This window comes from Benincasa hispida, chromosome 12 (genome assembly GCF_027475165.1).
Source record: "Benincasa hispida cultivar pf3 chromosome 12, pf3_genome.v1.1, whole genome shotgun sequence".
Taxonomy (NCBI): Eukaryota; Viridiplantae; Streptophyta; class Magnoliopsida; order Cucurbitales; family Cucurbitaceae; genus Benincasa; species Benincasa hispida.
The window spans coordinates 59,822,958-59,895,046 of NC_143489.1; positions in this window are offsets into that span (position 1 = coordinate 59,822,958).

The following is a 72,089-nucleotide window of genomic DNA, read 5'->3' on the forward strand; positions in this document are numbered from 1 at the left end:
AATCTAAATGAACCCCATTTAATATCTAATTTTGCAATGACACTTCAGTGATTTAGGACACATCGAAGGGTGGTCAGTTGTCCCTTCACTGAATTGAGACACTATCAACCAATCATTACACCAAAATAACTTTTATTCCTATAACAATCGATCACCATTTATTTGGTTAAGAAATCATTAACTTTCTTAATAATTTTCTATAAGTGTGACCCTCTATTTTAGACCCTAGAGTTCCACCCCAATGAGCCAATCGATGGAAGAAACTGATTGGGGCAAAAACTAAAGTGATCCTATCCATTTATGGAATTCGCCTTGATATTGACCTAATGCACAAACCATCCGTAGGGGGACACTCCTAGGGTGCATCGAGGCCGTGCAAGGAGATCTCATGGTGTAAATCAATGAAAGAGACCATGGGACATGTTGATACACATCCCTCTCCCATTTACTATAAATACTCTCTCCATTCACTTGATATTGACCCATGCAAACACCATCCGAAGGGGAACGTTCCCAGGGCACTTTAAGGCCAAACATGAGTCTCACGGTGTAAATAGTAAGGGAGAAACGTGAGTGGAAAAATTGACGTATCATATACATCTTTTCCTCCTACTGAGTATTTTAACAATCTAGGGTTTAATTAACTTAGGAAAAATACAGCTAATTATTTTTACTAAGTGACCATTTAAGTTTGCCCAAAAGTAATACTTACTTTGAAAAGTTAAATAATTTTGATTAATATTCGTTAAACACTTTAACAAATGTTAATCAACAATTGCATGCTTGTAGCAAATCTATCTCATTCACCTTTCCAGCTAGGTTCCCAGTTTGAGGTGCAATGTTTCCATCATCTTAAGTACCCAGCCTAGACAGAACCTACCTTAGACAAAAGGTCCTTTATAGATATGTTTACTACAAATTTAAACTTGAATCCATTGAGCTACCAAGGGGACCTTATGGACCTATGGTTCGAAGCTCCAACGGTACGTGAATAGCTGACTAAACTCTTTAGCCACGAGATCCACCATCTGTTAACTGCCAGACATTCCACTAAAGACTGACACTGCACTCTTCTCAAGACAGATATGTTTCTGTGTCCATCAACTATAACCAATCAACAGTACTATAACCCTTCAGAGATGCTCGTAAGTACAGCTAGGCCAATTTACCGTTTTGCCCCTATAGTTACATCTAACTCCTTAAGTACCACTGATCCCTCTATTGAACAATACAATATAATCCTACTATGTGTGGACACCTCTCGGGTGATGAGAAGGTGTGTGGCGCCACATCGTTCAAGCTCCGGAATCAGCCTTTAAGGGAGTAATTTATCTACTTACTGCTTGTTCAACCAAATTGGTGAATAACGTAACAAAGACTTCTTTCTCGAGCTTTATCTCCCACACCTTCTCTTGATCAATGGTGAAAATGGATCTTCCCTTCTATCTCCATCTTGCTAATGGCAGAGCTCTACAAGCTATCTGATTTCTCTAAGTTATTTAATGTTCTCTAACTCTTTTACTTAGCAACAAGCTTCCCTTTTATAGGTGTTTCTTCAGTAACTTGTGACATGACTTGCATTAAATTCTATAGCCTGGTCATCCGCCTAGCATCTATGAGGTTTTCAAACGTCGCCAGTTAGATGACCATATCTGCAAGTGGTGATTTGATAAAAAAAAATACGAGCCAATATATCCTTTCTGCATCGATCATCCTTGGATGCATAGCCCTTGCGTTAGTATAGTTTGCAACACTTAATGAAATTTCTTCAATTCCCGCGCTGAAATGCATTAGTGAAATAGATTTTAATTAAAATGCTACTTTTGAATGAGTTAACAGTGTGTAAAGAATTCTATGCGTTTTTCTTTAGAATGAATGCATTTTTATCAATAAATATCTTAATTGTTCCAACTTTTAAGAGACAATAACTTGTATTTCTATAAGTTATCATCTATGGAAATCTACATAGAACTCTTGCATACCATCATTGATTGTTTCCACCTTATAATCACTCATCAGCCTGATTCAAAATTAGCTCAGTCAAAGAAGAAAAGGGTAAAAGGAAAAAAAAAAAAAAACAAAAGCCCAAGAAGAAGGATGAAACAATGCAATCGAAAGGCACAAAAAATTGAAAAAGCTTACAATTTCACCAGTTTAATAAGTTCAAATGTTAAAACATATCATATATAAAAGCCGAAGTGGGGGCAAGCACTAGGAAGAAGTACTTTTTATGGAGGAATGAAAGCCTCAAATCAAACATCTTCCAATACAAAATTGGTCCTAATTCTGCTATATTGCATTCCCTTTTTAAGTCCCCTACTTCCCTTTCAAATCTCCTACCTCATTTCTTACACAATTGTACTAAAAATTAACAAAGACAGGAACAAAATCACGTTTTTAGGAACAAAAAACAAAGTTGAAAACGTTTGTGGGAAAATCAATATATACCCCTATGACTACACTTATATTTTCAAGGACTTGTTCATCTCTTTATGTACGCCAAATTAGATTCAAGTTTGTGTTCTTCTATTCCCTTTCTTACCTCTCCCATACCCCATGAGGTTTAAGAAAATAATAATAAGTCAGTGAGAATAAAACAAACCCTAGAAAACAACCATTGATCTTCATAACCAAAATCAAAATCCCTAAGCATTCGTTTCCGCTCCATGTAAACCATCAAATGTCTTTCAATCTGAAATGACAAAAAAAGCATCAACAGTATAATAAAGTGTTAGAGTTAATTAGCGGAAACAATTAGAATCTTAAACACTCTAATTCCTTCAATTTTAGCAAATAAACATGCATGTTCAAAACATAAAAATAGGATTTTGAAGATATACCTTTGAAGAACTCTTCAATCTTCAAATCCAACTTTAATCTTCACTCCAAATGTTTATAGATCACCACTTGATCTTCTCTACTATTCTCTTGGACCTTAGATTGGATGATGGATCCAAAATGAAGTTGAATTTAGGGGAGTTTTTAGAAGAAAAATTGGTTTTTGGTATTGAAGTTGAACTCTTCTTCAACTCCAAAATCTCAGAAAAGTTAGCCTTGCCTCTCACTTGTTCAGTTGAAGCCTTTTCGTTTTTGATCATCTTATTCATGCAATCCAATTGCATATGAACTTGACACCAACACACATTCATGCTTAGTGGAATCTTAGTGCCCAAAGTGGGAAAAACCAACTAAAAATCAATTTCAAATCTAAAATGAATTAAAATCAATTTTGTATTGAATTCTTAATAAAATTCGATTTTAATTTAATTTTCTACCAATCAAATTAAAACAAAAATTAATTTTAAATATTTGAATTTTCATAAAAATCAAGAAATCAATTTTAAACAAAATTAATTCAAATAATTAATTAAACAATTTAATTAATTAAAATAATTTAATATCCAATATCAAATTATTAATTCACTCCACAATCATGAACCTCTATTCATGTAATTAAATATTTAAATCATATTTAAATATAATTTAATTCTCCAATTTCATTTAATTCAATAATTAAACGTGTAATTATATCGTATAGAATTACTGATTTCCTTAATTAAAATTTGAATGTTTCAAATTCTCTCATTACGCTATTCTGAGGTTGAATCCATTTGTGAGCTAGCAGGGGGACCTAATAGACCTACAGATCATGGGCTCCAACGATCCGAGATTAATTAGCTAAACTCTTTAAACTGAATTAACCAACATTCGTTAACTACCGGGTCACTCCACTAAAGCCTAGTGGTTGCACTCCCCTCACTGTAGATATATATTTGTCCTCTCGATATAACCATAATCAGTAAGTCAACCATTCACAGGTTGTTCGTAATAACGACTAGGTCAAAAGTTGTTTTACCCTCGAGACTAAATCTTATTCCTTAAGTCACATTGATCCCATAATGAACAATTGATTTGTTGTCCGATCACCAAACCGAGTCCTTCTCGAGCCAATGAGAGGGTGTGGTCCCTTGTTCAAGACTCGAGTCAGGACTAAAGGGAATAACCTCTTTACTATCCCTAAAAGCAGGTAGGAGTGAATTCTGTCTTGCATCCTATGTCCCCAACTATCTACCCAATCTTACCCCTAAAATGGGAGGCTTATTGAGCCGGCGCTGTTGAGTCAACCCTTAACCATACAAATCTAAGGATAATCCTGAATAAATAGGAGATCACAGTTAGCTCAAGATTAAGGTCAAGTTACCTACGTCATCACTTTGAAATAGTCAGTCTTAAACAGTAAACAATATATAAAGTAAGAGTGACTAATTTCTTGGTCCAATTTTATACAATTTTTTTTGCATAGGATGCCCCCACTTGCATGTCTCCACATGAACGATTCAAGATCACATCGTTTGTACAAAGTACAAAGAGGACACATTCGATAGTGTTTCCAGAATAAGGTACCCAGTCTTATTTGTATACTTATAGACCATTTTGGCTATCTACTCAAACTTGATCCACTCTTATGTCTCCATATAAAGTTCAAGTACTCATGTAATAGCTATGGATCTTAGTTTATTTGATTTAGGTTCTTTCTAAATGAAATGAGCAATTCATACTAACAACTTTATTGATTTAAAATTTCAATAACATCCATATTGATTAACAGAATATGTTTATTGTTTATAAACCATGAGTTTTAGGACATAAAACCCAAAAAACTCACACTTGAACTAAAACTCCAGTGGTAATATATATTTTTGAGTTTTTGAGTTTTTAAGAGAGAAATACAATAAATTAGGGCATCATATACCCATAGTTTGTCTTTACTAGGTATCATATGAAGGAACTCGTTTTTAAAGAGATCCTTGAGCGGATGTGGATCGTCCAAATTCCATTTTGATTGAAAAAAAATTTATAGTAAACATACAAGATATACATTCTAAACGAACTACAACATGCTTTTTGTAAAAAAAAAAAAAAAAAAAAAAGGTTCAAGGGATACTACCTTTGAAGAACTTTTCTTCTTGTAAATTCCTTTTGTGGTCATGAACCTCGAACACAGCAACAAACTTGAAGACCCTTTTCAAGAACTTCACGAACCGAAATAGAAGGCACTACCACTGAGAGCCTTTGGTATTCTCAGGGTGAGAGTCCAGGAGTGGTGGACTCTGACTATTTTGGTTTGGAGGGAGTGTTTGAGTTTGGAGGAGGAAGGAGATTGAAGAAGACACATAACGATTCTGTGAATTTTCTATCGTATAGCAAAAGCTTCAATCTTGTAGGTTCTCACGTTAGTCTTGTAAGGAAGAAGAGAAACAAAATTCTTTTGTTCCTTTTTGCCAATTAACCACCCACTGAGGTGGTTGGAGACAAATTAGTAATTATTATCCAAAATAATAAAATTAATATAAATAAATATGACAACTAATTTATCATATCTTATTTATATTAAACTATATGTTATATCAAATATAACACATAACCTATAGTTTTAATATTGTATCATATACAATATAAACTATAGTTCATTTTCTCCATTTTAGGACATTTAATATAAATCATATTTATATTAAATTTAACAACTATGAATCACATTCATAGAAAATATATTTGAATCTCATTTAAATATTTATTTTCTCCAAATAAACTATAATGTATCAAATACATTATAACAATTATATCATATACAATTGAATCAATTTAATTATATCATATATAATTAAATTCCCTCTTATTAATTTGAACAATTCAAATTAACCCAAAAATTGATTCTCAACTAAATTCTTTTGAGCTACTAAGGGGACCTTATGGACTTGTAGCTTGAAGCTCCAACGGTACTTGAATAATTAATTAAACTCTTTAATCACATTATCCACCATCCATTAATTTTCGAGCATTCCACTAAAGACCGACAACTACAGTCTTCGTACTATAGATATATTTCTATGTCCATCGGATATAACCAATCAACAGTACGATAACCCTTCACAAATTGCTCGTAAGTACAGTTGGGCCAAATTATCGTTTCACCCGTGTAGTTACATCTAACTTCTTATGTACTACTGATCACTCTAATAAACAAAAGATCATCGTCCCATTATGACTAAACCCTTCTCGGGCCAGAAAAGGGTGTGGTGCCACATTGTTCAAGACCCGAAATCAGCCCTTAAGGGAATAATTTATCTACTTACCTCTGCTTCGAGGAAGGAGTGAATTCCATCTTGTATAGCTGTGTTCCCAGCTCCCCAATCAGACGAATTCCTTATGGTAGGTTTGTTGAGTCGGCGATCTGGTCACTCTCACCCATACAAATCAAAAGACTGCCTTCATAGGTAGGAATTCACAATTCACTTAGGATTAAGGTTGATAAAAGATAGGTGTGGGATGCCCTAGTTTATTTTATTTCTCTCAATCTTATATATCGGATATATAAGTTACCACTGGAGTTTTAGTCCAAGTGGCAGTTTGTTGGATTTTATGTCCTAAAACTCGTGGTATGTAAACAATAGAACTTGTTCTGAAAATTCAATAAGGTGTTATTGAATAGATGTTTTGCTTAATAGGAATCCAATAAACCTGAAACTCCCTTGACTATTGGATGAGTACTTGAACTTTATGTGGGGACATAAAGGCAGATTAGGTTCGAGTAAATAGTCAAAATGATCTATAGTATATGAATAAGGTGGGTACCTTATTCTGGTAACACTATTGGATGTGGCCCGCTCTGTAGTTGTTATAAGAAGTTTTAAAGTGCTACAAACGAAGTGATCCTAATTCATTCATGTTGGGACATGAGGAGTAGGGGTGTCCTTGTGCAAAGGGGTTTGTACAAGATCAGACCATGAAATTAGTCACTCTTACTTTATAACGCTGTTTACTGTTCAAACTAACTATTTCAATGTGATGACCTAGGTAACTTGACCTTAATCATGTGCTAACTGTGAACTCTTGTTTATTTGGAATTATCCTTAGATTTGCATAAGTGAAGGTTGGCTCAACAGTGCCGGCTCAATAAGCCTCCCATTTCAGGGGGTAAGACCGGATAGATAGTTGGGGATATAGGATGCAAGATGGAATTCAATCCTACCCGCTTTTAGGGATACTAGAAAGGTTGTTCCCTTAAGTGCTGATTCTGGGTCTTAAACAAGGGGTTGTGCCCTCTCATTGGCCCGAGAGGGACTCAGTTTTATTGATTGGATCACAAAACAATTGTTCATTAGGGGATCGGTAAGACTTAAGGAACAAGAGGTAATTTCGGGGGTAAAACAGAGATTCGACCCAACCGTTATTACGAACAACCTATGAAAGGTTGACTTACTAATCATGGTTATATCGAGTGGACATAATATATATACAGTGAGGGAAGTTCAACTATGGGCTTTAGTGGAGTGACCCATTAGTTAATGAATGGGGGTTAGATTGGTTAATAAGTTTAGTCGATTAATCTCGGATTGTTGGAGCCCATGATCTGTAGGTCCACGAGGTCCATCTACTAGCTTAGAAATGAATTAGCTCTAGAGTAGCGTGATAAATTAATTTGAAGCCTTCAAATTAAAATCAAACGAAATTGGAGAATATATATTTAAATATGATTTAAATATATGAAGATGAAATTGTGTAAAAATTAATTTAATATTGGATATTAAATTAATTAGAATTATTTATATTATTTAAATAATTATTTATTAATTTTATTAGAAAATTAATTTTATAAATTAATTTTTAAAATTAATAAATTTTGATTTTAGAAAATAAATATGTTTCAAAATCAATTTTAGATTTTGGAAATAGTAATTACATAAAAAGGAAAAATGATTTTTTCCATTTCATCTTCAAGTTGCTCACAAAGAACCCACTTCTTCAACCTTCATTTAATCCAAGCATGAGCTGCATCACATGCATCAAATCTCTTTGCATGATAGTCTGCTATATATTGAAGAGATTGGAGTGATTTTGGGAGGTTTCAACCGATTGAATTTTTCTGAAAAATTTGGGTAGAAGAAGATGTTCTTCATTTGGGTTGTTGCAGTGAGCTTCCTCCAAATTCCCTTTGATTCCAGCTTATTTTAAGTTCCATAACTTAATCTAGAGCACCAAGAGAATAGTAAGGAAGATGGTGGTCTGCACAAATGTTTGGAGGATATAATAGCTAGAAATAGAGAATTCAACGGTTCTTTAAAGGTATATTCTTGAAACCCATTAAACTCTATTTAAACATGTTTCCATTTAAACCAAAATTAATGAATTAGAGTGCTTATGGATCCTGATTTCTTCTGCTGTGTGCTGGTACCTGTCCAACAATTGGTATCAGAGCATAAAATAAGTATTCAATTCAGATTAATTTTGGTTTGATGGGTGTTTTATATGAAAATATGAAACTGTTGTACTAATATGGTTTTCTGAGTTTTGGCTTTTAATTTTTCTTTGATTTCCCATTTAAATTTGTAATTGGCTCTTGTTTGATGAGCTTGAAGGAACTCTTATTCAAGAGTACATATGAGCGGAAGCAGATCTTTCCAATTCATCGTGACAGAATTATCGCATATACATTCAAACATATTTTCATAATGCTAAAGGGATCAAGAAATCATACCAGATGAAGATTTTTTCTTCACAACGAGTCTGAAGCCCAACCATCTAAGTAAATAAAGAAGACAACACCAATTAGAGCCCTCAGTATTCTTGGAGTGAGAATCCAAAGTGTGGGATTTGTTCAGATTTGGTAGAGGGAAGGAGGAAGAGAGACCGTATACAACGATCAAGCAAGTGGGAGTTGCGTTCGTCTATCGCATATACAATATTCTTGATCGTTTAGGTAAAATATACGATCGTATAGTAAAAGTAAGCGATCGTGTAGGAAAAGGTAAACGATCGTCTAAACAATCGTGTAGGAAAAGGGTGAGCGATCGTCCAAAACGATCGTGTAGGAAAAACTAAGCGATCGTTTAGTAAATACCGGGAGCTAAATGATCGCTTAGGAAAAAGGTAAACGGTCGTTTAGATAATAGCACGCGACGGTGTAATCGATAAGCGATCACTTAGCAATATCGTATATGTAAGCGATCGTGTAGTCACTATCGTATAAGCACTGATTTTCTAAACGATGACACTATCTTTTTCACAATACCTGTGCACCCCGAGATCAACACACCGTCTGCTATTTATAATGCCCTCATTTGTTATTTAGAACGAAGAGGCACCTTCCCATTTCCTTAATAACCGTCCAATGAATGTGATCTCATCACATTTATAACTTATAAATTAATATTAAATATTAATTATAATATTTTTCCTTTACTAGATATAAATCATATTTATATCCAATTTCCTCCAAGTTAGTGTATCTCATACATAAAGTTAACTATATTATATTTAATTAACTCATTCAATTACATCATATATAATCGAACTCCCTCTTGTCAATTTAAATATTTCAAATTAACCCAAAAACTGACTCTCAACTTGTATCCAAGTTATCAAGGGGACCTTATGGACTTATGGCTCGAAGCTCCAACGGTATGTGAATAGCTGACTAAACTTTTTAGTCACGATATCCACCATCCGTTAACTGTCAGGAATTCCACTAAAGACCGACAATTGAACTCTTCTTGCCATAGATATATTTCTATGTCCATTGGATATAACCAATCATCAGTACGAGAACCCTTCACAGATGCTCGTAATTATAGTAGGCCAATTTACCATTTTGCCCTGTAATTACAGCTTTCTCCTTAAGTATTACTGATCCCTCTAATGAACAATATAACATAGTCCTACTATGTGTGAACATCTCTCGGGCCATGAGAAGGTGCGTGGCGCCACATTGTTCAAGCCTTGGAATCAGCCTTTAAGGGAGCTATCTATCTACTTACCCCTACCTAGGGGAAGGAGTGAATTCCATCTTGTGTAATTGAGTTCCCAGCTCCCAAATCAGACGAATCCCCAAAATGGTAGATTTGAGTTGGCGTTCTGGCCACTCGCACCCATGCAAGTCAAAGGATAGCCCTCAATGGCAAGAGTTCCCAACTCACTCAGGATTGAGGTCATGTTACCTATGGTCATCCTAGTGAAGTGAAGTCTTAGTTATGAACGGTGTTATATAACGAGACGTTAACACTTCGTGGTCAGGTCTTATACAAACTCTTTGTATAGGACGCCCCCACTCACATGTCCCCTATACGAATGATCATGATCAGACCATCTGTGACAAGTCACAACACTTGTGACCATTCCACAAAGGAGCCGCATCCGTAACGTTACTAGGATAAGGTTTCCCTCATATATCCATATACTATAGACTATTTTGGTTATCACTCAAGACATGATCCAGTTGTATGTCACTACATACATGCTTGAGTCACATACAGATAACCAGGGATTTTATGTTTATCCGTTTGTGGTAAAATGAAAAACATTTAAATGTGCAAAGTCAAGTAGTGAAGTAAATATCATTTATATTATACATCCTAAGTGTTCGTAAGTTGTTTACAAACTACTGGACACGAGACTTTAGGGTGCAAACCTCAACAATCTCCCACTTGTCCTAAAGCGAAGTGGGGAGTACAAGTAAACAGGCACAAAACAATAAACTAGGGCATAAAAACCCAGTGTAACAAAATCTCCCACTTGCCCTACTCCAGCAGCGGGCGGTCCCGTAGACCCATGCTCTGAAGGTGACCTTCAAATACTGTAGTCGTGAGAGCCTTCGTAAACGAATCAACAACGTTTTTCTCCGAGGCGATCTTCGTGACGATCACGTCACCTCGATACACTATCATGCGGATCGACTTTAACATGGAAATAGGTGAGAAAGTCTCCTCATAGTCGACGCCCTCCACCTGGGTATAACCCTTTGCCATAAGTCGAGCCTTAAAGGTTTGCACCAGCATCCTGTTTGCGCTTGTAGATCCATTTACAACCTATAAATCTTATCCCATCAGGCTGATCTACAAGATCCCATACCGAGTTGAAGTACATCGATTCCATCTCGAAATTCATGGCTTTGACCAATTCATCCCGGTCAACATCCTCCATTTCCTTTTTATAGGACAATGGATCCTCAACGTCGCCATCTATCACCATCACTAGGATTCCTGTGAAAACCCAAATAGCGATCAGGCGGGTTCATAACCCTCCCACTGCGTTGAGGTTCCCTCAACTCTTGAGGTGGAACTGACCTACCAGATGAATTAACATCAACAATTATGGTTGATAAATCAGGTCCTTCAATAATTCTTGTTGAAGTTTCAGTAGTTTCTTTGGAAAGCTCACTTAACACGACTTTACTACGTGGACTGTGCTCCCTGATATGATCCTCCTCTAGGAAAGTAGCGTTCGTGGAAACAAACACCTTGTTTTCGAATGGATCATAAAAGTAACCTCTTTGTGTACCTTTGGGGTAGCCTATAAAGAGGCACAACCTCGATCGTGATTCCAACTTCTTGGGATTTGCCTTAAGCACATGTGCTGGGAAACCCCATATGCGGAAGCGACGTAAACTAGCTTTACATCCATTCCACAACTTTAGAGGTGTTCTTGCAACACTCTTAGAAGAAACACAATTGAGAATGTATACCGTAGTCTCCACTGCGAAACCTCAAAACGAGTTCGGTAAGGAAGCGTAACTCATCATCCAATGAACCATGTCCAACAAGGTTCTGGAGAAATTCGTTGGCATTTAGATTGAGTTACGACAGATTTAAACATCTCTATGTTATGGAGGGAACTTAAGGCTAAAGGTCTTAACATATACAAGTTATTTTCCAGTTTAGCTATACAAATTTCAACACCATCCTTACGAATAAACGCTTTATTCAATTTTAAAGAAATAGTGTAATTGTATTGTAATAGACACTTTACAGAAATAAGGTTCCTTTTAAGTTGAGGAACTACAAAGACATCTTTTAATATGAGAAACCTATTCTGTAAAGTAAACTGGATGTCTCCCATTGCCACAGCTGAGACAACGTGGCTGGTGCCTACTCACATCGTCATCTCACCAGCCTCAATCTGTCGCCAGGATCTAATCCTCTGAAAAGAAGAACATACATGATTAATGGCACTCGAATCTAATATCCAAGCAGAATCATCATTATCCACTAAATAAGTTTCTAATACAAGCAAATCATATTTACCTTTGTCTACCTTGGCCTTAACCTTAGCAGCCTTCTTTTCTTTTAGATAACGAGAACAATTCCTCTTCCAGTGTCCGTCTTGGTTATAGTGGAAACATTTTCCTTTTTTAACTAGTGGTGGATGCTTCTTCTAGGCGACAAGTGGCGGGTTAGCAGGCGCATTCCCTTTCCCTTTACCACCATTCTTCTTCTTCCCCTTTCTAGAATTAGAAGTGGAAGGTGCAGACTTTGTTCCTAAGGTCGAACCTCGATAGAACCTTTTAGAGGACAAGACAACATTTGCCTCACCTCCCTTTTTCTTCTTACTTTTCAACAAGGATTGGTAAGTCTACAACTCGTTGAGGAGAGTGGTAAGGGAGTATTCAAAAACACTTTGTTAAGAATCGTATTGCTAACAAAGTGAAGGAAGCTCTCCGGAAATGAATGCAAGATAATGCTAACCTGACTACCCCCATCGATTTTAGACCCATTCATCTCTGCCACATTAAAGTGGACCATCATATTCAGCACGTGTTCACGAATAGATGTGCCTTCCTTTATTTTGGAGTTGAAGATGTGTTTCAGAGCGTCATGCTTGAGTTATCCAGATGGCTGTTCGAACATTCCTTGTAGGGACTCCATGATCTCACGTGCTGAGACCATGGACTCGTGTTTCTTGGTCAACACGTCACTAAAACTGGCCAGAATATAGGCTCGAACCTTCTATTTATCCGTGTCCAACGCTCGTACGTCGCCCGGACATTTCAAGAGTGTTTTGAGGTGGGATAGAAGGACATTCCTCCGTTAGGACAAACTTCAGATCTTCGATGATGAGTATCGTTGTGAGCATATGTTTCCAACTTGAATAGTTTTGGCCATTCAGTTTTTCGGCGCTAAGCAAATTGATAGTGGCTGATGCCATTAAAAAACTGTTACTGAAAAAAAAAACGAATAACCTTTTATAAGACTTTGCAAAAACAACATTTTAATTAACCAATTAATTTTTAGCAAAACAAATTCCAAGTACCTAAGTGAAAAGACTTCTATTTTGTAATGATGCCCCAGTGAGGCAGGAAAAACGTCACCGGTGGGGTGATCGAATGGTCCCTCACTGGGATGAGACATTCTCAACCATTAGGCAGGACCAACTCTTGGAACTAAACCTAATAGCCACCATTTGTTTGGTTCAGAATAATTAACCCTTAATAATCCTACGTAAGTGTAACCCCTCGTTTTCGGCCCTAGAGTCCTGCCCTAATGTGCTCACCGTAGAAAAAAGACAAATTAGGACAAGAGACTAAGTAACCTTATCCTCTTACAGGAGATCAAATAAAGAAACACACAAAATAACCATCCTATAGGGGGACACACCCAGGGTGCCACAAGGCGATGCACAGAAACTTTATTCAATCCAACGAGGGATATGCTGTCGCATTTCCCGCTCCCACTTACTATGAACACTCTCTCCATCCACCTTGATATTGACCTACCCAAACACCATTTGTTGGGGGGACATGCCAAACGTGCCTCGAGGCCGAGGGTAGATCTCACAGTGTGGACTATGAGGGAGAAACACAAAAGGTGAAAATGAGGCATCAAATGCCTTAAGAACCTCCCACTGAATTTTCTACCTAGGGGTTTATTAACCTAGACAATCCAATTACTGATTATGATTTAAGTCATTTATAAAGTTTGTTCAAAAGCAACTTTTGTCTTTGAAATAAAAAAAACCCAAGTAGTCACATTAAACTCTTTAATGGACTGGTCTTAGTTTGCATGCATCAAATCTATCTAAATTACCTTTCCAGGTAGGTTCCCAGGTAAGGATGTTTGGTTGCCGTCATCTTAAATACCCCAGCCTAGATAGAACCCACCTTCGACACAAGGTCTACTATAGATAGACTTGCTACATATTAATCTTTTACTAATTATTTTAGTTCTAGTTTCATTTTATAACCTTTTTTTTTTTAAAAAAAAACAACTAAAACACTCATCCCATATAACGAAGTATTTATAACGCTTATAAATATAACGTTAAAAAAAATAAAGCATGCATAAATATAACCCTTATATTATATGATGCATGAGCATGCATTTATGTAAATTAAAACATGCTTCTCTAAATTATAACACTTATAATAAAGAGAATATGCATGACCTAAGGTGAGATTTATCTATATGTGCATACCATATGACATATTAAAAACATACATCGCATGTAATAAATAAAGGATTAATGGACCGAGATGATCCTTTACAAAATCAGAATGAAATAACTCTATCTATTACATTTTTCATCGAGCAAACCGGTTCACAGGCGAATGGGGTCTTGAACCACCAGGAGGACTCCATCGTGTAGTGAATGCCATAGGTAGACGATCGTCCAACGCAAACTAGACGATAGAAGCAAAATTAAATGATCACGTAGACGACAACGAGGCAACGAAACTTGATCATCTATGCGATCGTTCAACACGGTGGCAGGTAAACTATTTACCTTGCATTATTAAGTGATCGTTTAGTCAGTTACTAAGTGATTAAGCTTGCTGACTAAAACGATCGTCTATGCGATCACTTAATGTGGCGTCAGGTAAATGATTTACCTTGCATTACTAAGTGATCGTTTAGTCAGTTACTAAGCGATGAAGCTTGCTGACCAAAACGATTGTCTATGCGATCACTTAATGTGGCGTCAGGTAAACGATTTACCTTGCATTACTAAGTGATCGTTTAGTCAGTTACTAAGCGATGAAGCTTGCTGACCAAAACGATTGACTATGTGATCACTTAACATGACGTTAGGTAAACGATTTACCTTGCGTTACTAAGCGATCGTTTAATTAGTTACTAAGCGATGAAGCTTGCTGACCAAAACAATCGACTATGCGATCATTTAATGCGGCGTCAGGTAAACGATTTACCTTGCATTACTAAGCGATCGTTTAGTCAGTTATTAAGTGTTGAAACTTGCTTACCAAAATGATCGTCTAGTGCAATCACGCATTAAGCGATACGTGAGCATCACATCGTCTACACGACTCGATAGTCAGTGATCGCGTAACCGATATTCAACACGATGCGATCAACCCTTGATTACTTACCCGATCATCTACACAATGTGATCATCAGCGATCGCGTACCCCATCGATTGCACGATGCGATCAACACTTGATCGCATACTCCATCGTTTAACCGATGCGAACAACAACGATCGCGTACCCCATCGTCTGCATGATGCGATCAACCCTTGCTCGCATACCCGATCATCTACACAATGTGATCAGTAGCGATCGCGTACCTCATCGTCTGTACGATGCGATCAACAGCAATCACGTTCTTTATTGACTGCACGATGTGATCAACACTTGGTCACATTCCCCATCGTCTACACGATGCGATCAACACTTGATTGCATAGCTTCCTCGAAGAACCATAATGCTTACTCCGATCTTCTTCGCGAGCGATTCAAAACTCAAAACAAACTTTGAATATAGACTCGATAACGATTATTAATGCCTAAAAACGCAGGGGCCTTTACAAACAACTGCATGTAAAAGAATTAAAACAAACCGGGGTTAACATCCACGAAAACATCCATCAATCTGCACATCCATAACAATTTAACGATTAAACAGTGTAGAAATGCAGCCACCAAGAACGTATTTACAATTCTTTTGCAGCAATGAATTGGAATATCAGAAAACCTGGCTTTGATACCAATTGAAGGAACTCTTATTCAAGAGTACCTACGAGCGAAAACAGATCATTCCAATTCATTGTGACAGAATTATCGCATATACATTCAAACATACTTTCATAACGCTAAAGGGATTAAGAAATCATACCAGATGAAGATTTCTTCATAGCGAGTCTGAAGCCCAACCGTCTACCTCGAACAATCACCACTCGGACAGAAGGAAACGAAGAAGACAACACCACTTAGAGCCCTCAGTATTCTTGGAGTGAGAATCCAAAGTGTGAGCTTTGTTCGGATTTGGTAGAGGGAAGGAGAAAGAGAGACCGTACACAACGATCAAGCAAGTGGGAGATGCGTTCGTCTATCGCATAGACAATATGCTTGATCGTTTAAGTAAAGTATACGATCGTGTAGTAAAAGTAAGCGATCGTCTAAACGATCGTGTAGGAAAAGTGTGAGCGATCGTCCAAAACGATCGCTAGGAAAAACTAAGCGATCGTCTATATGATCGTTTAGTAAGTATCGGGAGCTAAACGATCACTTAGGAAAAAGGTAAACGATCATTTACATAATAGCGCGCGATAGTGTAATCGGTAAGCAATCGCTTAGCAATATCGTATATTTAAGCGATCGTGCAGTCACTATCGTATAGGCACTGATTTTCTAAACGATGACACTATCTTTTTCACAATACCTGTGCACGTCGAGATCAACACACCGTCTGCTATTTATAATGCCCTCATTTGTTATTTAGAACGAAGAGGCACCTTCCCATTTCCTTAATAACCGTCCAATGAATGTGATCTCATCACATTTATAACTTATAAATTAATATTAAATATTAATTATAATATTTTTCCTTTACTAGATATAAATCATATTTATATCCAATTTCCTCCAAGTTAGTGTATCTCATACATAAAGTTAACTATATCATATTTAATTAACTCATTCAATTACATCATATATAATCGAACTCCCTCTTGTCAATTTGAATATTTCAAATTAACCCAAAAACTGACTCTCAACTTGTATCCAAGTTATCAAGGGGACCTTATGGACTTATGGCTCGAAGCTCCAACGGTATGTGAATAGCTGACTAAACTTTTTAGTCACGATATCCACCATCCGTTAACTGTCAGGCATTCCACTAAAGACCGACAATTGAACTCTTCTTGCCATAGATATATTTCTATGTCCATTGGATATAACCAATCATCAGTACGAGAACCCTTCACAGATGCTCGTAATTATAGTAGGCCAATTTACCATTTTGCCCTGTAATTACAGCTTTCTCCTTAAGTATTACTGATCCCTCTAATGAACAATATAACATAGTCCTACTATGTGTGAACATCTCTCGGGCCATGAGAAGGTGCGTGGCGCCACATTGTTCAAGCCTTGGAATCAGCCCTTAAGGGAGCTATCTATCTACTTACCCCTACCTCGGGGAAGGAGTGAATTCCATCTTGTGTAATTGAGTTCCCAGCTCCCAAATCAGACGAATCCCCAAAATGGTAGGTTTGAGTTGGCATTCTGGCCACTCGCACCCATGCAAGTCAAAGGATAGCCCTCAATGGCAAGAGTTCCCAACTCACTCAGGATTGAGGTCATGTTACCTATGGTCATCCTAGTGAAGTGAAGTCTACCGTATCTGTAGTGTTACTAGGATAAGGTTTCCCTCATATATCCATATACTACAGATCATTTTGGTTATCACTCAAGACATGATCCAGTTGTATGTCACCACATACATGCTTGAGTCACATACAGATAACTAGGGATTTTATGTTTATTGATTTGTGGTAAAATGAAAAACATCTAAATGTACAAATTCAAGTAGTAAAGTAAATATCATTTATATTATACATCATAAGTGTTCGTAGAAAGTTGTTTACAAACTACTGGACACGAGACTTTAGGGCACAAAACCCAATAGAGCTTATATGTCTTCCCAGGAGTTTGTAATTAATTTGGAGTCATTAAAGTTTAAATTAAGCTGTAATTCGAAGAAACAAACGAAGAGGCCAAGTTGTAGATTCCAGAAAATCAGCCTCTGTTCATATAATTGTTGAGCTTCATGCGTTAGACGATGTAAAGAAAAAGCTAAACGATCAGGTAGCTTCGATCGTTGATCGTTTAGGTGTTGTGCCCTAGACGATCATGTACCTGCTGAAGCTAAGCGATGCGTTGTATTGCTATATGATAACACTACAAGATCGTGTAGCTTCGAGTGAGAGCTAAACGACAGCACTACCTGATCGTTTACCTTTGATCGGGAGCTAAGCGGTGCGTTGAGATGCTATGCGATAGCACTAAGTGATTGTTTACCTCTATGCGGCAGCTAAGCGATGCGTTCATATGCTAATCGATCGTTTACCTATGCACAACAGGTGAACGATGCATCGAGAGCTATGCGATACCACTAAGCGATCACTTACCTTGCGCGCATGCTAAACGATCAAGACGCAGTGCTAAACGATGGCGCTTAGCGATCGTGTAGGAAATGTCCGTGTTAATCGATGGAGCTACGCGATAGGTTGGACATTAATCAATCGTGTAGCGTCCTTCAGCACTAGACGCGACACTATACAATAGAAGACAAACACTACACGATCATGTAGCTTTGTTAAGCGATGTGCGTTGGTTGCTAAACGATCAACAAACACTAAATGATTAGCAAAACGCATGACGATGGTTGTCATTGTTGAACGATAAGCCTTAGTGAGATTTTGGGCGAGAGCAAGAGCAGCCAGTTCGATCGGTTCTCTTGAGGTCTGATCTGGTTCAGCTTTAAATGGTTTATGGCTGGTTCGGTTCAGACTCTGTGGGTCTGGTTTAGAAGGTTCAGGTCTGGTTCAAGCGATTTTGGAGCGGTTCGAGTGGTGTTGAAGTTGTTTTTCTAATAGTTAGGTTTTTGTTTGCTTGTTTTTGCCAAAACTAAAACCATATCAGTCTATGTTTAATTATTTATGCATTGGATGTATGTTATAATTTAATAAATCTTATATGTGCATATAGAATGCCGTTTAGATTTAAAATCCCACCGTAGGAAGCATGCAACATGCATTGAAAATATGTTATAAATGGTTATAATATATAGTATGCATGTTAGGGTTTCTTGTATTTAATATAATGGTTATATTAAATATTAAATGTCTGTATGTTGTGGATATTTAGTATGTCTAAAGTCTTATAAGCTGTTATAAAATTGGGTTAGACATTTAAAATCCATAACGAAGAACAGCTGCATGCTCACGTAGGTTAACTACTTGTTTTAATAGTTAAAATAGGTCGTTAAACTTGTAAAACTAGGGTTACAAACTCAACCGGTATATAATCCTATCGAAGGCTAGGGGTATTTAAGTTGACGGTCTACGAAACTCCTCCTACATAGGGATTATGGCCGAATTATTGAGCGTTGGAAACCAGTTTTATAAGTATTCGTGAGCGATGTGAGGTAATAAAAGGGTTTATCAGCTAGACATCGTAGGTTTAAGTCTATTTATAAGTGTTATACTGGGATAAACCACATAGACTTAGGTTTGTTTTTATTAGCCAGAAAATAACCTCAGTATAATTTTACCCAAAAAATTAGAACACTTCAGTGGTAGTCAATAATATTTATATGATAGAGTTATTAGAAAACTTCAATGGGAGATTAATAACATACATGATATGTTATTCTTAGCTCTCGCGTCCCTAAGAGTTCATAGTCTGGATTTAAGCGGTACTTCATGTCACCCTGGAAGTGACCTTCATTCGGAAAGTATTTTTTAGCTTAAATTTAGACTCTGGTGAATAAGGGGAAGTTGTTCGAACATAAATCCAGTGTACGATTTCAACTCCCACGTCTCCACATAGTTCACACCGTGAGATTCATATGACGCTTCGTGTCACCCTGGAAGTGACCTTCATTCGGAAAGTGGATGTATGAGTCAATATCAAGGTGAATGGAAGAAGTAGTTCATAGTAAGTGGGTGAAGGAAATGTGTCAACATATCCTGCGGTCTCTTCCGTTAGTTTGGACCGTGAGATTCCTATGTTGTGCCTCCTGGTTAGCTTTAAGCGGCCCTTTGCTAGTCGTTTAACGACGGTTATCCCCTCGTAGGGTTGTAACATAGGATTCAGAACAACTCAAACTCTAGAAATGGATAGGATTTCTTAGGTTTTTGTGACCCCTGATGTTTGAAAACTGAGGGTTACACTTACAAAATTATTAAGTGTTAATAAATTCTGACCAAAAGTGGTACCTAAATGACCATCGTAATATGAGTTATTATGAAGATAGTATTTAGACAAGAATATCTTGTTGTAGTATCGTTGCAAAAGAATAATCTTGGGTACATTTTAAAATTGCTAAAACTTGATTGGATTTAAAAGCAAGTCACTTATAGAATTTGTTTATAATTTCAGAATGACGAGTTCAATAATACAATTGTTGATGTCGGATAAAATTATTAGGGATAATTACGTGACTTAAAAATCAACTTTGAACACGATACTTGTGAAAGACAATTTGCGGTTGCCTTAACTGAGGTGTCCTCCCATTCCTAGCTCTAACACGAACCGAAATGTTCGGGATGTGTATAACAGATGGGTCATGGCTAATGATAAAGCCCATGCTTATATCCTTGCCAGCTTATCTGATGTATTGGTAAAGAAACATGAGGACATGAGTACTGCCAAAGAGATTATAGAATCTTCGCAAGGGATGTTTGGACAACCGTCCTTCACTCTGAGGCATGATGCCATTAAGTACATTTACAATAATCGCATGAAAGAGAGGACTAATGTTCGAGAACATGTCCTGGACATGATGGTCCACTTTAATGTGGCAGAAGCAAACGGTGTTGTCATGGACGAGAGAAGTCAAGTTGATTTTATTCTAGAATCTCTTCCGAAGAGTTTTCTGCTATTCTATACGAATGCATTGATGAATAAAATTGAATATAATTTGACTACTCTGCTGAATGAGCTATAGGCTTACCAGAAAATGTTGAGAACAAAGGGTCTGAGTCAGAAATAAATGTTACTACTGCCGATAAGAGAGGAATGTCCAAGCCTGATGTTGCCTCCTCTTTAAAGAGTAAGAGTATTCCTTTGAAGAAGGGCAAAGGGAAATGGAAGAAGAAGCCTGCTGGAAAGAAAGGCAAGGATAATGCTACAGATAGAGGGAAATGTTTCCACTGCAATGAAGAAGGGCACTAGGAGAGAAACTGCCCTCAGTGTCTTGTCGAGAAGAGAGCAGAGAAAGGTAATCAGGTTAACTAGTCCCAGGGACCGTTTGCTCGGCTCATCCAGTGGGAGAAGTTGCTACTTGATGTTACTTGCTTTTGTAAATCTTGTAAAGAACAAATTGTATATATTTTTGTGATAATTGAAATGTTCAATTTCAAAAATTATGTTTGTTCTAGCAACTTCTGTTAAGAATCAAATTGTTAAAAGCCATTTGCAAATATTCAGATATTTAAATGGCTAGATCAAAGTATAGAAAGTTTAAAAGATTTCTAGATTTGACTATTAACAAAGATTTATTGGGACAGGTCAGATGCATCTTACTCAAAGAGTTGAGAGTACCTCAATGTAGTGGGAAGAAAGTGTACTTCCTGGCCATTATTGAGAATAAGATGCATCCCCATATAGTTTATTCAAAAGCCTATTGTATACTAAACAATGTTTACAATGATTCTCTCGGCTAAAGTGTTTGAGAATGACCTAGTAGGACTAGGAATACCAGATAATCTAGGGCAAGTGGGAGAAATGTCGGGTATGGGATATCGAATGATAAAAGATGGGTATGGAATGCCCTAGTTTATTGTATTTCTCTATAAAACTCAGAAACCCAGTTTTATATATCGGGTATATAAGTTACCACTAGAGTTTTAGTCCAAGTGGGAGTTTGTTGGGTTTTATGTCCTAAAACTCGTGGTATGTAAACAATAAAACCTATTCTGAAAATTTGATAAGGTGTTATTGAATAGATGTTTTGTTTAATATAAATCCAATAAACCTGAAACTCCCTTGACTATTGGATGAGTACTTGAACTTTATATGGGGAAATAAAGGTGGATCAGGTTCGAGTAAATAGTCAAAATGATCTATAGTATATGAATAAGGTTGGATACCTTATTCTTGTAACACTATTGGATGCGGCCCGCTCTGTAGTTGTTACAAGAAGTTGTAAAGTGCTATAAATGAAGTGATCCTAATTCGTTCATGTTGGGACATGAGAAGTGGAGGTGTCCTTATGCAAATGGGTTTTACAAGATCAAACCACGAAATCAATCACTCTTACTTAAAAGAAATTAGCCACTCTTACTTTATAACGCTGTTTACTATTTAAGACTGACTATTTCAAAGCGATGACCTTGGTAACTTGACCTTAATTCTGAGCTAACTATAAACTCTTGTGTATTTGGAATTATCCTTAGATTTGCATAGGCGAGGGTTGGCTCAACAGCGTCGGCTCAATAAACCTCCCATTTTAAGGGTAAGACCAAATAAATAGTTGGGGACATAGGGTGTAAGATGGAATTCACTCCTACTCGCTTTTAGGGATAGTAGAGAGGTTGTTCCCTTAAGTGCTGATTCTGGGTTTTGAACAAGGGGTCATGTCCTCTCATTGGCCCGAGAGGGACTTGGTTTTGTTGATTGGATAACAAAACAATTATTCATTGGGGGATCTGTGGGACTTAAGAAACAAGAGGTAATTTCGGGGTAAAACAGAGATTCGACCCAGTTGTTATTACGAACAACCTGTGAAGGGTTGACTTACTAATCATGGTTATATCGAGTAGACATAATATATCTACAATGAGGGGAGTTCAACTATGGGCTTTAGTGGAGTGACCCATTAGTTAACGATTGGGGGTTAGATCGGTCTAATGAGTCTAGCCGATTAATCTCGAATTGTTGGAGCCCATGATCTATAGGTCCACGAGGTCCCTCTACTAGCTCGAAAATGAATTAGCTCTAGAGTAGCGTGATAAGTTAATTTGAAGCATTCAAATTAGAATCAAATGGAATTGGAGAATATATATTTAAATATGATTTAAATATATGAAGATGAAATTGTGTAAAAATTAATTTAATATTGGATATTAAATTAATTAGAATTATTTAAATTATTTAAATAATTATTTATTAATTTTATTATAATATTAATTTATGAAATTAATTTTTAAAATTAATAAATTTTGATTTTAGAAAATAAATATGTTTTAAAATCAATTTTAGATTTTGGAAATAGAAATTACACAAAAAGGAAAAATGGTTTTTCCATCCTCATCTTCAAGTTGCTCACAAAGAACCCACTTCTTCAACCTTCATTTACTCTAAGCATGAGCTGCATCACATGCATCAAATCTCTTTGCATGTCTACTATATATTGAAGAGATTGGAGTGATTTTGGGAGGTTGCAACCAATTGAATTTTTCTGAAAAATTCAGGTAGAAGATGTTCTTCATTTGGGTTGTTGCAGTGAGCATCCTCCAAATTTCCTTTGATTCCAGCTTATTTTGAGTCCCATAACTCAATCTCGAGTACCAAGAGAATAGTAGGGAAGATCTTATGGTGGTCTGCACAAAGATTTGGAGGATATAGCAGCTGGAAATAGAGATTTCAATGGTTCTTCAAAGGTATGTTCTTGAAATCCATTAAACTTTATTTAAACATGTTTCCATTTAAACCAAAATTAATGAATTAGAGTGCTTATGGATCCTAATTTCTTCCGCTGCGTGCTGGTACCTGTCCAAAATTAATGAAAGTCTCTATTATGAACGATGTTATATAATGAAACTAAACATTTTGTGGTCCGGTCTTATACAAACTCCTTTGTATAGAATATCCCCGCTCGCATGTCTAATACACGAATGATCAGGATCAAATAATATTTAGCATTTTACAACAGACCATTTAGGTTATCACTTATCCATATACTATATACCATTTAGGTTATCACTTAAACATGATCCACCTGTATGTCTCCACATACATGTTCCAGTTACTACAATAACCTTGGATGTTAGTCTATTGGTTTGTGATTAATACAACTAAAATATCACATATTTTATAGACAGAGTGAATATTAAATATCATATATTATTAATCACATAAAATTTTGTTCAATATAAAGTTTACAAACTATAGGATCCTATGAGATTTAGGGCATCAACCCCAACATTATATACCTATGGGTTTTCTCCACTTGCTCTAGATTATACAACCCGTAGTCCTATACTCACTAGGTAACCATCAAACACTTTAGCTGAGAGTACCCCTGTAAACACATCAATACACAGTAGACTTCTAACTTTTAACAAATAAGGAATGTATCTAATAACCTCAACTTCTTGATTCTCGATGCCATCGCCAAGTATCGATGACTTAAGTTTCTACTAAACCCATGTTATGGCTAGGCTGTCATATAACCCTCCACTATATCGAGGCACTTTCAACCCTTTGAAAAGATGCATCTATCCAATTTCAACATCTCTTGTTTTAGGATCAGCTTAATCAATAACTGTCACACCCCCTTCTAGGCTACTCTCTGAGCCTAGGAAAGGACATGACTGCAGCAGTTATCAACCCTTTTGCTGACACTTACTGCCTAATAACTCTTGCGAAAATAACTCTGATGCCAATCATGAAACCTCACACATAGCAGATGCCTTTTAGGCTAAAACATTAAGTTCACACACAAAATATTTTGAGAGATTACATTACTAGTTTCATAAGTCCTGAAGCCCAAAACATTAGTCCCTATATGAACAACTGTAACATGTGTACAATATTTACAGTAACCACCTAACAAACGGGTTACAATAACTTAGTCCTTGAGTGGCAGAGTAGATGTAAAGCTACCTCTTGAAGGTTTGACTGCTACCTGGGGGAAGGAAAACATTTGAAAATGGGGTGAGCTTGCCAACCCAATGAGTGACTTAAGAAAGAAAATTGATTCTCATGCAAGAGTCTCATCAAAGAGATTAAACTGAAATATAAATTTCTACAGTAACCTTGTACTGCATTATAAACATTTTCCAAGCATAAAGCATATAAAGCTGTTTTCATCATAAAATATTAAATTGTTCCTTAGTTGAGAATAACCCCGCTGTGGTTAAATCCATATGTCAACTGCTAGTTAAGAGAGAACCCTTTTGCTCAATCTCTGACTTTGACTACCTACGTGCACGTGGCCATAACTAAGTACCCTAATACTTTAGGTACTTTTGCTCAGAAACCTTCTTAAAATGTCCCTCAGTATCGATCTACTTGGATACATTCTCAAATGTCCCTTAGTATCGAGCTTCAAGTAAAACTAGTCATACTATGACTTTCTCTTTAAAGCATGTAACGCATAACGCATAGAAAACATGTCTTTAAAGATGCTAACGCATGCTTTGTGTAATTAAACACACATAAATAGTTTTTTCAATAAATTTTCATACATGGCATGCGTTAAAACATAACTCATGGTTTGCCAGGAATTTACTTTGAAAAACTAGCTAGAATCAAAATAATCTTTCTTTAAAACATTGTAAATATTTAGTCTATCACAACTTCTAGAACTATTCCTCAAGGGTTGATATGCTTCTATAATTGGTGTCAATCCTGTGGGCACAAAAGCATATATTAGCTACTAGCATAAGTCTCCCTTTTGAGACTAACCCTTAAGTAAGCTTTGCATTTAGCCTTCCTCTTGAAGACTTCCAAGAAAACGCACCTTGTTGTAGGTTTAGATACCTAGGAATTTCTTTGAGATTTGGCTAATGCAAAGCTTCGCACCGCTCTTCACAAACGCAACACCATTTATGCAACCAACACTTTTCTCTCTAAGTGTTCTTACAGCTGCATATGGTCGTCCCCAAGGCTGCTTATGCATCCAAGACTCCACTGCAAGCTCTCCTCAGTCTACATAGCAGGTCCAACACACGAAAAAACTTAGCCGTTGGTCTGTCCAAGCATTTCCTTCGAGCTGTCATCTTATTCAACTCAAGTAGTTACCTACTTGTTCATGAAATTCCAGATTCATCTTACGAAATTAATAACTAGAATTCTAGAGCTCATCTCAAGAAATTTCCTTCTACAAACTTGTTATGAATTTTCAGAATCTTGCCTTAACATTTCAGCTTCAGACTCTCTATGTTCTGTCTTATAACTCAATTCTTTAACAATGGCCCGGATTCACCCGAAAATAGAACCTCTAAACCTTTTCCTCCTTCTCCGGCCTTAATTCGATGAGGACTTCTTTTGGTAGCCTCTGAAAGTAGACTCTCATAGCTTTCCAACAACACCAAGAACTCTAAATTTGCACGGAGGAATTGATCAAACTGATCGTTTGAAGTTCGGCCTCCCCTTTTTATACTACTTTCCACTGCTTCTCATTAAAGTATAGCTTGACACTTCATTTTTCATGGAGTTAAATCCGGTGCTAAGGACATCTAATGCTTTTAATCGGTGATTAATGCCGATCAATACAAGTTAAATCATTTAACTCACTGCCCCATTGTTTAGCTCATCGTTTAGTGACCTTACACTGATGCTTGTCACCTAACGATCTCGCCCATTGCATAGCCTATCGCACAGCTCTCGCCCATCGTGCCTCGCTGATGCCCATCGTGTAGCGCTAACACCCATCGTCTAACGTCCACGCCCATCACATATTGCCATTGCCCAGCGTCAATGTCTAGTCCTAATGCTGATTGTGCAGTGCCAACGCCCCATCGCTCAACGCTATCGTCCATCGCATAGCGCTATCATTTAGTGTACCCTTCGCATCATCTAGTGTCGCATCTTGCCACACGATCGCCTACCGCATCGCTGAGCTCCACCCATTTGTTACACGATCGCCTACCTCATCGCATAGCACCGTTCATTTGCTACATGATTGCCTATCTCATCGTGTAGCGCTGCTCACTGCTATACAATCGCTCAATGCGCACTACTCCGACACCTAGCACCCATGCTCGCGCACACTTGAGGATGCCGCATGCTTTGCTAACCTCTCAAGACTTTGGCTGCCGCATGCTTTCCCACGCATAGATTTTCTCTTGGCCATATCTTAGCTTCCTTCAACGCCTAAATACCCTCTTAAATGAGCATCGCCAACGCATGGCACAACCCTTAGCCAATTTTCTAGCCTCCAACGCATGGGTTACACTTAGCCAATTTTTTAAGCTTTACCCAGCAGTCAAGCTTTCAAGTCAAACTTTTCTTCTAATTTTTCACCCTTTTCTCTACAATTACACATTAATTCTCACATCAATCTGCTCAACACATTGGTCTCAATAGGGAACATACACAAGTAGAGAAATTAGGGCTCAGGGTTCACATTTACATCCCACTTAAGAAAATTTCATCCTCAAAATTTTGCTACAAGTCTCTAACAGAGGTCCCTTATTTCATACAACAATTATAAACATACTTGATGGCATCATATCTAAGGGAGAAAGACTACTATTCAAACACCCCTCGTAAAGATTCCATAATCTCTTTAGCGGTACACATGCAATCGTGTCTCTTAGCCAAAATATCAGATATGCTGGTAAGAATATAAGCTTGAGTTTTTCATTTGCCCTTGTTCACTTGTCATATGCTTCCCGAACAGTTCTATTTGAATTTGAACTAGGGTTTGGAGAAGATTCCTTAGTTAAAATAAACCTCAGATCATCAATTATCAGTATTGTATTCGGGTTTGATTTCCATGTAGTGTAATTGTCCCCATTAAGTTTCTCAGAAGCCAGTAACTGTATTCACGAGCTAGTTAAGTTGAAAGTATAAACAAATTCTATTAGTGAACTTCTTTTAAATCTAATCAAATTTTAGCAAATTAATAATGTAGCCAAATTTCATTATTTTATTTGCAACGATACTTTAGTGAGTCAGGATAGATGCTATTGAGAGACAGTCAAATACTCCTTTACTGAAGCAAGATATTCTTGACTAAATACTAATTTCAGAATAATTTTTATTCCTATAGTCATTTAGTTACTGTTTTTGGTCCAAACTTACTAACATTTAGTAATTCTCGTAAGTGTGACCCTCCATTTTCAAACCTCAGAGATTGGCCCCAATGATGGTACCAATTGGAGAGTCAAGGTTGGAAATGGACCTACGAAATCCTATCCATTTTTGGAGTTTTAGTTGTTCCGCATCCCATGTTACAACCCTCTGAGGGGATAGTTGCCATAAAAATGACTTATATCACCTAAAAATGATAAGCAGGTGCAACATAGGAATCTCATGGTCCAAACTACTGAAAGAGACTGCAGGACATATTGACACACATCTTCACCCACATATTATGAACTGCTTCCCCTATTCACCTTGCTATTGACCATTGCAAACACTTTTCGAATGGAGATCACTCCGTGGGTGACACGAAACCAAGCATGAATCTCATGGTGTAAACTCTTATGGACGTGAGAGCTAAGAACAACATATCGTATATGTTATTAATCTCCCATTGAAGTGTTCTATTTGTTTTGGGTAAATATTTACTTAAGTATATTCAGGCTAATAAAACAACCTAAGTCTAAGTGATTTTCCAAGTATAACATTTATATTTGGATTTAATTTACGATGTCTAGGTGATAAACCAATTTTAAAATCTCACATCGCTCAAGCATGCTCATAAAATTGGGTTAACAATGCTTAATTATTCGGCTATAATCCCCAGGTAGGAGGTGTTTTGTAAACCGTCAACTTAAATACCTTTTGTCTTAGACAGGATTATAGACCGATTGAGTTTGTAACCAAAGTTGTACAAGATAACGACATATTTTAACTATTAAAACAAGTTGTTATTTGTTAACCCTAGGTGAGCATGCATCTTATCTTTATTATGGATTTTTAATGCCTAATCCATTTTTATAACAATTTATAAAATTTTAGACATGCTTTCCATCCACAACATTCATCAAGTATTTCAACATTTAATATAACTATTTATATTAAATACTTGAAACCCTAACACATGCATACTATACATTATAACTATTTATAACATATTTTCAATGCTTGCTACATGCTTCCTATGATGGAATTTTAAATCTACATGGCATACCATATGTACATACAATATTTATTTAATTATAACATACATTCATAATGCATAAATAATTAAACACACACTGATTTGAACCAATTTTGGCATCCTAAGCAAGCAATCAACCTAAATTATTATAATAATAATTAAAACTAGCTTCAAACAGCCTCTAAACCACATAAACCGACACGAATCGGACCTGAATTGCCCGAATCGGACCTCCAAGGCTTCAAAAAGGGCTAAATCATCCAAAACAGGGCTAAAATGGACTCCAAGACCTAAACTGGCCAAACCGGTTTACTTGAACCACCAGGTGGGTCAAGCGTGCACTTTTTGGGCTGGGATGAATAGCTTTGCAACGCTTCATCCCAAGTTGCAACGTCATAGGGATATCCATTCTGATCTGGGCTGAACGAAGAGCAGCGTTATAATGCTGCAAGGCAGTGACTTCTTTACTGGTTTGCTGCAGTTGAGCTTCCTTACTTCTTTCTTCAATTACAACTTAATTGCAACTCTATTAACTTTGACAAATTTACAGACACTTAATCACACATTAAGACCCATAGACAAAGAGCCAATTGCAACAATTATCACTGAAATGAAGAGAATTTCAATGTCAAAACTGAAATTATCCACATCAGCTCTCATTTTCATACAATCTATGAAAATCACCCACCAAGCTAAAATTAACAGAATTGAGTGCTTAAATCATGCTCTGATACCAATTGTTGCAGTTAGCATGTAATTAGCAAAAGCAGTTAGGATCTTAAGCACTCTAATTACTTCAATTTTAGCAAAGAAACATGCATGTTCAAAACATAAAAATAGAGTTTTGAAGATATACCTTTGAAGAACTCTTCAATCTTCAAATCTAGCTTTATCTTCACTCCAAATGCTTGCAGACCATACTTGATCTTCCCTACTATTCTATTGGACCTTAGATTGGATGATGAGATACAAAATGAAGTTGAATTTAGGGGAATTTTTAGAAGAAAAATTGGTTTTTGGTGTTGAAGTTAAAGAACTCTTCTTCAACCCCAAAATCTCATAAAATTCAGCCTTGCCTCTCACTTGTTCAGCTGAAGCCTTTTGGTTGTTGATCTTCTTAGTCATGCAATTCAATTGCATATGAACTTGACACCAACACACATTAATGCTTAGTGGAATCTTAGCGCCTAAAGTGGGAAAAACCCACAAAAAAAATCCATTTCAAATCTAAAATGAATTAAAATAAATTTTGTATTGAACTTTTAACAAAAATCATTTTTAATTTAATTGTCTCAAAATAAAATTAAAACAAAATTGATTTTAAATATTTGAATTTTCATAAAAATCAGAAATCAATTTTAAACAAAATTAATTCAAATAATTAATTAAACAATTTAATTAATTAAAATAATTTGACATCTAATGTTAAATTATTAAATCACTAATTCCACAATCATGAATCTCTATTCATGTAATTAAATACTTAAATCATATTTAAATATTATCTAATTCTCCAATTTTTTTAACTCAATAATTAAACGTGTAATTATATCGTATAATTATTAATTTTCTTAATTCGAATTTGAACGTTTTAAATTCTCTCATCATGCCATTCTAAGATTTAGTCCATTTGTGAGCTAGTAGGGTCACCTAATAGACCTACGGATCATGGGCTCCAACGATCCAAGATTAATTGGCTAAACTCTTTAAATCGAATTAACCGACTACTGAAAGGCGCAGGTAAGAGTGAATTCCTTCTTGCACACTATGTCCTCAACTATCTACCTGGTCTTACCCTAAAATGGAAGCTTACTGAACCGACGCTGTTGAGCCAATCCTCCTCCAAGCAAATCTAAGAATAATTCCGAATAAAGAAGTTCATAATTAGCTCAGGATTAAGGTCAAGTTACCTAGGTTATCGCTTTTGAAATAACCAGTCTTAAACAATAAACAACGTTATAAAGTAAGAGTGACTTATTTTTTGGTTCGGTCTTATACAAACTCTTTGCATAGGATGCCTCCACTCGCATGTCTCCACATGAACGATTCAGGATCACATCATTAGTACAAAGTGGGCCACATCCGATAATGTTTCCAGAATAATGTGCCCAGTCTTATCCGTATACTTATAGATCATTATGGCTATCCTCTCGAACTTGATCCACTCTTATGTCTCCATAGAAAGTCCAAGTACTTATGTAATGGCCAGGAATCTTATTTATTTGATTTAGGTTATTTCTAAAACGAAATGAGCCATTCATATATTCAATAACAACTTTATTGAATTAAAACTTCAATAACATCCATATTGATTAACAATATAAGTTTATTGTTTTCAAACCATGAGTTTTAGAACATAAAATCGAACATAAAATACTTGTGGTAGAGAGGAAAAAATAAAATTGGAAAATAAACTTATTGGTGAAAATAAGAAGTGATGGTGCATAATCAGGAGATGTCGAAGAGTGATGCTAGCTAGTGAGACAAATTGGTGACCATTTTTGGATGATAGAAAAATCATGCAGTAGAGGGAAGGAGAAAGAATGGAAAGATGTTGGGGGGGGGGGGGTGGGCTCATTTAAGACTTACTCGAACTATTACTCAAACAGAAAATAAGAGTTTTGACTTCAGCTTATCGGGATAGAGGTAGACAAAAAAGAAATTTTTGATAGTTGGGGGGGAGGGGGGGAATCAAGAATGAAACCAAAAGTTTAGTTTTTTTTTTTTTTGGTAGAAATAAAGACTTTCAGTGACACGATGATATAAGTTACTAAAAATTATAAATATCTAGTGACACTGTTTATGCACCACAAAAACTTTTCATGACATTACTTTAAATTATGTTGCTAAAAAGTGGGATTTGCGACTTTTTTTTTTTAACTCTTCACTATAAGTCAACTTTTACCAACAAAAATTGCATACCTAAAAGATTGCATTGAAAAGAAATTTTCTTGTTGTGTGTATATAGTTACATTGTAAATATAAAGTTAATTTTGAATGAGATTCAAAAAGTAAACTTTATAATAAAGGGAGATTTAGTATATTTGAATATGATTTAAATATTAAAATAGTATGAATTAGATTCATACTAAAACTATAGGCTAAAATTTAATATGAACAAGATTCATATTTAAACTATGGGTTATTAGAAAGATGTGCATTTGAATATGATTTAAATGTACATTTAATAAAATATGAGATATTTAATTAAATATTAATTCATTAGATTAGATTAATTAATTATTTAATTTAATTAAATGAAATTTATTTAATTTTAATTTAAATTAAATAATAGGAAGTGGAAGTTATGTTTTAATCTCACTTCACTTTTTTAAATAAAAGGAGTGAGGGGAAGTCTGTTTTAATCTTTTCCTCTTCTCTCTCAATGTTTTTCTAGAGAAAGAGTTTCTCTATAAAAAAAATCTCCTCGACAACAAGATTTCTTCTCCTTTTTAAAGGTTGATTCCCACAAATTGGTCCTTGCCAAAAGAATAGTCGGAAGACCCGATGGTGGTGTCATGTTCACGTTCTAGAGAAGACCTTCATGCTATATGTTTAGGAAGAAGAAGAATGCTGGAATTCTTGAAGAGTGTCTTTAAAGGTAAGTTTTTTTCTTCTTCCTGAATTTTATATGCTTAACCTGTAGAATACATAATGTATGTTTTTCTTTTCTGTGTTGTAATCTTTCAAAAGCAAAATTGAAGGCAAAACGATCACTCGCTTCCACTACGGGATTTGATCCCTTCGGAATCGTTATTTTGCATCTTAGGTTACACGAGTAAACTCAACTTTATTTAGTGATGGAATACATAACTAATGTCCTACTAGCTTAAGTGTTGTATACGTAATGATCATCCCGATAATGAAGCCTAATACAGCTAGAATAGTAGTGATAGATGGGTCCTACACGCTCATTGTTAATTGAAGTCATTTCGCATGAAACTCCATTTGGTGCAACTATTAATGGGCTGATGTGCATAGTATTCTAATTCCTATATGCATGCTCTGCTTCAACAAACATTTCATACGACTTGTATAATGCTCCCTTGTATTAACTTGTCTATTGCATTTGATAATACCGAAAATGTGTTGTTTTCCTCTTCTTAATTCTAGTTTGTTACTATGTTTAATGTGTTTATTTAGTGATTTTATAGGTATCAAGCATCTTTGAGGTGGAATCCATCTTTACGAACTGTTCGAGGTTAATTTGGAGCAATTAGAAGCTAATTTAAGCAATCACACTTCAAATGGATATGAAACGACGAAAATGCTCTTGGATGTAGTGTTGCAACGTTACAAGGCAGTAGCCTCCACAACGTTGGAAAAAGAGCAGCATTGCAACATTCCGATTTTTTACAGAGGCAACACAACACACACGCGCAAGCAAGTGCTGCGATAGCATCACAACGTTGTGCCCCAATGCTGTGATAAGCTGGAGATTACTGTCGCAATGCTCTTGTTGAGCGTTGCAACATTACGGCGCTGAGTTTAAATGCTTTTCTTCATTTTAGGGCAGAACAATCACCCACATTCAGGCTTCTAACCCTCTTTTCCCTCTCTTCTCTTTTCCACTTTCTTCTTTGGGTGTTCATCTTGTAATTAATCGAGTAGATACTAGATTGTAGCTTCTTATTTTCCATGGGAAGGTAAGATTGATTAAGAGGAACTCAATGTTATTTTGGGAGATTTTTAATTTATAATGTATATGATCTTGCTTATGTATTTAATTCACAACCAATACTTGTTTATGTAGTTCCATGCTTAGGTTTAACCTTGATTAAGGTAATGAACCATAGGAAGCAAGAGATTAGATTAACGTGCTTAGTTGTGAAGCTAACTGCATTACGTAATGCTTTAATCAATCTTGATCTGAAAATCGTATTGAACGAGTTAACTAGATGATGGAAGTTAATTAGTTCATTTTAGCATATCCTAGAACTTAATGCAATTATTTAATGTGATTAGAGTGGTTCATCTTCTCATGCTCGCTAATTAAATAATAAGGATGGTTAGTTAGGGTTCTAATTAATTTGGCTAGGCATAAGCAAGGAGTTTAAGTCAGATGTTATGGTTCAATGATATTAATTGCATTGGAGAATCCATTCCTTTGAGCTAAGACATCTCGATTAATAGTGCTTCTATCTTCACTTTTCTTGCACTTTATTTTCTTTTATGCATTTAAACTACCAATCCCCTCCCACCCTCAATTTTACCACTTTAACTAAAAATGAGCTTCGATGAACTAATCTCCTGTGCTTCCCTGTGGTTTGACCCCGAACTTGCCACTTGTACTACCAATTAGTATAAGTAGTTCATTCGGTGATTTATAAATATTATTTGTCTAGCAAGAGTTATGGGCGATGATAAACACCGATGCTCAGTAAATTGGCGTCGTGGTCGGGGAAGCCAATTAGTTCTTTTTAGTTAGTTTTTAGTTAAGGTTTCTTTTGGTTTGATTTGTTTTCTTTTTGTGTCAATTAAGCATGATAAGATTTCCAAATCAATCTTGGACATCCAAAATCCAAGTTGCAGGTCTTGATGATGAGGTAAGTAACCTTGCACATTGCTGAATTGACCGCCTTAGTTGGTCACATGATGGAGTGAAGTTCACAAGAAGAGGAGGTAGCTGACCCGAGTTTGCAATGGATGTCAGCACCATGCAGATTCGTCGAGAAGGGGTATTATGGTCATTTGGTCTATGAGTCTCATCATCCTAGGTGGGAAGAGTCTTTTGACCATAGATACTCAAGATGGCAGTAGAGTTTATGTTAGGTTTTATGTCCTAAAACTCGTGGTTTTTAAACAATAAACTCATTCTGTAAATCGATAAAGTTGTTACTGAATATATGAATTGCTTATTTTGTTTTAGAAATAAATTCAATAAAATAAAAAATCCATGACTATTACATGTGTACTTGAACTTTATATGGAGACATAAATGTAGATCAGGTTCGAGTAAATAGTCCAAATGATCTATAGTATACAAATAAGATTAGGTGCCTTATTCTGGTAACATTATCGGATGCAGTGCACTCTGTAGTTGTTACAAGGAGTTGTAAAGTGCTATAAAAGAAGTGATCCTAATTCATTCATGTGGTGACATGAGGAGTTGGGGCGTCCTGTACAATGAGTTTGCATTAGATCGAACAAGGAAATAAGTCACTCTTACTTTATAACATTGTTTGCTGTTTAAGACTGACTATTTCATAGTGATGACCTAGGTAACTTAAACTTAATTCTGAGCTAACTATGAACTCATGTCTATTCGGGATTATCCTTAGATTTGCATAGGTGGGGTTTGGCTCAATAGCGCGGACTTAATAAGCCTCCCATTTCAGGTGTAAGATCGGGTAGATAGCTGGGGACATAGGGTACAAGATGAAATTCACTCCTATCCGCTTTTAGGGATAGTAGAGAGGTTGTTCCATTAAGTGTTGACTTTGGGTCTTGGACAAGGAGCCCTCTCCTCTCATTCGAGGGATTCTGTTTATTGATTGGATCATAAACAAATTGTTCATTAGAGGATTAGTGGAACTTAAGGAACAAGAGGTAATCTTAGGGGTAAAACAGTCATTTGACCCAGTCGTTATTACAAACAATCGATGAAGGGTTAACTTACTAATTATGGTTATATCGAGTGGACACAATATATCAATAGTGAGGAGAGTGCAACTACTAGACTTTAATTGATTGACCCAGTAGTTAACGAATGAGGGTTAATTCGGTGTAAAGAGTTTAACCAATTAATCTCGAATCATTGGATCCCATGATCTGTAGGTCCATTAGGTCTCCCTACTAGCTCACAAACAGATTAGCCTTAGAATATGATAAGTTGATTTGAAATGTTCAAAATCAAATTAAGGAAATTAGTAATTATATGTGATATAATTACACATTTAATTTTGGAATTAAATGTAATTGGAGAATCGATTAACATAGTAATATGATTTAAATGTGATTTGATATTAAATTAAAAGAATTAATTAAGTTGTTTAATTAATTATTATTTATTCACTTTATTAGAAAAATTGATTATTGAATTATTTTTTGTAAAATTAATAAAAATTCAATTTTAATTAAAGAATTAAAATTGGAAAGAGTTTTTATTTCGAAAATCAAATTTCAAAATCAAAAAAAGGGAAATTGAAAATGGAGAAAAATCCCAATGTAGGATTTTCCCACTTTCAAGTAAGAAGGTTAGTCATCTTCTTACACATAATTCTACCACCAAATTTGAGGAGTAGCTAGAATCACTTCAAGTGATTAGTTTGCATGAGACTCATGTAATAAAACCACTCTTGATTGAGTGAAAAAGTAGATACAATTGCTGAATTGCTGAGTTTTTTAAGGTTGAAGAAGTTGTTCTTCAACAAGCTGAAAAACCAAAAAATCTCTCATTCAATTTCCCTAAGTTTAAGCTTGTTTTGAGTCCCACAAATCAATCTAAGGCTCTCAGAGAATAGTAAGGAGCCTCTAATGGTGGTCAAGGACTTAAAATGGAGAAGATTGCAACTCAAATTCATGTTTAAGAGGATCTTCAAAGGTATGTGTTGAAACCATCTTGATACCCCATGAACATGCTTATTTTGATGTCAAAATTGAGGAATTAGTTGCTTAAAGATCTTATTTTCTTCTGTTGCATGTTTCTGTAAATAAATAATTGGTATTAGAGCATCATTTAAGCATTCAATTCGATTTATTTTGGCTTGGTGGGTGTTTTTCATAAGTTATATGAAAATGGTGAACTGTTATGGGTTTTTTGAGTTTTGGCATTGAATTATCTTCAATTATGGTATTTCTTGTAATTGGATTTTGATTGATGGGCCTTAATGTGTGATTAGATGTCTGTAATTCAATTGAAGTCATTAGGCTGTCATCTATAAAGCACAGATACTTCATGTGAGTCAAAGAATCAGTATCAGACACGTATCGGATACTGATACTTCCAAATACTTCCCAGATACATATCTGGCACGCGATTTAACGTATCTATACTTGTAGATACTTTCCAGATACGTATCTGACATGCGATTTAACATGTCTATTTCTATGCATATTTTTTTTTAAGAAAAAGGACAAGTAACTCATCTAATCTTTCCCAATCTAAAATTAGGCAACCTATTTAAAAAGCCTACTACTCGAGTCCAAAACTAAAAGAAAAATGAATAAATAACGGACCAAACTCTAGACTAGAATTATCTAATCTTCATCTTCACATTTGAGTCCCCACAAAAACCACCAAAATATAAACCATTTAGATATCTTCAACAATAAGTTCTTCGTTTATCTTCATACTTCTCTCTCTAATCTTCTTCTTCTTCTTTGCAATATGAGTCACTTTTCTATTGCATTTTATTAACTATTGTACTTCAACATCTTAGATGTTGCTTTTTTTTTGTATATTTCAGTGTTTGTATTCTATTTTGTGCTATTGTTATTAACTTGTATGCTAAATTTATCTATATACTAGATTTTTTTAAAGAAAAAAATGTACCTTTAACGTATCACTATCCTCGTTTTTTTAGAAATATATATATTAAAAAAGTGATGCATCCTTAGTCGTATCCGTATCTTTGTTTTTTTAGAAACTGACGAATCGCCGTATCCGATTGTATCCGTATCGTGTAGCCGTATCTATGTCTGTGCTTCATAGGTTGTCATTGAAGAAAGAAGTGAAGAAGGTCGAGTAGTAAAAACTGTTTTTTCAGCCATTGCCCTAGTAAATACTTGATGCTCATACTCAATGTCATACTCGATGCTCTATGGCATACTTGATGCTCATACTCAATGCTTGATGGCATACTCGTTGCTTAATGTCATACTTGATGCTCAATGGCATACTTAATGCTCATACTCGATGTCATACTCGATGCTCCTTGTCATGTTTGATGCTCGATGTCATACTCAATGCTCGACGACATACTCGATGCTTGACGGCATGCTTGATGGTACTTGATGGTTTTTTTGCCCGATTCACCCAATTTTAAGCATTTGAGGTCCGATTCGAGAGGTTTGGGTCCAGTTCGAGTGGTCCAGAAGTGTTTTAGAGCCAGATTTGGTTATTATTGTAATAATTAGACCTTTGTTTGCTTGAGAATGACAAAACTAAACCATATTAGTCTGTGTTTAATTATTTATGCATGTGATGTATGTTATAATTAAACAAATCTTGTATGTGAATATAGTATGTCATGTAGATTTAAAATCCCACCATAGGAAGCATGTTACATGCAATGAAAGTATGTTATAAGGTGTTATATATATGCATGTTTAGGGTTTCAGATATTTTAATATAAGTGTTATATTAAATCATGTATCTGATGTATGCTATGGATGTACACCATGTCTAAACTTTTATAAGTTTTTATAAATTTGGATTAGACATTTTAAATCCATAACAAAGATAAGTTGCATACTCACATAGGTTAACCACTTGTTTTAATAGTTAAAATAGGTCGTTATCTTATAAAACTTGGGTTACAAACTCAATCGATATATAATCCTGTTTAAAGCTGGAGGTATTTAAGTTAACGGTCTACGAAACACCTCCTACCTGGGGATTATGGCTGAATAATTTAGCATTGTTAACCAGTTTTATGAGCAATACGTGAGCGGTGTGAGGTTTTAAAACTGGTTTATCACCTAGACATCGTAGGTTAAATCCAAATATAAACGTTATACTTGGATAAACACCTAGACTTAGGTTGTTTAATTAGCTGGAACATTCTTAATTAAAGATACACCCAAGCAAATGTTAGGACACTTCAGTGGGAGTTTAATAGCATATATGATATGTTATTAGAACAATTTAGTGGGAATTTAAGAATGCTTCAATGAGAGATTAATAACATATACGATATGTTGTTTTTAGCTCTTGCATCCCTAAGAGTTCACAATCAAGATTCATGTTTCATTTCATGTCACCCTAGAGTGACCTTCATTCGAAAAGTGTTTACATAAATCAAGATTATGGTGAATAGGGGAAGTTGTTCACAGTTAAATCAAAAGTGATGTTTTGATTTTGATTCTCACGTCTTAAGAGGTTCACACTGTTAGATTCATACGACACTTCGTGTCACCCTGGGAGTGACCTCTATTCGAAAAGTGTTTGCATGAGTCAATATCAAGATGAATGAGGGGAAGTTGTTCAATGTAAAATCAAATATACAATATATTGATTTCAACTCTCACGTCCCTAGAAAGTTCACACCGTGAGATTCATACAACGCTTTGTTTCACCCTTGGAGTGACCTCTATTTGGAAAGTGTTTGTATGGGTCAAGATAAAGGTGAATGGGGGAAGTAGTTTATAGTAAGTGGGTGAAGGATATGTGTCAACACATTCTATGGTCTCTTCCATTAGTTTGGACTGTGAGATTCCTATGTTGCGCCTGCTGGTTAGCTTTAGGCGACCCTTGCTAGTCGTTTAACGATGGCTATCCCCTTGGAGGGTTGTAACATAGGATTCAGGAACCTTCAAACTCTAGAAATGGATAAGATTTCTTAGGTCGTTTTCCAACCTTGACTTTCCAATTCGGTAGTATCGTTGAGTCCGACCTCTAAGGTCTAAAAATAGAGAGTTACACTTAAAGTTACTAAGTGTTAGTAAGTTCTTGACCGAAAACGGTAGCTAAATGACTATCAGAATATGAGTTATTCTGGAGATAGTATTTAGTCAAGAATGTCTTGCTTTAGTGAAGGAGTATTTGACTGCCCCTCGGTAGCACTTATTCTGACTCACTATAGTATCATTGCAAAAATAATGAAATTTGGGTACATTATTACTTTGCTAAAACATGATTGGGTTTAAAAGCAATTCACTAACAACGAATTTGTTCATGGAAATAAAATTCGAACACAATACTTGTGATAAATGATTTAAGGTTCGTTTTGACAGAAGAGTGTCCTCCCATCATGAACTCAAATGCAAATCAAACTATTCGAGAAGTATACGACGATGAATGAAAGCGAATGAGAAAGCTCGTGTCTACATTTTTGCCAGCATATCTGATGTCCTGGCTAAGAAACACGAAAGCATGTATACTGCTAAGGAGATTATGGAATCCCTACATGGGATGTTTGGACAACCATCATTCTCCCTGAGGAATGATGCTATCAAATATGTTTACCACTGCTGAATGAAAGAAAGGACCTCTGTTAGAGAACGTGTCCTGGACATGATGGTCCATTTCAATGTGGCAGAGGTAAACGAAACTGTTATAGATGAGAGAAGTCAAGTCGGTTTTATTCTAGAGTCTTTTCCGAAGAGCTTCTTGCAATTTTGCATTAATGCATTAATGAACAAGATAGAATACAACCTGACTACACTTCTTAACGAGTTACAGGTTTTTCTGTCCATTTTGAAAACAAAAGGACAAGAAACGGAGGTAAATGTTGCCATTGCTGAGAAAAGTGGATCATCCTCTAAAAAGCCTGATGTTGCTTATTCTTCTAAGAATAAGAGTATTCCCTTGAAGAAGAACAAGGGGAAAGGGGAAAAGAAAACTTCTACTGGTCGCAAAGGCAAGGCCAGAGCTGCAGACAAAGGAAAATATTTCTACTGCAGCGAGGATGGGCACTGGAAGAGAAACTACCCACAAGACCTTGTAGAGAAAAAAGCAGAGAAAGCAAAACAAGGAACCTAGTTTCTGAGGATTGCTTGCAGCGAGATAATGCTTCAGGTTGTGAACATGGGAGAATATCTCAGAAAAACCAGATTTTGGAGTTGCTGGCAAAAGATGAATCCAATTACTTTTATTAATGTAATAAAAGTTGTTTTATCTTTTGTAAAAGACATATTGTATATAATCTTTTGTTATAAATGAAATGTTCATTAGCAAAAGTTACATTTTATATTTTTTCTACTATAAAGAAACTTCTGTTAAAACTAACCAAAGTTCAAGGCCATTTCAAATATTTAGATATTCAAGATAGATGAAAAATAATAAGGCTAAAGATTTATTCTGGTACTTATCTTTGGTAATTAAGATTATTGTCACATCATGTCTTAATGAGATTAAGAAGGTTAAAAGTCATCATCTAAATAAGTTAGAAGATGAATCTTTTAACTCTTTATGTGTCTTATCTTGAAGATAAGATGATCAAAATAACCAAAGAACCCTTAAAAGCTTATACATTCAGATCTTTAGTGTCTGATGAATGTTAAAACATAAGGAATAGTATGAATATTTCAGTAGTTATTCTAAAGTATTTACCTAAGTTGTAAGTTTAGAATACTTGAAAGGTTGAAGGTGTATAAAACTTGTTAGGTAAAATAAGTAAAACACTTCAATTAGATCGAAGTAGACAATACAGAGAGTTGGAACTTTCCATGGCTATTTTGATAGAACATGAAATCTAGTGATAATTCTCTACATCTAGTTGCCTTAAATCGTTTTAAATGCCATTCCATTTTAAGGTGCTTCTGAAGTTCCATATGAGATATGGAGAACTTATAAAAGTTGTTTATGATATGTAAAAGATGTTTACATAGTTAAAAAATCTGGAATAGATCGACACATGTGTTAGTGTCGAACCCTTTAGTATTGGAATGTCGTTAAGATGACATGCCTATTTGTAGGCAAACCAAAAGTAGTATACTTTTCAAGAAATAGAAAATCAAGTATTTGTGTTGACAAATGCTAAATTTTTTTCAAGAAAAGTATATGAGATCACCATGTATTATTTAGTTTCCATAAAAAGCAAAGTGTATATCAATAAAGAGTTATTGATTAAAGCTGACACTATAACAAAAATTGTTAGGACAGGTCAGATGCATCCTACTTAAAGAGTTTAGGGTACCTAGATGTAGTGAGAGGAATGTATGATAATCTAGCCATTATTTGGGTTTAGTGGAAACTCAAGTCATCAGGTCTTCGTGACAATATCAAGAAACAAGAAGTTGTGGACATAAGATGCATTCCCTATATTGTTTTGAATCGAAGTCCGTTGTATATTAATATGTTTATAGAGATCCTCTCGGCTAAAGTGTTTGAGAATCACCTAGTGAGACTAGGACTATGGGTTGTCTAACCTAGGGCATGTGGGAGAAAAACCCATGGATATGTGATACCTAAGGATGAGTATGTGATACCTAAAGGCAAACCATGGGTATGTGATGTCTTAGTTTATTGTATTTCTCTGTAAGAATAAATCCAATAAAATAAAAGATCCATGACTATTACATGTGTACATGAACTTTATGTAAAGACATAAAAGTGGATCAGGTTCAAGTAAATAGTCAAAATGATCTATAGTAAACAAATAAGGTTGGGTGCCTTATTCTGGTAACACTATTGTTGTGACATAAAATGCGATGATGCCATAAACTTGATGACATAGATTTTATGCTTCTATTTTGTGGAAAATGATCTTATGTCATACAACACATGGATGAATGATAACATTATTCTCTTTATGCGATACTACTTTTAAATATGCGTTATTAATGAATGTTCTTGTAGTACGCTGTGCGTTGTCACAAGTTTCTTTGCGTTGGAACTAAGTATAATTCCACCGCATCGGTGTGATCCGAGGTCGAACACAGGGATTGTTTTAGGTTAATTGCATTATATTCGTGATATATGCTACCGGGGGTTTTTCAATTTAATAAAAGTGTGGTTTGTACATGCAATAAAGTAAATTGTGCAATAAAGTAAAGATAAGCGATAAAAATGCAATAATAAAGTAAATTGCGATAAAATAAACCTAAGTTATAATGATAAAAGATACAAGTTACATGATACAGGATACCGAGGTTGAGATTGACTGTGAAGAATATACAAAGATCGTGTTATGCGGTGGCAAGGCTTATGTGCGAAGCAGAAAGAGAAAGGATAATTAATGTAAACAACGTAAGTTTCTTAATTGCGTTAAAGATACATGGTTGTGAATGATTTAGACTAAGAAGATGAAATACAATTGATGAATAAGAGTTAGAAACAGATACAGAACAGTACTAATGTCTTGACACCGATCTGGATGGAGAGATTGCTTGCCGGCGTAGATGGAGTGAATGGAAGGATGAGCTTCCCTCTCAGGCTTGCTCAACCGATAGAATTGATCTAGGTACAGAGCTTCATGGCGGGGATTTGGAATGATTTTCCCTGAGACTCACCTCTCGGCCTTATCTCTTTTCTTCTCGGATCTTCTTCGATCAGCACTCAGATCAACCTCTCTCTCAATAGCCTCGTATCAATTATCCCCCGTATCAAGTATATCCTTCAGTGAATTCTTCAAGGGTATTTATAGATGAAAGCTTTGACTCTCTGACTTGTGGTCCCCACTTTATTGTTATGGAAATTCCGAAAATGGTGGAATAAATATTCCTCCTGTTATGCAATCAGTCCGTCGAAAATGCACAACAATTAGTTGTACACGTGTCAAAATCCTCCGTGATTGAGTTGCTCATTTGCATCTTTCGATCGTGTGCTCGCATGCGGTGTTGTTTTTATTACCACATGCGGTTGAAGTTTAGCTCTGGATCGATTGTCGCATGCGCCATCATTGCGTTGATTGTCTATTCATTCCTGAATGATGAGCACAATGCGACGTAGATGCGTTAATCTTTTTTATCTCTTGAGCCATGAACGCATACAGTGACTGGATTTCCTGCAAAACAGACTTGAAATATTCTTTTCTACCATCGCAATGGTGTTAGTGGGTGTATTGATGACAATTTATAATTATTGTATTTCTTAACCAATTTCCATACAATTGACGCAACTTTCTTCTCTTTTAACTGCAATATCTAAATAAAGCAGTATAAATAACTTATATTTCTACAAGTTATCAACTATCGGATGTGGCCCACTCTGTAGTTGTTACAAGGAGTTGTAAAGGGCTCCAAATGAAGTGATCTTGATTCATTCATGTGATGACATGAGAAGTGGGGGCATCCTGTGCAATGAGTTTGCATAAGATCGGATTAAAAAATAAGTCACTCTTACTTTATAATGTTGTTTATTTTTAAGACTGACTATTTCATAACGATGACCTAGGTAACTTAACCTTAATTCTTAGCTAACTATGAACTTTTGTTTATTCGAGATTATCTTTAGATTGTCATAGGTAAGGGTTGACTCAACAGCGCTAACTCTATAAGCCTCCCATTTCAGGGGTAAGACCGGGTAGATAGTTGGGGACATAGGGTGCAAGACAGAATTCATTCCTACCAACTTTTAGGGATAGTAGAGAGGTTGTTCTCTTAAGTGCTGACTCCGGGTCTTGAACAAGGGGCCCCACCCTCTCATTGGCTCGAGAGAGATTTTGTTTGCTGATTGGATCACAAAAAAATTGTTCATTAGAGAATCAGTGGAACTTAAGGAACAAGAGGTTATCTCGAGGGTAAAATAGTCATTTGACTCAGCCATTATTACGAACAACATGTGAAGGGTTAACTTACTAATTATGGTTACATCAAGTGTACATAGTATATCTACAATGAGGGGAGTGCAACTACTGGGCTTTAGTGAAGTGACCCGGTAGTTAATGGATGGGGATTAATTTGGTGTAAAGAGTTTAACCAATTAATCTCTGATCGTTGGAGCCCATGATTTATAGGTCCATTGGATCCCCCTAATAGCTCACAAACGAATTAGTCTTAGAATAACGAGATAAGTTTATTTGGAACGTTCAAATTCAAATTAAGGGAATTAGTAATTATATCAGTGATATAATTACACATTTAGTTTTGGAATTAAACGTAATTGGAGAATCGATTAATGTATAAATATGATTTAAATATTAATTTCATGAATAGGGATTCATGATAATGGAATTGGTGACAAATTAATTTAATATTTGATATTAAATTCATATAACTAATTAAATTATTTATTAATTTTATTAGAAAATTGATTATTGAATTAATTTTTATAAAATTAACAAAATTTCAATTTTTATTAAAGAATTAAAATTGGAAAGAGTTTTGATTTTGAAAATCAAATTTCAAAATCAAAAAAGGGAAATTGAAAATGGAGAAAAATCCCAATGTGGGATTTTTCCACTTTCAAGCAAGAAGGTTAGTCATCTTCTCACACATAATTCCATCACCAAATTCGAGGAGTAGTTGGAATCACATCAAGTGATCAATTTGCATGAGAGTCATGTAATAAAACCACTCTTGATTGAGTGGAAAAGTAGATGCAATTGCTAAATTACTGAGTTTTTGAAGGTTGAAGAAGTTGTTCTTCAACAAGCTGAAAAACCAGAAAAACTCTCCTCTAATTTTCCTAAGTTCAAGCTTGTTTTGAGTCCCACAACTCAATCTAAGACTCTTAGAGAATAGTACTGAAGCTCTAATGGAGTTCAAGGCTTGAATTGGCAAAGATTGTAGCTCAAATTCGTGTTTAAAGAGGATCTTCAAAGGTATGTGTTGAAACCATCTTATACCCCATGAACATGCTTATTTTGATGTCCAAATTGAGGAATTAAAATGCTTAATGATCCTGTTTTCTTTCGCTGCATGTTGTTGTAAACCAACAGTTTAGACAACCAAGATTTTACAATACCATACCAGTCGACTCATTCTCAGTCTTCAGGGTCATGTAAGTCTTTAGAGGCTTTGGTTTTGGAGCTTGCTTATTGCACTTTTGAGCTTCAGCAGGACAATCTTCGTAGGCAATAGAAGTTCGAGTGCTTTCAGTAGAAGAGTCTTTGCCCCGAGTCAGAGGCTAGAACTGAATTGCAAAGTCTAATCAACTATATTGCTCAACTTAAAATTTCAGTTGGGAGGTCGGATGAGCTGTTGCCAGACCATTCCTTTGATCACCTAGAGGCTTAGAAGCACGAGGTAGTCCAATTTGTCACGATGGAGGAGTAGAAACCACTTCGTGGAGAATAGTGCTCAGGTATGACTTTAGAGTTCTTAATTTCTAAACTTTCTAATAGCTCCCTTCAGTTGTAGTAGGACGTTCAAGCTTAGCTGCTAAGCAGGATCGACCATGTTACCTAGCTGATAGAGGTCGTGCAGAGATTAAAGAGCATGCCAGAGCAGCCCATTGTTTGTACCTCAAAGGAAAAGTTCCTTATGGAATGCTACTTCTCCCATCATGATAAGGACGTCACACCATGCTACCCAGTTTGTGAGGCTAAGGAGGATCCCGAGCCTAAATCCGACGACATCCAGGTGATAGAGTTAGAGGTCGAAAGACCTCGCCTTGTTCTATCTCCTGGTATTTCGTATATATTCGAGTTTTGTTCCTCTAGTTCCTACGAGTCTGTTGCGTCTTTTCTTTCTTTAGACTCTTTAAAGTCATTTGAGTCTTTCAATTCTTTCTTTTTACCTTTTTCTGCCATATACAAAAAAAAAACCAAATTCGATCTGTTTGGTTCTCTTCAGAAGATGAGAAGCCTTATAGCCTTACTGGGCTATATTGACTCATCCAAGAAGGGACCAGAGAAATACGAGAATTTCTTTATACCTTGATAAGGGACAAGTCACGTCGAGCAATCAACGTTAAAAATTTGCCCTTCTTGGAGGGAGCCAAGTGATAAAATTTCACTGTTTTCCTTTACTACTTTCCTAGTTTAACTTCTTCTTTTTCTTTTATAGGTTCTTTTCCTTTTCCCTAAAAGAAGAAAAAGACCAATTCATGTACGAACCCTCATATCACCATTTCGTGTGCGAAAACGTCATCATGGGAGGTTTTTTGTTCCCTTGACTCTTTCATTTTATTGGGCTTATATTAGAGATACATTAGGGACAATATATCATTTTAAGTTGAGGATGGGGTATATTGTGATAACTTAGGGTCCTTGAGCATTGTGCTCGAACGATGTTTGTGTACTTGAATTGTTTGCTTGCTCTCTTGCTTGGTTTGTTATGATGAGTAGTTGATGACACATCTTTTTTTATTAGGTTTGCATGAAATTATGTTTAAAGATCGTTATCATGATTTTTAGTCCGTTTTAAAAATATTTCTTATGTCTCATGCATGTTTAAGTCCTTTGTCCAATGAAATTAGATCTTGCATGCTTAGAATTGTATTATGTGGCTTGTAGATTTGTTGTCAACCCCGAAAGGCCTAGGTGATAGGTGTTGAGTGACTGAAAGCTCAACCTAGTAATGCATGCCTAAGGCTTTTTTTTTTTTTTTTTGCCGAACTCGTGTTTTGTATGTGAAAGCCAAGTGTAGAGTAAATAGAAAGAAAGTTTATAAAAGGCAAAGCATGTTGTAAAGTAAAAGCAAGTTTGTATGCTATTTTTTAAGGGGATTACTCCTCTTTCTTAGAGTTATGATTAATCTAGGGCGGCTATGACACTCGTAGTTTCCCTCTGAGCTAAAATACCCTGAGGAATGAGTAAGCTTCGGCACCTTGTTAGGACATGTTGCTTGTAGTTAAATGTCTTTCATGTAACCCATGTGGACAAGCCAAAATGAAGGTGATATATCTAGATAAGGTTTCCTCTTTTGTGTACAGTAAAGGAAAAAAATGAGAAAAGACAAAAAAGAGAGAGAGAATAAAAGTTTGGTTTCCTTAAGTGTGTCATTGCATTGTTGAGTCTAGTAAGCTTAGCTCTTGAACCTTTGACCCAGAGTAGGAAGAAAAAAATTGAGAGCCCTATAAAACAATTCTGGGTTTTGCGAGCTTAATTAGTAGGCCTTTGGACTCATTCATGCATGAATAGTTTAGAATCCTTTTTAAAATGTGCTTCATTGATTGATTATAATCAAATTTCATTTTTTATTGCAAATCTTATCCTTAGAGACTATTGAGACTAGAGTAACGACCCTTGTAATTGAGCAAGCATATTTTTGTGTGAATGTGTAATTCTATCTTACTTGAGGACGGTCGAGAATTAAGTTAGGGGTATTTGATAGCACCAAAAATGTGTTATTTTCCTCTTCTTAATTCTAGGTCAACATAATGTGTTTACTTAATAATTTTATAAGTATCGAGCATCTTTGAGGTGGAATGTGTCGTTAAGAGCCGTTCGAGGTTAATTTGGAGCAATTAGGAGCTAATTGGAGCAATCGGACTTCAAATGGATGTGAAAGGACAAAAATACCTTTGGATGTAGTATTGCAACGCTCAACCGAGCATTGCACAACGCTACAAGACAATAGACTCCACAATACTGAAAAATAGAGTAGTGTTGCGATACTTCGATTTTTTAAGGAGGCAACACAGTGCGCACAAGTAAGATTGCGACAGCGTTGCAACGTTACGCCCCAACGCTGCGAAAAGCTAGAGACCAGCGTTGCAATGCTCTTGTCGGGCATTGCAATGCTATGGTGCTAAGTTTAAATGCTTTTCTTTGTTTTAGGGCAGAACAATCACCAACATTCGAGCTTCTAGCCCTCTTTTCCCTCTCTTCTCTCTTCTACTTTCTTCTTTGGGTGTTCACCTTGTAATTAATTGACTAGATGCCAAATTGTAACTTCTCTTTTCCATAGGAAGGTAAGATTTTGGTTTCCTAGCTTATGGATTTGGAGGAACTCAATGTTATTTTGGGAGATTCTTAATTTATGATGTATATGATCTTGCTTATGGATTCTCACTTTGAATTTATTGATTATGTACTGCATTTCCATGTATTGGTTGATTGACAACCAATACTTTTTTATGTAGTTCCATACTTAGGTTTAACCTTGATTAAGGCAATGAACCATAGGAAGCAAGAGAATAGATTAACGTGCTTAGTTGTGAAGTTAATCGCACTAGGTAATCCTTAATCAATCTTGATGTGAAAATCATATTGAAAAAGTTATTTAAACGGTGGAAGTTAATTAGTTCATCCTAGCATATCCCTAGAACTTAATGCAATTAGCTAATGTGATTAGAGCGCTTCGTCTTCTCATGCTAGCTAATTAGATAATAAGGACGGTTATTAGGGTTCTAATTAATTTGGCTAGGGATAAGCAAGGAGTTTAAGTCATATGTTATGGTTCAATTATCTTAATTGCGTTGGGTGAATCCATTCCTCTAAGCTAAAACATCTCGATTAATTGTGCTTCTATCTTTACTTTCCTAGCATTTAATTTTCTTTTACGCATTTCAATTACCAATCCGCACCAAACCACCCTCCCCCCATTTTATCACTTTAACTAAAAATGAGCTTCGATGTACTAATCTTCTACGCTTCCTTGTGGTTTGACCCTGGACTTTCTACTTGTACTACTAGTTAGTATAAGTAGTTTGTTCGGTGATTTATAAACATTATTTGTCTAGCAAGGGTTTATGGGCGACAATAAACACCGATGCTCAACTGCATTCATGCCATGGTACAATCAACGAATATCACATATAATTTGATTTTTTCCATCTTCCTATAATTTCATAATATACGTAGTCAATAGCAATGGTATGTTTCTTTAAGGATTAGAGTTAAGGATTATTTTAGTGGTTATGGTTATGGGTTTCTTTTAAGGTTTATGGTTTTGAGGGCTAAGGGGATTTAGTTTTTGGAGTTTTTTAGAGGTTAGGATTTTTGGGGATTTTTAGGGGTTGGGAATTCAGTGTTTGAGGTTTTTTAGGAGTTAGGGTTTTTTATAGGGGTTAGAATTTAGTGTTTAGGGTATTTTAGGGGGTAGGATTTAATGTTTAAGTTTTTTTAGGGGGTTAGGATTTAGTGTTTAGGTTTTTGAGGGATTAGATGGTTTTTTAGGAGATGAGATTTATGGTTTATGATAATTTTGAGTTTAGTCCTAATTTATTGTTTATGTACACCTATTTAGACCTATTTTTTAGTTTAGTTTTTATGGTTTATGAAAGTTTTCATTGTTATTGAATTCAAAATATATGGGAAAGGTTGTATTATTTGGAAGCTAACTCAAACAAAATATTGAATTCAAAACACGTGGGAGAAATGTTGTATTCTTTGGAAGGTTATTTAAACAAAATATGAATGAATGGGAGACATGGAAAATGAGTTTTTTTTATATGGATGGCCTCATTTGGGAGGCCCAAATGAAAAATGGTCACTTGTAAAGAAAGTAATGGAAAGTGGCCTTCTGCTTATATCATAAGCATGTGATTTTACCGATTCGCCCCTGAAATGCATCTCGTGCGCCTCCCAATACAAATTTACTCGATCTTCGATGGTTCGTCACTTGTTCCTCGATGCACGGTCACTCGATACCCAACTTCATGGTCACTCGATACGACTGCAATCGACACGTGTATACTCGATCTTCGATGGTTCGTCACTTGTTCCTCGATGCACGGTCACTCGATACCCAGCTTCATGGTCACTCGATACGACTGCAATCGACACGTGTATACTTGATCATATCCACGTCATACTCGATACTCAATTACTTTATACTCGATTCTTTTGAATTCTTAACCCGTTTGAAGGCATTTGAAGTCTATTATTTCACCACTTCTCACGAGCTCAGACTATTCTCTTTGTTCGTCCTATTGTATATCTTTCGACGACAACACCTCTATATTCGAAACTCGACTATCTCTACATCAGGTAACATTCTTCTCCTTGTTTGTATTTTGGCATCATTTACTAGAATCCCGACTATCTCTGTATCATGTTCCTTGATATGCGCTTGCATGTTACTCGATACTCGACTGACATAGTTTTCATTTCTACTTTCATATCTTGCATGTTTGGTTGGACTTTGAGTTTGTTTCATTTTGGTTTTCAAATTTTTGTTATTTCAGACCATCTAGAGTTTAGGATTTGAGTTGGATAATGCATGAAGGTGGAAAATCAAACCGAATGCTTGATAATTGACCATCTAGTCACTTGTAATGTAACAAGTAAGGGACACCATGTAGCATATATCAGGTATCGAGAAATCAATTATTGGGTATCGAGCAATCGTGTAGCGAAGAACGGGTATTTTATATTGTGCATCATGTATTGAGTATTGAACATAATTCTTATTTACCCCTATTTTTTGTTATTCTATGCAGTATGGCTAGATAATTCAAGATTCCTCCCCAGGATCGTTTCCCAAGCCAAGTGACCAGCCTATCCTCTCACATTGGGATGGCAAACAAGGTAGTGAAAGAGAAGCTTAATCCCATTAAGCTTTCCCACTTCAGGAAGACGGTATTTGGATGATTCGTGGACATGGACATTATCTTCAACAGTCCATTGGTTCATTACATTCGATTGAGGGAGATTGAAGATGATAGAAAGGATGCAAATGACATTCGATTTGAATGGTACGGTTGTAACATTTCACCAAAGAAGACTTCCTATTGGTGAAGGGATTGTGGTGTCACCTAATCCAGTAGTTGTGAGGAGGGTTAAAGTAATTGGATCACTATGTAATAGACTTCAAGAATGATTTTGAGAGGAAAATTCTATTGGAATACAGAAACAGGTAGAGGAAGAAAACATGATCATTAAGAATTCTAATTCCTTAATTTTGACATCAAGATAAGCATATTCATAGGGTATTTTAAGATGGTTTCAAGAAACAAATACCTTTGAAGAATTCCTCCAATTCAAGTTGCTCCTCACGAATTCTCAGCTCCAAATCTTCAGTGAACCACCAAGAGATCTTCTCTACTGTTCTTAGCCTTGAATTTGAGTGGTGGAACTCAAGATTGAAGTGAATTTGTGAAGGGAATAGAATGTGTTTCAGATGAGGAACATTTTCTCTGCAGAAAATTGATTTTTCAGCAACTCTCTTTACTTCATCAACAATTTTCTAGAGGTTTATGTATCATCTTCATGCAAACACTGAGGCATTGGTCAATGCCACTTCAATTTTCACTTGCAAGTTGTGACTAGGTGTTGAATTAGGAATTAATTCACTAAATTGTGGATAATTCCACTAACTCAATTAAATTGAATTAATTTCAATTTTCATTTTCAATTTTCAATTTTAATTAATTCCAAAATTAACTAAAACCTAATTTAATTAATTTTAATTAATTAAATTAAAAAATCTGATTTCTTAAATTGAATCAAATTTTAATTAATTAAATAATAATTTAATGTCAAATATTAAATTAATCATACACCAAATTTTAAACATGAATCTTATTTATATAATTAATATTTAAATCAACATTTAAATATTATAAACTCTCTATTTTTTTTTAATTTTGATAAATTAAACGTTAATTAATTATATCGAATATAATTATACAAACCCTAGTTTGAATTTGAACTATTCAAATTCAAATCCTAAATTCAATTTGAACATTTCAAATTGAAATTCAATTTGAACACTTCAAATTGATATCATTCCAAATTCACTCAATTTACTAATTCAAGGTATTCATGTGTTACGAGCTAGTAGAGGGACCTTATGGACCTACAGATTATGAGCTCCAACGATTTGAGATTAATTGGCTAAAACTCATTCGACTGAATTAATCAATATTCGTTAACTATCGAGTCACACCACTACAGCTTGAGAGTTACACTCTCCTCACTATAGATATATTTATGTCCACTTGATTTAGCCATAATCAGTAAGTCGACCTTTCACAAGTTGTTTTTAATAACGGTTGGGTGAAATGTTGTTTTACCCCCAAAATTACGCCTTGCTCCTTAAGTTCCATTGATCCTCTATTGAACAATTGGTTTGTGATCCAATCACTAAAATCGGATCCCTCTCGCGCCAATGAGAGGGTGGGACCCCTTGTTCAAGACTTTTTCAACACTTAAGAGAACAACCTTCCTCTTATCCCTTAAATCGGGTAGGTGTGAATTCCATCTTGCAGAACTATGTCCCCAACTATGTATCCGATCTTATCCCCAAAATGGGAGGCTTATTGAGCAGTGATGTTGGATTACTCTCACTTATGCAGATCAAAGGATAATCATGAATAAACAAGAGTTCATAGTTAGCTGAGGATTAAGATCGAGTTACCTAGGTCATCTAAGCGAAATAGTCAGTCTGAAATAGTAAACAACGTTATAAACTCATTGCATAGGACACCCCCATTCCTTATGTAAATACATGAACGAATTAGGACCACTTTGTTTGTAGCATCTTACAACAAATTGTAACAACTACAGAGTGGGCCGCATCCGATAGTGTTACCAAAATATACTATAGATCATTTTGACTATTTACTCAAACCTGATCCACTTTTATGTCTCCACATAAAGTTCAAGTATTCATATAATAGCCATGGACCTTAGTTTATTGGATTTAGTCTTTACAAGTGCAATTTACAAGTTTAATAACAACTTTATTGAAGAAATGTTAAATAACATATTTATCAATAATAGAAAATATTTAACTCTGCAAACTGCAAGTTTTAGGACATATAACCAAACAAATTCATATTGATACCTTAGAGACAATGTAAGAGGAGATAGAGTTTAAGAATAACATGGATGTTGTGAAGATGACATTGGTCTATTACACTGAATTGGGTATGATGGGAAGGGAGAAGACGAGGGCCAATGTTGACAAGACCTTATTAATTGATGTGGAGGATTTAAATTACTTCAATTCCATGGATTGGGGAAATGTACTATGGGAGAGAACATTACTTGGACTACAAAGAGGATTGAGTGGTAAGACAAAGAATGACAAAAAAAAGGTCCAAGCATAATAAGAACTACATTGTCAAGTACAACCTACTGGGGTTTCCTCATGCATTTCAGGTAATATCCATTCACTGGCCATACGAGATCTACTCATTGTAGTGTCCATGCAATTTACTACTTATGCTTGTCTTATAATCATTTATGAATTATGGTAGGTGTGGGCATACGAGATTCTTTCAATGGTTTCTGGAAAAGTTGCAACCTGACTAAATGGACATGTCGTACCTCGATTCCTGAAGTGAGAGTGTACATACTCACTGCCAACCAAAACAATAGTGCGAGACGTGTTTAAGTCCATCGAGGTTAGTGTATTACATCACAATTTACTTGGATTTAAGGTAAATGTCACATATAACTAACAAATTGTTTGTTATTTTTATAAAGACAAGGATCACACCCACACCATTGATCATGTTCGATAGGTATAGGCCATATAAGGACACTAGGGCCGATGAACGACCTATATACAGGCGCATTGATGCCGAGACGACCTCCCCACAGACACATAGATCATGTTGGGATTGGTTTCCTAATTTTTCCAGAGTCTCGTTGTTTTGTAAAGATACACATTGTTTAATGAATAAAATAATTGTTATTTAATTCTAGCATTTACTCATATTCCATAAACAAAGCTCTTTGGTTATCTTATGTGAACTTAAGCATATATATGTGATATACAAGTGGATCATGCCTTAAGTGATAACCTAAATAGGTCGTAGTATAAGGATTAAGGTGGGATACCTGATCCTGGTGACACTACGGATACAGCCTGCTTTGTAGAGGTTTGCAAGTGTTGTAAACTACTACAGATGGTAGATCCTGACCATTCATGTAGAGACGTGCGAGCGGGGGTGTCCTATACAAAGAGTTTGTATAAGACCTAGACCACGAGATGCTAAACTCTATATATAACACCGTTGATACTAGAGACTTCCATCTCACCTAAACAACCATAGTGATGGAACACGAGACATACGCAGTGGAATTAGGATTTAATTACACTTTAATTTCTTTTAATTAAAAGGAAATTATGCATGCAATTGAAGGAAAAACAGTAATTAAAAAGGGATGAGATATAACCTTTGTAGCTCCCAAACAATGCTTTTCCTCGTTGAATCTCGACCTAAACTCAAACGGACCACTACTAGATTTGACCAACTATCCTTTGGATTCAGAACCAGATTGTGGGACCTGGTGGATGAAGAAAACCAATAGAGAAAAGAGATGGAAAATAAGAATGAATTGTGGGACCTGGTCGACATTTTTACTTTTTATGATTTTTTTCGTGTTGACTAATTTTGACCTCCTGAGCATGAATCCACATTCATTTTCTCGAAATTCAAATCACATTTGAATATAAGGTCGGTCAAAGTTTGACTTTTCAAAGTCAAAAGTCAACTATTTGACTTTTTATATCTTTGACCATTTCCATTATTTTCGAGCTTCCGAATATGAACATATTCATATTCTTAATATTCAAATCACATTTAAATATTAAAGTTGTATCTCTAAACTGAAAAATCCAACCACTATATCACATATACTTGTCGGTTTCTCTCTCTTCACCTAATTCGAACAATTCGAATCATTCTATCATACTGTTCTAAGTTTATTCCATATGAGCTAGTAGGGGAACCTAATAGACCTATAGATCATGGGCTCCAATGATCCGAGATTAGCTAGCTAAACTCTTTAGACGGAGCTAATAAACATTCGTTAACTAACGGGTCATTCCACTATAGTCTCGTAGTTGCACTCCTCTCACTATAGATATATTTGTGTCCATTTGATATAACCATGATGAGTAAGCTAATCCTTCACAAGTTGTTCGTAATCTCGGCTGGGTCATAAAAACCGTTTTACCCCCAAGACTACATCTTGTTCCTTAAGTTCCACTGATCCTCTAATGAACAATTGGTTTAAGGTCCAACTTATAAACCGAATCCCTCTCGAGCCAAGGAGAGGGTGGGGCCCCTTGTTCAAGACCTGGATTCAGTACTAAAGGGAACAACCTATCTACTATCCCTATAATGGGTAGGAGTGAATTCCTTTTTGCACCCTATGTTCCCAGCTATCCACCCGATCTTACCCTTGAAATGGGAGGCTTATTGGGCCAGTGATATTGAGTTGCTCTCATCTATGCAGATCTAAGGATAATTCCGAGTGAACAGGAGTTCATAGTTAGCTCAGGATTAAGATTAAGTTACCTAGGTCATCAATTAACGAAATAGTCAGTTTTATACATAAAATGGCATTTAGAACGTAAAAAGTGACTATTTCATGGTTCAGTCTTATGCAAACTCATTGCATAGGATGCCCCCACTCACATATCTCTATATGACCGATTCAGGATCACATCGTTTGTACTAACTACAAAGTGAGCCGCATCCATAGTGTCCCCAGAATAAGGCGTCCAACCTTATTCATATACTATAGACCATTTTGTCTATATATTTGAACTTGATCCACATTTATGTCACTACATAAAGTTTAAACTACATTAAATAGCCTTAGGACCTTAGTTTATTGGATTCAAGATTACAATTTCAACAACTTTATCGAAAAACAAAATAGAATATATTTATTAATTTACAAACTATGAGTTTTAGGACATAAAATCCAACACATAGGTGACATGACTTCAATCCTGAGTGTTTTGGGAACTCCTGCCTTTGAGGGCAGTCCTTTGATTACTATGAATGAGAGTCGCCAGATTGCCAACTCAACATGCCTACCTTTTAGAGGACTTGTCTGATCTGGGAGCTGGGAACTCAATCAACAAGATGGAATTCACTCCTTTCCCGAAGTAGGGATAAGTAGAGAGATTGCTCCCTTAAGGGCTGATTCTGGGGCCATAGTGGCCACAACTTCTCTTGGGAAGAGAAGACTCAGTCATAGTAGGACTATGACTTATGTTCATTAGAGGGATCAGTGATACTTTAGAAGATAGATATAACTACATGGGCATAACAGTTATTGGCTCAGCTGTACTTACGAACGATCTGTGAAGGGTTGTCACACTGCGGATTGATTAAAATGGACACATAATATATTTGCAGTAAGAAGAGTATAGCTGTCGAACTTTAGTGGAGTGCCTGCCAGTTAACGAATAGTGGATCCCGTGACTAAAGAGTTTAGTCAGTTATTCACATATCGTTGGAGCTTCGAGCTACAGGTCTATGAGGTCCCCTTAGTAGCTCAATGGATTCAGTTGAGGATCAGTTCTTGATGTTGATTTGAAATGTTCAAATTGGCAAAAGGTATTTTGATTATATATGATATAATCGATTTGATGTATGAGATACATCTAGTAGAGAATTGATGTAAATGAGATTTACATTAAGTACCATGAAATAGAAAAAGAACTATGGTTTATATATTTCATGAGATGAAATATTAAAACTATAGGTTATAAATATAGTATGATAAGTTGGTTATCATTTATATTAGTAATAATATTAATTATTGGATAATTATTCTTTTTCTTTAATAACCAAGTGAGTGGGTGGTTATTGGAATCATGGTATCCATGAGTTTAAAAGGAAAGTGCTTTTCATATTTTAAAAAGAGGTTTTACAAACTATTGAAAAAGTTTTTTGAGTTTTCTCTCTCGCATAAAAAAAAGCTCACGTAGTCGTCAAGTAAATACAGATTTAATAAACGACGGCTGGGCAAGCTAAACGATCGTGCAATGGCATACTAAACGATCGTGCAGTATTTACTAAACGATCGCATATTTTTGCTAGACGATCGTTTGCCCAAAGTAAACGATCGTGTAGAGTTTGTAGGCAACAAACCAAGCTAAACGATGAGCTAAGCGATTGCATAACTTTTGCTAGACAGTCATTTAGCTTTATCTGAACGATTGGGCATCGACCTATATGATAGGTCTCCGCCATCTCCCACTTGCCCAGTCGTGTATGCGATCTGTGTTACCTCCTTTGTCTGCCTCATACCAAGTCCGAACAGAGCCCACCCTCGGGATTTTCACACTGAGAATACCAAGGTAGCCTTGTTGGTGGTGTTAGACTCAACTCAACACCGTCGAGGTTTTCTGAAGGCCGTTCATGCTATTGTTGAGGAGTTCATGACTGAGATGATCATTGAGGAGTTTGTGACCGAGCGCGAAGTGTTCGTGCTATGTTCAATGCTGTGTTGCAGTTGTCTAGAACAAGCATTCATGGTCACTGTATTTCAAGCGATCATACGCAACGGAGCATGGAGATTCTTCTCCGATTGTTCGTATAGTTTTCTCTTTGTGCATTTGTATTTTTCATGCTGTAATTTCTTTATGAATTGTGTAACCATTTGTTTTAAGTCGACTATAAATGTATTGTTCATTCATGATTGTGATTTGGAATAATCTTTCTTTTGCTGCTCATGGAGATCTCAGATCTGATTTCCTTCAATTGGTATCAGAGACAGGTTCTTTGATATTCCAAATTACAGATCTGAATTAAATGAATTTTTCAGTCGCGGTGGGTTTCTATATTTGTGGTTAGTCGTTTTCTGCATTTGTGGATGAATATGATAAACGTTTCGGGTTTTTTTTTTTTTTTTTTTTTGTTAAAGCTTTCGGTATTACAAAGTGTTAATTGTAAGGGGCCCTGTGTTTTTGGGCAAAATTAACATTACAATCGAGTCTGTAATTCAAAACGTTTGAGTTCGTCGAGTCGTTCATGATGAAGCTTTGGCACATGGCGATGTAGTTCTCAATGAAAAATAAGACCAAGCATTGGTCGGATCATGTAGCCTCAAGTAAATGATCATTGGGATTTTACTAAGCGATCGTTTAGTAGTTTTTTTCTAGACGATCGTGTAGTATTTTCTAATCGATCGTTTAGCTCATGCTAAGCGATGGGGTAAATTGTTTACCATATCGCGTAGCATTGGTTGCCCGATCGCATAAGCGTTGAAGGTAGGCGATCATAAAGAGAGCATGTGATGCTTGTCGTTTAGTAGAAGGCGTGCCCTAGACGATCGTGTAGTTAGCAAGCTTCATCAATTAGTTACTACCTATGCGATCGTGCGTATACAATATGGAGACGCTAGATAACTGATCGCTTAGGCGATGGTGCTTCGTGGCATCGTAGTCGCTTAGACGATCACGAAAGGCGGGCATTGTGCAGAGCGTGCTAAGCGATCGTGTACTTCAAGCTTCATCGCTTAGTAAAGGTACACGATCGTATAGTAATAGCTAAACGATCGTTTGGATTTTTCTAGATGATCATATAGTAAATACTAAACGATTGTTTAACTCTGGGAGCGTTGGTAAGCGATAGAACGACGTGTTTATTTTATCATGTAGACGATCGCGGGGTGCTTAGTACACGATGGTTGGAGAAGCGATGCTTTACCCAAGCGGTTCAAGACCCGGTTCGCCTGTTTGAACTAGAGACTCCTTGTCTTTGTAATAGTTAGCTTTCCTTTTGTGTTTTTTAAGGCAATTTTACCCGGTTCATCAAATTTGGTTGTTTATACATGTGGTGTATGGTACTTATATGTCAAAGTGTTTGTCATATAGTTAAAACCCACCTTAGGTTGTGCAATTATTCATGCATCATGTATTATAAATGTTATAATCTAGCATGAGGAAATTACTTGAAAGCATGCGCATGCATCATGAAATGTAAGAGTTGAATTTTTCATGCATTGATCATTATCATGCATCATCCTTTTATTATAAATGTTATAGTCTAAGGGTGAATGGAAGCATGTTTTACTTGTTTCATTGCGGTTTTGTATAAGTGTTATATAAAAGAAGTAGCAATGAATGGACAATGCATTGAGCATGACACTTAGGTTGTTTATAAGCATTATGAATGCCTTGCATGTGTTAACTTAGCATTTTGGTTGTTTCCGTTTATAAGTGTTATAAAGGAACTTAGATCTAAAATCAATAAATCAGAGTTGCATACAGACTTAGGGTGAACTCAAGTGTTTTAAAAGGGTTTTAAAATTGGATTGAGATAGACCTAAGTTCAAGTGGTTTTAAAGATTTTAGTAACCTAGATTAATCTTTTCAAATCGGTTTAATAGGATTAAATTGGTTGAATAAAAGATTAAATTTGTTGTAAACCTATTTATAAAGGACCTTTTGTCTAAGGTGGGTTCTGGCTAGGCTGGGGTTCTTAAGTTGACGGAAACGTAATACCCCTACCTGGGAACCTACCTGGAAATGTGAATTAGATAGATTTTCAACAAGCATGCGACGATTTAGTCAAAGACTCCGTTAAAGAGTTTAATGGATGATGATCAAAAGTTATTCAACTATCTAAGGTAAATGTTACTCTTGGGCAAACCTAAAAGTCACTTAGTTAAAATCCTTAGCCGTGTTTTTTCTAAGTAAGCTAAAACCTAGGTTATAAAATATTGAGTGAGAAGAAGAGGCATATCAGATATGTCTATGATTCCACTAACGTTTCTCCCTGTATGTTCACGCCGTGAGATTCATGCTTGGCCTCGTGGTGCCCAGGATGCATCCCCCTTCGGATGGTGTTTGCATGATTCAATATCAAGGTGGATGGAGAGAGTATTTATAATAAGTGGGTGAAGGGTGTGTGTCAACACATCCTATGGTCTCTACAGTGAGATCATTCTATACGCCCTCGTGTCGCCTTTGGAGCATCCCCCTTCGGATGAGTTTTGTGCAGTTGGTCAATATCAAGGTGAACTCCAGAAATGGATAGGGTCGCTTTAGGTTTTGCCCCAATCGGAGTTTTTCCCTTCGAATTGGCCTTTTGGGATGGACCTCTAGGGCATAAAATGGCGGGTCACACTTACGAGAGATTGTTAAGTAAGTTAATGATCTCTTAGCCAAATCAATGATGGCTAGTCGTTATAGGAGCAAGAGTTGTTCTGGTATTAATGAGGGGTTGAGAACTTCTCAATTTAGAGGAGGGATAACGCTTTTGTCCTAAACCTTTGAAGCGTCATTGTGAAACTAGATGTTACATGGGGTTCATGTTCGTTTTGCTAAAACCTTACTGGATGTTGTTTTGTTTTACAACGGGTATTTGTTTAAAGCCTAACATAGGTCAATGTCTTTTTCTTTTAAGCAAGTCGTTAGTATTACAGTGGAAAGAATCGTGTGAAATGAATTTCATGGCAAACGACCTCAATCCCACTATTCTCCAAAAGAGAAGACAAGACAGTAAATATGATTTATTGGTCTTGGAGACATGTCTGGTAGAGAATGATGATTCTGCCTGAATCCTCGATTTAGGTGCTACCAATCATGTCAGTTCCTCTTACCAAGGATTCAGTTCCTGCCAAACGTTGCCACAAGGAGAGATGACTCTTCGAGTCGGTACTGTGAGGTTGTTTCAGCTATTGTTGTAGGCAGGTTGAATTTATTTGTTGACAAGAAACGTTATCTGTTACTGGATAATGTTTTTGTAGTTTCTTATATTAAGAGGAACTTAATCTCGATTTCTTGTCTCATTGAACAATGCTACACCGTCTCATTTTCTGAGAATAAAGTATTTATTTTCAAGAATGGAATGGATATTGGTTATGGTTCAATGGAAAATAACTTATATGTACTAAGGTCGTTAGTCATAAATATCTTGTTTAACACTGAAATGTTCAGTACGGCAACAACAGCTAAAAGGCCAAAGGTTTCTCCTAAGGAAAACGCCCATCTTTGGCATCTAAGGTTAGGTCACATCAACCTCAATAGGATTGAGAAGTTAGTGAGAAGTGGACTTCTAAAGAGTTTATAAGCAAACTCCTTGCCAGTATGTGAATCATGGCTCGAAGACAAGATGACCAAACGACCTTTTACTGGAGACAGTTACAGAGCCAAGGAAGCCTTGGAGCTTGTACATTCAGACCTCTGTGGCCTGATGAATGTTAGAGCTTGAGGTGGGTATGAATATTTCATCTCTTTCATAGATGATTATTCAAGGTTTGGGTATCTCTTCCTAATGCAACATAAGTCTGAAGCCCTTAACAAGTTCAAGGAGTGTAAGGCTGAAGTTGAAAACTTGTTAGGTAAGAAGATAAAAACACTACGATCTGATCGTGGTAGAGAGTATATGGACCTCCAATTCCAGAACTATATGATAGAATATAGGATTGCGTCCCAACTCTCGGCCCCTAGTACACCTCAGCAGAATGGTGTATCAGAAAGGAGAAATAGAACCTTGTTGGACATGGTTCGGTCTATGATGAGTTATGCTCATCTTCCAAACTTGTTTTGGGGTTATGCAGTGCAGACTGCATGTTATATCCTGAATAATGTTCCCTCGAAAAATGTTTCTGAAACACCTTTTGAGTTATGGAGAGGATGTAAAAGTAGTTTACGCCACTTCAGGATTTGAGGCTGTCCGACACATGTGCTAGCGACTAACCCAAAGAAGTTGGAACCGCGTTCGAAGGTTTGCCTCTTTGTGGGCTACCCCAAGGAAACGAGAGGAAGATAGTTCTATGATCTGAGTGAGAACAAAATGTTTATTTCCACTAATTCTATCTTCTTGGAAGAAGATCACATGAGGAATCACAAGCCATGAAGTAAGCTCATTTTACGTGAGATCTCTAGTGAGACTGAGACTACTGAGGGTTCAACAAGAGTTGTTGAACGGGCCACAAATCAACAAGAGTTGATGAGGTCGAAACGTCTAGTCAACGAGCTCAAGAGTTGAGATTACCTCGACGTAGTAGGAGAATTATGAACCCACCAGTTCACTACATGGGTTTGACTGAAGCCCAAAACGTCATTACGAATAATGGGGTCAAGGATCCGTTGTCTTTTAAAAAAGCAATGGAGGATGTTGACAAAGATGAATGGGTTAAGGCCATAAACCAAGAAATGGAGTCTATGTACTTCAATAACGTCTGGGTGCTTGTTGATCCACCTGATGGGGTAAGTTCAATTGGGTGTAAGTGGATCTTTAAGCGAAAGAGAGGTGTAGATGGAAAGGTGCAAACTTTTAAGGCTAGACTCATGGCAAAGGGTTATACCCAGGTTGAAAGAGTTGACTATGAGGAAACTTTCTCACCTGTTGTCATGCTGAAGTCTATCCGGATTCTTCTATCCATAGCCACATTTTATGATTATGAAATATGAAAAATGGATGTCAAGACTTCCTTTCTTAATGGTAATCTTGAGGAAACCATCTACATGACTCAACCAAAGGGGTTCGTAGTTCCAGATCAAGAGCAAAGAGTTTGCAAGCTTAAAAGGTCCATTTATGGGCTGAAATAAGCTTCTAGAACTTGGAACATCAGATTTGACACTATTGTCAAGTCGTTTGGCTTTGACCAGAACATTGATGAGACTTGTGTTTACAAGAAGATCATCAACAGCTCAGTAGCTTTCCTGGTACTATATATGGATGATATCCTACTCATTAGGAATGATGTAAGGTATCTGACTGACATTAAGAGTTGGCTAGTTGTCCAATTCCAAATAAAAGATTTGGGTGAGGCACAATATGTTCTCGGGATCCAGATCATTCAGGATCGCAAGGACAAATGGTTAGCCCTGTCTTAGGCATCGTAGATTGATCAAATTTTGATCAGGTATAGGATGTAGGATTTCAAGAGGGGTTTGTTACCCTTCAGGCATGGAATCGTTCTATTTAATGATCAATGTCCTAAGACACCTCAAGAAGTTGAGGAGATGAGACAGATTCTTTATGCTTCTGCTGTAGGAAGCTTGATGTATGCAATATTGTGTACCGACATTTGCTATGCAGTAGGGAATGTCAGTCGGTATCAGTCAGATCCAGGATTTGATCACATGACAGCAGTTAAGACGATCCTCAAGTATCTTCGGAGAATGAGGGACTACATGTTTGTGTATGGAGATAAGGATCTGATCCTTACAGGATAAACGGACTCTTGACTTTCAAATCAATAGATATTCTCGCAAATCGACATCGAGGTCAGTGTTTACTCTGAATGGAGGGGCTGTAGTCTGGCAAAGCATTAAGCAAGGATGCATCGTGGACTCCACTATGGAAGCCGAATACGTAGCGGCTTGTAAAGCAGCTAAAGAGATTTGAAAGTTGTTCCAAATATGGATTTGCCTATCACACTATATTGTGATAACAATGGAGCTGTGGCAAATTCAAAGGAGCCTCGAAGTCATCGTCGGGGTAAGCACATAAAACGAAAATATCACCTTATAAGGGAGATTGTGCATCGTAGTGATGTGATAGTCACGAAGATTGCATCAGAGCACAATGTTGCTGATCCCTTTAAAAAGACCCTCACGGCTAACGTGTTTGAGGGTCACCTGGAGAGTCTGGGTCTGCGGGATATGCGACATCTTGTCTAAGGCAAGTGGGAGATGATACTAGGTTATGCCCTAGTTTATTGTATATTGTACATTTTTATATTGTATTGTACATTAGTCTCTTGAGTCATTAGAACAAGGGGGAGATCGTTGGGATTGGTGTCCTAATTCTCCCGGAGTCTCGTGTTTTGTAAAGATACACATTGTTTAATGAATAAAATAATTTCTATTTAATTCTGGCATTTACTCATATCCAATAAACAAAGCTCCTTGGTTATCTTATGTGAACTTAAGCATGTATATGTGATATACAAGTGGATCTTGCCTTAAGTGATAACCTAAATAGGCCTGTAGTATAAGGATTAAGGTGGAATACCTGACTACGGATACGACCTGCTTTGTAGAGGTTTGTATGTGTTGTAAACTCTACAGATTGTAGATCCTGACCATTATGTGGAGACGTGCGAGTGGGGGTGTCCTATACAGAGAGTTTGTATAAAACCTGGACCAAGAGATGACTAGACTCTAACATAATGTCGTTGTTACTAGAGACTTGCATCTCACCTAAACGACCATAGGTGACACGACCTCAATCCTGAGTATTTTGGGAACTCCTGCCTTTAAGGGCAGTTCTTTGATTAGTATGGGTGAGAGTGGCCAAATTGCCAACTCAACATGCTTACCTTTTGGGGGACTTGCCTGATCTGGGAGCTGGGAACTCAATCCACAAGATGGAATTCACTTCTTTCCTGAAGCAGGGATAAGTAGAGAGATTGTTCCCTTAAGGGCTGATTCCGGGGCTTGAACATAGTGGCCACAGCTTCTCTTTGGAAGAGAAGACTCAGTCATAGTAAGACTATGACTTATGCTCATTAGAGGGATCAGTGGTACTTAAGGAGACAGATGTAACTACAGAGGCATAACGGTTATTGGCTCAGCTGTACTTACGAGCGATCTGTGAAGGGTTATCATACTACTGATTGGTTAAGATGGACACATAATATATCTATGGTAAGCAGAGTTCAATTGTCGGTCTTTAATGGAGTGCCTGCCAGTTAACAGATGGTGGATCCCGTGACTAAAGAGTTTAGTTAGTTATTCACATACCGTTGGAGCATCGAGCTACAGGTCCATGAGGTCCCCTTGGTAGCTCAATGGATTCAATTAAGGATCAGTTCTTAGTATTGATTTGAAATGTTCAAATTGACAAGAGGTATTTTAATTATATATGATATAATCGATTTGCTGTATGAGATACATCTAGTAGAGGATTGATGTAAATAAGATTTACATTAAGTACCATGGAATAGAAAAATAACTACGGTTTATATGTTTCATGAGATGAAATATTACAACTATAGGTTATAAATATAGTATGATAAGTTGGTCATCATTTATATTTATAATAATATTAATTATTGGATAATTAATTCTTCTTCTTTAATAACCAAGTGAGTGGGTAGTTATTGGAATCATGGTAACCATGAGTTTAAAAGGAAAGTGGTTTTCATATTTTAAAAAGAGGTTTTACAAACTATTGAAAAGGTTTTTTGAGTTTTCTCTCTCACACAAAAGAAACTCATGTAGTCGTCAAGTAAATACGGATTTAATAAATGTCGGTTGGGCGAGCTAAACGATTGTGCAGTATTTACTAAACGATCGCATAGTTTGGCTAGACGATCGCTTGCCCAAAGTAAACGATCGTATAAAGTTTGTAGGGGACAGATCGAGCTAAACGATCACATAGCTTTTGCTAGACGATCGCTTAGCTTTATCTAAACGATTGGGCATTGACCTATACGATAAGTCTCTACCATCTCCCACTTGCCTAGTCGTGTACGCGATCTGTGTTACCTCCTTCGTCTGCCTTATACCAAGTCCGAACAGAGCCCACCCTCTGGATTCCCACACCGAGAATACCTAGGTAGCCTTGTTGGTGGTGTCAGAATCAACTCAACACCGTTGAGGTTTTCTGGAGGCCGTTCGTGTTGTTGTTGAGGTGTTCATGAACAAGCGCGAAGTGTTCGTGTTGTATTCATTGCTGTGTTGCGATCATGTAGATCGAGAGTTCATGGTCATTGTTGTTCGAGCGGTCGTGCGCAACGGAGCGTGGAAACACTTCTTCGATTGTTCGTTGTTGGGATTAATTTTATTGGACGCGTTTTTGTTTTGTTTTATTTTTATTATTTAAGGACGGATGGGTTTGAACATGAAATCATGCGTTAGACATAACTGATGTGTTTTCTCCCATGCGTCGAAATGATGATGCGTTAATCTTAGCATGCAATGATCACGCATTCCTATCACAAAAACGCAAGTTTCTCGGGTAATCCGAGGTCGAACACGGGGACATGTCACTCAATAATATTTGTGAGGTGATGCGTTTGAGGTGATGAATAAAAATAAAACGAAGAAGGTTTAAATGTTTTACACACTACTCCTACTCCTAACTAAACAAATTGAGCAATAAAAGACTTGCAATGAGAATAAGTAGAGATACGACAACCATTAATGCATAGTAATGTTTATTATCTAAAATCGCCCGAGTAATTCCAGCTCATTGCACTAACGCATTGCACCTCTAGGTGGTCAGCCGCATGACTATATCTCTATAGTGCATGGTTGCGCCGAGCATAAGATTATGCCTATCTCTAGGAACAATGCGAACCTTGCTTAGTGCGTTCCATCTCTTACCTTTTCAAGCAATTAGACATGGCTTTTAACTTATAGACAAGCAATGAAACATCCCATAGACAGGCGTGCTACAGCCTTCACCAAGCAAAGTGGATTAACTCACTATACTAGCACAACGCACACCTCTCGGTGGCTTGCTTCATGCGTCCTATCTCTAGGCTACACGATTAAGCATGTGATTGTCTTTGATAAATAAACGCTGAAGATAAACTATGATAGAGATGAAGATGATGAAGAAGACAATAATGAAGGAGTTAAGATTTTCATTAATCACAAAATATCTTAATATCTCAAGCTAAAATGTAATACAATACAGAGATTAGAAGGGTGATGAAGGACTCTGCGTCAAGACTGCCGGTGATGCCATGGTTGAATGGTGGAGATGTCTCTCTCGAGCTCTATCTCCGGCGAATGCTTTGATCGTCACTCGGTCTAGGTTGTGGAGATGAAGAATTCTCACTGGAAATCTCTTTTAAGCTCTCATCTGTGATCACAAACTTCTGCCTTAAGGCAGAAGCTTGGATTTCTCAAGGGCTATTTATAGAACTTGATGCCGATAGCTGTAATGATGAAGGTATGGCTCACTGCTGTTTTTGTCGTGGTATGGACATTACCACATCGCCTTATCTTGTTGATACTCCCAAGGTATGCGTCCGAGCTAAATTTAGCTGAAGTTATCAACGCGTTCTACCCATCTTGCGATCTTCTATTATGGCTATTACTCTGTGGCTGCAATCTCAATTTGGTCACCACAATTCCTATGCGTTGGATGCATGCGATTACCGCAACTTCCCTGCGTTGGACGCATGTGATTACCATCTGCAATTGCTTAGCTCATACATTTGTCTTTGCGATCGCCTGGCTTCAGCACATGCATTTGTCTACGATGGCTTATTTCAAACGCAAGCGTTTGTATCCTGCGATAGCTACAAAAATAGACACTTTGGCATGAAGTAACGCATAATATTGGGGTCATTGAGAATTTAGGTGCTTATCAATGCAATACTCAATTTTTCACAAATTCTAAGTATTATCACTGCGTTTTCTACCTGTTAGCCCTCATAATTCTAAATAAAAGGCTTATAATAACTGGCATTTCTACCAGTTATCACATTTTTCATGTTGTAATTTCTGTTTGAATTGTGTAACCATTTGTTTGAAGTCAACTGTAAATGTATTTTTCATTCATGATTGTGATTTGGAATAATCTTTCTTCCGCTGCTCATGGAAATCTCAGATCTAATTTCCTTCAGATCACACCATTATGTGGATGCTCATAGTAACTCCAGTCAATACGAAAGTCACGGACATCGATTTCACGAGCCATAACTCCAAGAGCATCAGTTTCATAAGTTTCTTACTGATAAGCGCTAGATTTACCCTCCTCATAACGAGTCTCACGAGCTCCCTACTGACGAACATGTGTCCCCAACTGAGAAGCGAGGGCTTCCTTGGTCGAATACAACCCATTCTAAGTCCATGAAGGGTGTGGGCATTCACATATCACTTCGTGACATAGACTATAGAGTGTTTATGATGGAGCATAAATTGGACGATGTACAATCAGACTTGAAAAATGTGAAGTTTGACTTGAGTGTTCTTCAGGCTGGTGTACAAACAATCACCAAGCTACCACGGTTATTGTGTTAAGTACATAATATCATCTTAAACTTATTCTAATGTAAATCTATATCATGTTTTGTTTGACCTAACATACTTTGTAAATGATATAGGTTTAAACGTGGAGTCCATCAAAACTATTGACCCCATTCCTCCACATTCCACTGAGTCCCATGACCCAACCCTTCCATCAGCCATTGAGTCCAATGACCTCATTTCTCCAATTTCCACTAAGTTCCAAGACCCCATTCCTCCACCCATCATCGAGACTAGTGACCCCATTCCTCCACCTTCCACTGAGTCATATGACTTCATTCTTCCACCTTCCACAGAGTTATATGACCACATTCTTCCACCTTCCACCAAGACTAGTGACCCCATTCCTCCACCTTTCACCAAGTCCCATGACCCCATCCATTCACCCTCCATCAAGCACATCCTCCTCTATCCCAAATTATCTACCATTCATCTTCCTATGTTGCTTCTCGATGTACCAGCCTTCCCCTAATTGATCTTACCACATCCTGAGTTGCTTCCACCACAGGCATTGAAGAAGTTCAGGATTAAGGGTGAGCCCAAGGTGAAGGGCGAGCCTATGAACGGTGAGGAGGAACAGAGATGGACAAGTAGGAAGATGAAGTCGACACAACTGTACACCCCTTCAGTTGACACGATAAGCACAACAGGATAAAATCATAAATACATTTAATTTGGTCAACATCGGATTGAAATTGTCCTCTATGACCCGACACATGCTATTCTAGAGAACTTGATGAATGAGTTCATGTTCTGGTTGACCAACGTGGATATGGGTCCTCACTAGATAGGAAATGAAGCCTTATTTAGGAGGAATTGCACGATGAAAAATTTGTTCCACGAGCTAAAGCGTGATAGTAATTGGCTTGAGAATGACTAGTTAACATCCCTTATTACATTCATATGCTTGTTAATTACTATTCCCATTTTTTGACTTAACTTGCAAACTATAGGTTCTAGATTCCTTATTCATGTTTCTCTGATAGAAGTTTATTAGCCGAACAGAGATATGTGACCTTCTTCAACTATGTCCACCAACCCTATAGACGATTGTGGTTGCATTGTTAACATCATCTTCACATTGTTAACCTCATCTTCATATCATTCTTGCTGAAGAAAATTTGACCTTCTTTAACTGTATCCACCAACCCTAAAGATGACTGTGGTTGCATGATCAAGTCCCCCGTTTTGGCATTACTATTAGATGGTACATTGTTTGGATTTTGGCAAGGCATACTCCCAACAAAATGGCCAAAATCATTTGATAAAATTGGAGTTAGTTGTTCTTCATTCACAATAGAAGGACCACTCCCTAAAAAAACTGGGTTGGTTGTTCTTCATTCACAACAGAAGGATTATTCCCTAAAACAACTGGGGTTGTCTATTTTTCATTCCTAACCTCTTCCTATTCTATCATCGCATTCTTATTTATACATGTCCCAACATCTTCTATTGTCACATTCGGATGCAATAAGTTCGCTATATTAACATCGATGTTGTCATTTTCCAGTGAGACACCCGATGGACAAACATTATGCTCATTGACATCACCTCCACACATAAGTTGGTCTAATCTCTCTGGGTAATAAAATGTTGCCCCACGTTGAATTTCTAAGATTTCCTCAAGACTTACAAATACTTACGGTCTAGTACGGTCGTACTCTGAGAGAAGAAATTTAACATCAACATAATCCATTAAGCATACTGGAGAAGAATCAATATCCATCTTATATGTCACCCTCTTTATAATCTTGAACTCTGTCGAACTAACTTGCATGATGTCAAATACAAGGTTTACCAACTTCTTATACGTCAATGTGCTTGGAACTAGCAAACCCTTCAAACGACCTTCAGTATAGCATTCTTCTGTGTCGTGCCATATACCACCATAACGTAAGAATATATACTTCTCCATTCTTCAAGAAAAACAATACAGAAAGTGAACAGTTAGGAAAATAAGTAATTGTTAAATACTTTCTATACTCGCTACTCGTTACTCGCTACACGATACTCGATGCTTGTCACTCGATACTCGATATTCTCAACTCGATGCTTACTGTTTCATAGCTCTCTCCCCTCATCCTTGCTCCACTGGGAGCTACTTGCATGTATTAGTGCACATTCACAAACTCACACTCACTCGTTCTCTTTGCTACATTCATATGTCTTGCACATCGTCAGAAAAGTAAAAAAAAAAAAAAAAGAGTAGGAAAAAGTACATTTACTTACTTAAGGTGTGAGACAATATAGTGAAATGATCTCAATGCCTTTATAACTTGATCTCCATCAAGAAAAATAGGTTTTGTGAAGTGGGTTTTTTTAAGGGAAAGTGATCTCGATTTTCTCTTTTTCTCTTTTGTGTTTCAATTTTGTTTGTTCTTAGTTAATAAAAAGAAATTACTTTACATTTCAAGAAATTGATTTGAAAAAATTATGTATATTGTCAAAAAAATTTCCAATTTGTGGAACATGAGCATTAACTACAAAGCAGGTTCCAACAACACAGAGAATTCAAAAGAATCGAATATAAAGTAATAAGTATCGAGTATGACGTGGATATGATTGAGTATACACGTGTCGATTGTAGCCGTATCGAGTGACCATGAAGCTGGATATTGAGTGACCGTGCACCGAGAAATGAGTAAATTTGTATTGGGAGGCGTGCGATGTGCATCTGTAACGGCCCGACCCCCTAGGACTTAGGTTAGATCGTTACTAAAATAAATGCATGCATAAAATTTAAAACGACGCTCAGTTATGTTGAAATAAATGTTAATTAAACAAGAGAAGTTCAAAAGACATTTATTAAATTCAATTGTTAAACAATAATAGGGTACCCATAATTCGTAAAGACTATTAAAAGTATATAAAAGAAATAATCTGTAATAATAAGTTTAAGACAGTAAAACTAAACATTAAGGGAAAAAAATAAAGACTCTAAATTTCATGATGTGGAAGCGTAAAAACTAGTCCCAGTGGCACGATCACGAATTCCACTGCGCTATCGTCGGTGCATCTCTACTCTTACCTGAAACATCAACATAAGAAAGAATGAGCATGAAATACTCAGTAACTGGGATCAGGCTAGGCATCTATGTCCTTTAGATACCCACCTACGACACACAAACAAATGGAACAAACGAGAGACTAAGCTCTATTCTATTGTAGTTAAGTATGCCCACAAAATTGGTGAACCCCAAAGAGAACACAAAACTAGTGAATCCCAAAGGAAACATAAACTGGTGAATCCTGAAGGAAACAAAAAACTAGTGAATCCCGAAGGAAACATGAACTGGTGAATCCCGAACGAAACACAAACTGGTGAGCGTCTAACTAATCAATGAGGATAATCACACAGTCTCAACGTTCTAAGAATCAACATTGTACAATTCTAGAACATACATGAAAATCCTTGATACCATGGCTTCATCACATACACATGATTATTGATAACATATCATACTACATCCATGTATACCTTACATCATAATCCCACAGCATGCAAGTATGCCTCAACACTAGCAGATCAGATATCAACATATGAAAACACATACCATCACATACTAACGATCAAGTGCCTAGGTGTATCTTTAAACAAAACAGAACCCATGCCAGAACATACTTGATTCAAGTCATACTATCATTCAACATGCTAATATTTACCATAACATACACTTATCATGTGAGCATACAAATAAAATCTGTCCCGTGGGCAATTCCAATGGTAAGATTACTTACCTTAATCGAAATTCCACAAATAAACTCCGACAACCAAACGATGGCCGCGATTTGAAGAAACGACCCTACCATACGAATACAACCATAAAATTTCAGTCTAATAATAATTGCGACACCGCAGATTCAAAACCACAACACCCCAAAAGCTTACCTAAGGAACTTGATTAACAACCACTCCAAAATCTCCTTCCAACAGATTTTAACTCCCAATGGATGACAGCTTGGAACCTTAAAGATACAAGGGTTAAGTCAACTTAATTCAGTAATCAAAGCGTGCCCATAAACCAACACTAAGGACCATAACTCTTATCAAAACTCTTGTCGAATGATCTTGAATCAGCTGGACAGTCGCTGCTGTAATTTTCCAAGCTCAAATCTAAAATCAAGATAATGCGACTAATTTAATCTTTAATCCAACTTAGTGGGCATCCAAAATCTTTCAAGAAACCCAACCACAAAATAGATCTTACCAAAATCTAAGAGTCCG